The sequence below is a fragment of the Leptosomus discolor genome, chromosome 2 (assembly GCF_034619465.1).
Source record: "Leptosomus discolor isolate bLepDis1 chromosome 2, bLepDis1.hap2, whole genome shotgun sequence".
Classification (NCBI taxonomy): Eukaryota; Metazoa; Chordata; class Aves; order Leptosomiformes; family Leptosomidae; genus Leptosomus; species Leptosomus discolor.
In genome coordinates, this window is record NC_141392.1 from 35,947,691 (window position 1) to 36,007,763 (window position 60,073).

At 40.5% G+C, this 60,073-nt stretch overlaps 2 protein-coding genes across 3 annotated transcripts; both read left to right on the forward strand.

Annotated features, from left to right (window-relative positions):
* Window positions 1-963: 963 nt before the first annotated feature.
* Window positions 964-47,342, forward strand: GPCPD1 (glycerophosphocholine phosphodiesterase 1). The gene is made up of 20 exons (XM_086482305.1): window positions 964-986; window positions 8,828-8,913; window positions 13,183-13,267; window positions 14,163-14,247; window positions 20,660-20,735; window positions 22,547-22,588; window positions 23,866-23,989; window positions 25,962-26,208; window positions 27,270-27,432; window positions 27,522-27,654; window positions 27,890-27,944; window positions 29,930-30,022; window positions 31,961-32,038; window positions 33,067-33,106; window positions 33,873-33,934; window positions 35,411-35,476; window positions 36,427-36,563; window positions 37,909-38,044; window positions 38,378-38,538; window positions 45,584-47,342. The coding sequence occupies exons 2-20, from the start codon at window positions 8,865-8,867 to the stop codon at window positions 45,786-45,788; spliced, it is 2,037 nt and encodes a 678-aa protein (XP_086338431.1). The 5' UTR covers window positions 964-986; window positions 8,828-8,864; the 3' UTR covers window positions 45,789-47,342.
* Window positions 47,343-49,196: 1,854 nt separating this feature from the next.
* THUMPD2 (THUMP domain 2 tRNA and snRNA guanosine methyltransferase) lies at window positions 49,197-59,628 on the forward strand. Of its 2 annotated transcripts, XM_086460890.1 has the most exons (10): window positions 49,197-49,292; window positions 49,657-49,789; window positions 51,024-51,436; window positions 52,632-52,709; window positions 54,033-54,085; window positions 54,392-54,479; window positions 54,648-54,719; window positions 55,311-55,425; window positions 57,152-57,269; window positions 58,781-59,628. In XM_086460890.1, exons 1-10 carry the CDS (start codon window positions 49,197-49,199, stop codon window positions 59,097-59,099), a joined length of 1,485 nt encoding a protein of 494 aa, XP_086317016.1. In that variant the 3' UTR covers window positions 59,100-59,628. The 2 variants fall into 2 exon arrangements, with proteins under 2 accessions (XP_086317016.1, XP_086317017.1); XM_086460891.1 differs by lacking the exons at window positions 49,197-49,292; window positions 49,657-49,789 and adding an exon at window positions 49,941-49,972.
* Window positions 59,629-60,073: the final 445 nt, after the last annotated feature.

The following is a 60,073-nucleotide window of genomic DNA, read 5'->3' on the forward strand; positions in this document are numbered from 1 at the left end:
GGGGCTTTCGAGGAAAAGGCATGGTCTTCCCCCGCCCTTCCTGCTCGCTTCTTACTGGCTGCGGCGAGGAAGGCGGGGCCGAAGCCACGGGGAGTGACGCGTCGGCAAGGGGAGGTCACGTGGGGCCACCTCACCCGCGCCGCCCCGCCCCTCCCCGGTTCCGCCGGGGGCAGCTGGAACCGGTTGGCGGCCGCGCCGCCCCCTCCCCTCCCCCGCGCTGTCAGGTGGCCCTGGGCAGCGGACGTGGACCCCAGCCGCGGGAGGAGGCGTAGGGAGCCCGTGCGCCCCGCGCAAAGGGGTTGGGAACGCGGAGTTGCGCTTGGCTGGGTCAGTCTGCGCCGCCGGCCGGGTGTGGCGATGGGGCTGTGCGGCGGTGGGGTTGTGTCGGTGCGTGCCCCTGGGGCCTGAGGGGGGTCGGTTCGCGCCTTCCCGTGCGGGGAGGGCGCTGGGGGAGCGGTGCCGCGGTCCTGGCGGGCGGTCCCGGGGGTGCCGGTCGGTGTGTTGTGACCCAAGGAGAGGGATGGCGCTCGGTCCTGAGGGGATGTGGGGAAGAGCGAGTGATCCAGGGGGCGGGACGGCGCCTGCCGCTTTCCCGGAGGGGGATGCCTGCCCGCCCGCCCCGTGGAGGGAAGAGAGAGCCTGCGTGCCGCCGGGAGCGACCCAGGTGTCGCACGGCTCGAGGGGGGGGGACATCGTGCCGGGAGGGCAGCGGGCGCGTCGGGCTCCCGGGCCGTCAGCTGGTGAGCGTGGCTTGGTGGGCTCCGGGGACAAGCCGGGCCGGCGGCTCTGTTTGTTTACGTTCCCCTCGCCGAAAGCCTTCGCCCCGGGCGGTCCCACGGCTGCCGCATTATGTAAGCGGCGGGGAGGCTGGGACGGGGCGGGCCCGGGGATGCAGCGCGCTGCCTCCCGGCCAGGCACCGGCCGCGGCGCTGCGTTGCGCGGGGCTTGCGGTGGGGCGGCCGCCGGCGGCAGGCGGGGAGCGCTAGGTAAGTCCCCGCTGGGGCGGTCGGCGGGCTGGACACCCTGCGGCGCCGTCCGGGTCTGCTGGAGTGGAGTGGGGGGGGGGTTGGGCGGGCTCTACTCGGCGCTGCTGAGGGGTGGGCTCTGCTCTGCTCTGCTGTGCTCTGCTCGGCTCTTGGTCTCTGCTGTGGGCTAAAGGAACATGCTAACGCCTTGTGTCTTAGTATTCTTGATCTCACAGGGACTAATAAGACAGCTCTAGGTAAACTTTGTTACCTGCTTCCTAACCAGGCTGTTGCAGGAGGCGCAGATTAGTTTTTCTATCTTTTTATTTTCCCCCCTTTTTCAGTCAATAGCTTTTCATGCAGGGTGTTAGTGTTTTAAAAATTAATTTAATTTTTAAAACATGCGCTGTTAGATGGAGATTAGCCTTCAAAATATTTTAACTGTTAATGGTCGAGTGAAATAGTTGATAAGTGGAATTATTTTTTATCATAAAAGATTTTTTTTTAATAGGTTTTTATCTGTGTTCCTGTTCTGATACTGTTGCCTGGAGAATAACTATAGAAAACATTAAAAAATCAGGGGAACGCTGTTTGTCTTGAATAGAAGTTAAAATTGCCACGTAATTAATTTCTAAGTAAAGCAGGTTGCTCCTGAATAAAATGTGTACAGGCTTTGAAAACACTTTTAAAAAGTTGTCTGTTGTTGTACTGAGAGCTGCGGGGAGCATTTTATACATGCTATTTGTCCGTGTCATTTCTAAGAGGGGTGTTAACATGATCACAAAGAGCTAAATTACGGCTTGATTCAGCGCGTCAGCCACACGTTAATAATGAACAACACTTCAGCAAAGAGAAATCAAACTGCGGCTGTTCTGGTTTACTTGCAAACGTGCCCCAGCCATTTCCTGTCTTTTTCAAGAACTTTGTCTGCAAAACTGCTGTGACATAGCTAAGACAGAAGAGTCTGCTACACGGACAGGTACTTGAGAAATGCTGAAAACCATTAAGTTCTTGTTATTTAAAACGCATGATGGCTGAACGTCAGATAGGATCTTGTGTTTGATTACCAGGGCTGACTTGGCCCTGCGAAATGGGTGGTTAAATTGATACTGAAAAGAGCATCTTAAAGATATTATTCTCTATGGCCATCTACTAACGTGATGCTGTTTCGGAAATTGTACTTGGGCTTCGCTTCTTTCTAAATGTCAGCATAACCCCATTGGTAAATTTCCTGCCTTTGAATTGGAACAGCATGTCCAAATCTTGTATGCAAGTTTGTTTTCTGTCCGGTGTTAATACTGCAATGCAGTATGAGAGGGCTGCTGACTGTGACTGTCCTTTCTCATGCAGTCAAGGTGCGGGGGGGAAAGGAGGGGTCAGGAAGAACCTTCTGGTTGTTTGGGTGAAAATGAAGGAGTTGATGCTGTAATGCTGTTTCTAAAAATTCTCCTCCAGCTGTCAGAGTGAATGTCCTGACAAGCATATCCTCTGACCTTGTTCTAAAAATCCAGGTCTTGTTGCTTAGTTTTGTTACATACCTCATTCGTTACTTTAGACATACTCTGTAATACTCTGGTACCTTGCTAGGACCAACCGCAAGCAACAAAATCTGTTCTGCATACTACAAGTTTAATTGTATTTGAATAGCCATCATTTAAATATTAAAGGAGTAATCTGAAGTAGCACGAGTTGATATTTTTATGCTGGAGCGTCTAATGCTGTGAGTAAAAACGCCAAAACTGTGTCTTAAACCAGCAGTTTTGTGAGGTTAGGCTCGTATGTCGTCTTTGTTCAGCATAGCACCAGATCTGACGCATGGTGCATTTTCTGTTGCTGTGTGTAGTACAGCTTTCAAGAAGGTAAAACACAAGTATGGTCCCTTCTGCAGTGCATGGTAGTGTTCAAATGCAGGCTTCCAGCGGGAGGTTGCAAGGGGCTGTGGTGCCCTGCATCAGCCCTGCTCCTGCCAGCCTGTGCTCTCAGCTGTGGAAGGCCTTGGCTGGGACAGTGGCACCTTTTCCCCCGCTTCAGGCTGGAGTTGGACCTCTCCTTGGTGTTTGTAGGTCTCATGGGTCTGTACTTTTAAGATGGAGAAGGTCTGCTTAAAATTGGGGAAAATAAAAGCAAAAATATTGCAGCCTTCTGGTCCTTCCCCTTTTGATCTTTATAGGCCAAAAAATGGAGCATATTTTGAAATAATTGAGCGTATGAGTACCAGTGGTCTGCACTGGGGTCGGTGATGAAATGTGTGCTAATGACATGAAAGAGCCTGTTTGTGCACAGGTAGTCTTTATTTTTCCGCAGATAACTACACAAATTCAGCAATATAGTGGTTAAAAATAGCACTGCATTAAGAACCAGGTGTTTGAAAGTATTAAAAATGTGTTCCAGGAACATCATGGCACCTGGGTACCTAGCTGTCTCATTTTAGTTGTCTATCTAATTACCTTTGAAAAAAATCCCATTAAGTACCTATAAAAAATTTTACGTAACTGGATATCCTGGGTATCTTAAAAAAAAATTCGCCCACTAAGAGACACATTTGTAAGCTGTATTTTACCCTGATTGAAAAGCCTGTGGTGTGCATTATCCAGTCATCCTTAAACATAATGTTACCCAAGAGAGTTTTGGGTTGATAGCTTTACATCAGAAATATCTACTAATAATTTATTAGATAGGGTTCTGGGGCTTTTTGTGGGGAGAGAGAAGAAATGTGACATAGTGTATTTCAGGGTAAGTCTGCTGCTCTTTGGCTTTCTCATCATACTGATTATCCTCGGTGGACTAAGTCCATGCAAAGAGTTGAGGTCTCATGATCTGGAGCTTCTAGGAGCTTAAATGAAGTTGTTTTAGTTTACACTCCGTTAGATGCATCCTAAAGAGTACGGGACTTGCAAAACCTTGGATTTCCCTCGTGTACTGGAAGAGCAGCATTTTGATTCTCCTTTAATCTTGAAGTTATTTTTGTTACGAGTTCTGATTATTTTCAATGGAAATCTTCCCTGCAGGCCCCCCAATTTACAAAGCTACTGTAGAATTTCCTGAGGCTTAGTCTGTTTCTCTCCCCTCTTTTCCCCCATCAGAGGTCAATGTGTATTTTTCCTTCTACTGCTGAGTATAACGAACCATTCTGCAGCCCTTACAGCCAACTCACAGTTGATAAAGTCAGCTTTTCATTCAAATCTATCTTAATATAGTTGCCTAAAGTGTTCCCTGCCTAATTTTGAAAGCCTTTTGTCTATACAACAAAAAGAAAGTTCAAAGTCTTCGGGCTTTTAAGTCTCCACAGTAGAAAAAAAATGATCCCGTCATACTTCAAGCCTGTCTCAAACATAGCCCTTAGAGTGTAGAAGTCAGAGCCTCGCAAACCTGTTTGAGTTGCTTTTAAAAATCTCACTTTTATTGAGACAGAGCATGCCATCTGGCTTTATGAATGCTGTGAATTTTTATGAGTTTAAAATTTGTTCAATATTTGCAAGCTGGGCTATTAAATTTGAGGATTGTCCCAGATTACTTGGTATGTATTTATCTAAGCCTGAAATACTGAGCATGAGATGTGGGACAGCAAACAGCTGATACCTCTTAAAAATGTATTGGAAAGGTTAAGGAAATTAAGGGGGGGGGACACACACTAATCTACTCAAGATGAAATGTTGTGAAGGTGTTTTATATACTACCAGACCTGTAAGCCAGAAGGTTCAAATGAACTTCAAGCTTGGAATTATTAAATTGAGACCATGTTCTGGTATATTTTGACTACAGCCAAAAATTATCTTGGTCTTCCCCATGCACGATGACCTTTGTTACCTCATTTTAGTGGAAAGCTATTTTGTGACACATTAATAGTTGATTGTGTTGTGCCAGGAGGGTCTGAAATGTTGTCTTTTCTGTTCTTCCAAGTGTCTTCAGGTGTCCATGACTGCGTCTTCTAGAAGTGCCCTTCTAGGATCAAGAGGGGAGAGCTTGGCTTCCCTGTTATTTAGCGAAGTATATTACTTCCTGTCACTCTTGTACTCCTTCAGGTGCCCATGAGGAAGAGAAGATTGTGAAAGCAAAGCTTTACAGGCAATGTTAGAACAAAGAATACTTTTTTTTTTTTCCTCTTCTGTTTAGCATGCAGGATACTACGCTTAAAATCTTTGTGGCTTTTCTTTTGGGTGTATGAAGGTAAGTGGATTTCTGAAACTGCAAGATTCCCACTTACTTTTCTTCCTAAGACCGTGAGGAGAGCTTTGTCTTGTGTCAGAGGAATGAAGATTGCACATGACCCTACCTACTGGGTGGCTGGTCTTGCCCCTGCTCTGGAAGCCTTGCAGGCAGCCTGTTTTATGCAGTGAAGTTGGTTGATGGGCAGGGTTACCTGAATCCAGCTTTTGAAGGCAGGTCAGTACAGCCCCAGGACTTGCAGTGCTGCTGCTGTGCAGTCACCATTTCATTGGGAAACCACCAGAGATTGTGAAAGGTAAGGGTTTGCTTTGTGAAAGGAGGAGAGTGTGAGAGGGACTTGAACTGTGGCATGGTGAGGGGGAAAGAACGTGTTTCTGTTGTAAAATCAAGAATCTCTAGGTAGAGAAACACTTTTTTTTTTTAGTGAAGTGCTGGTACCATTGTGTGAATAGTCTACCTGGGTGAGACTTCTCCTTCCCAGGAGGAAATGACCCAGATTCAAGTTTTCATTGCTTGCTTGCATGTAGTTGCCATCCATAAAAGCTGACCAAAGGAAGGAAGTGGGACTTAGGATGAGGGGCAATTGTTTGCACCCCAGGCTAGCACTTGGACACATGTAGTTACAGCAGATGTGGATTCCACCTTAATACTTTTGAACCCCAAAGTTGTTTAAAAATGGCTGTCGCACAAGGACTTCTAGTTCGTAAAACTGCTCAGTTGACTTTGCTAGTAATTGCTGATTAGGAAGCGTTTAATGTTTTTAATGTAACCAACTTGTTTCAGTTCCCCTAAGCAGACAGTTAGGACCCCTCTGAGCTGAGGATTCTTGCATTCTCTCTAACAGTCCATTTTTACAGGCGTGGGGAGCAGAAGAGGATTTTGTTATTCTTTGTCAGCTTCTTTGGTGAGACAGTGCTGAAAATCTGAAGGAAGGAGCATAGAGTTTAAAAGATTGCCTGACACCTGCTGGTCAGAGGATTTGATTATCTAGGGTTTCTTGCCATTTCCCTCTGGGAATTAAATTACTCCCTCTTCTCAGGAACCGTCAGTAACAAGACAGCTAAACTTAGGCTTTTTTCCCCTGAATCAAGCATTTGTGTATCACATCTTGAAAGTACAGAATGCTTTGTAAGTGCTTGATAACATACACCATAGCTTTGATTCATTAACAAAAAGCAGATCTATTTTTTCCTTGCCGTGTGTTTCCATGCAGTGCTCTGCTACAAAAGATGTTTCTTCAGAATGAGGGGTAGTGCTTTGAGCCTAAATGTGCATGTAGGTGCAATACCTGTAGCTGCAGTTCTGCTAGAAGAATCACGCCTGTGTTTAGTAATGTAGACTAGAGGTTTTTCTGATATACATCCATTAGGCAGGTTAAGTAGATCTTTGAGATGCTTTTTGAGCAGAACTTTGATAAACTGAATTTGTAAAGTTGTCAAAATCTCCTTACAATTAACTACCGTTATATAGAAAAGTAATATTCTTTAGCTAGGCAGTTTGGAAAAGCCCACAATGTCTTGCAAGTACGTACATAGAATTTTTATGAGATTGGCGAAAAGCTTTATAGACTTAACAGGTTCTCAGGTTGTTCTCTAGGAGCGGGTGGGTAGTTAATTAATTTGGAGCAAGACAGATGTGCTGGTTTTTTGTCAAGTTTAATTTTGAGTCATGTTGCCTTGGCTTTGGAAACAACTGTTTTTGCAAGGCTGTTGCGTGCCTGCTTTGTAGTCTTTAGCAAGGCATTTTTGTCTATTTCATCTCCCCTTTTGCTCCTCTGCCTTTTCAGGTAAAGGGTGTCCAAGCAAGGACAGTCATTGAACACAGCCAAGGCCCTGCACTATTCAGTGTCATCATAAATGCACAGTAGTAGCTTATATTCTCTGCTTTAAACTCAGATTTTTGTGTCATACTGGACCAGTTTCACAAGTCCAATTTTAGTTTCAGCACTGAAACATGCTGTGTTTCTGTGTCTATAAATAACTGCTAAAAATAAATGCTAGAATGTGTCTCTGTTAACATACAGACTGCCTAATGACACAAACGTGACAAAGTTCAAAAGGGTATGCCCTTCGTGGATTTCCTGGTTATTAAGTGTGCTTATTTCTAGCTTTGGTAGTTTGGGATTTTATCGTTTACAGAAATGTTACTTGTAAAAGATCACGTGCAGAATTGAAATATATGACCAGAAACATCTATATTGCTACTATTTTGTGGCTTTCATTTTACTGCTGATAAGTCATCTCCCTTGACATGGGGAGAGGGAAATAAGGGAGGAAAAAAAGGTATGTAAAGGCAGCAATAGTTAGAAAAGGGATAGATTGAGAGGAGGAGGAGAAGATCCAGAAGAAAAATAGTAAGTGTTTAAGCTTCAGACCTTAACTAACTTTCTGATTGCCTGGGAGGAATGAGGATTGCTTATGAGCTTTTTTTTTTTTTCCTCCCCTACTTGGTATCTGACTCTCTTCAGCTTTTCTTGTTTTCAAGACCTCTATTAGACTGCCCTGTGCCCTTTGAAAGGCAAATTTTTCTGTAGTGTCGTTAGTTCTTCTTGTCATTATTATCAAAGCTGTTACTAAAGGATTGCTGACCAACATTGTACTAATATAAAATGCTTTTGTCCTGTTCAAAAATAGCAACAAAAACATCCTACTCGCTTGGTTTAAAAAAAAAAAACAAACCAAAAACAAAACCAAAAAACAAAAAACCCAAAAAACAACAACAAAAAACCACAAACCACAGTGATACAAAGAAATGGATTAGTTGAGAGCATTGTGAAATTAATTCTGCATATAATGAGTATGATTATTTTGCAGCCCGTGTCCAAATGAATATACTTGGGTGATGACAGTCTAGCAACATCCGGACTTGGGCTTTGATACGTCTGCTACTTTCATAAATAATATAAAAGTATAGGTTTCATCAATAGTGTTTCTGCTGTAATGGGGAGAATGGGGTTCTGCCAGCTGTTTTTCCATCAAGTTGTTGTGTATTGGAAGAGGGTAGAAAATTGAAGCAGGGTCAATCCTCCAACTACTGTCCTGGCTACAGAGGCTATAGGCAGTTCCTTCCTTTTGCGGTGTTTTGAAGACTGCTTGGTGTTTCTAGTTGCTGGTGCTCCGTGTGAAAGGCTGGAAGTATTGGTAGGGGAGCAGAGTCCAAGGTGATGAACAACTCGCTGCTTGTGACAGCAGAGAGGTGTCATCTGTCATGGGTTCTTCCCCTTTTTCCTACAAGGTGGTAGTGCTCGTCTATGAAACCTTTCTTGTGTTTTCGAGAGGATGCTGAAGAATAGCAGAGGAAGACAATCAGAAGTTAGTGCTTGCCAAAGGTGATAATTGTAAATGTCTTACGGCTTCCAGTGGCCTCTTTGGGAGCAAAATTAGTTAAAGCAGGTGTTTTTGGAAAATTTCAAGATTGATGAACGCTACATGATACTGATGCTTGCATATGGTGTTTAGTTTAGTAGCCTTTTTCTCGTGCCAGTGTTGCAACAGTGTCTTCTGCAGCTGGATGCTGTTTTTTAGGGCTGCTGCTGGTTTTAAAGAGTTTTCTATTTTTAATGCACATTCAAACAGTAACATCAATACTGACTTGATTCCCTGTAAGTGGTGGGATTTGTGTTTCCTCTTACTTAGGACAGCAACAGATGTAATATATCGTTCCTGAAATGCAGTATCTTTTTCCTCCCGCTATAGGAGATTTCAACTATCCTAAGACAAAGGTTGTGCAAGTATGACCTCTTCTCAAGTCACTTTTGAAGTAAGAGGACCATCAGTACCAGGTACCCAAATCATACTTTTTCCTTTTTTTATATGGTTTAACTAGGAGAAAACTGAATAGAAGAATGTTCAAAGGCCATCTTGTCTGTTTTCCTCAGAGGTAAAAGAGTATGTCAGTTCAAATTTCAAAAGGATAAGTCGTTGTAAAATACATGAATTAAGATATTTCACGTAGGAATTTTCAAATGAGATTTGGGAATTAATTTTTACCTTTTTCTTCAAACAGTGATTTCATAGTGAGCTAGAGATTTTGGTGCTAACTGGAATGGTTATGATTGTTTTAAAATCAGTGTTCTGTCTCTAGTAACTTTTTATTCCATGGAAACGAGTATTTACATTCTGGACCAGGATAGACATGCATTGATGTGTTTGTTCTGTTTTCTTATTCTCTCTGCATCACTGTTGGAAGTTCTCCATAACAATATGTGACCTCTACTAGATGTTAAGGACAGAAAGAATTGCAGCTTAATTTGATATTCTGTGGGTGCAAAAACGTGTGAAATAACTTCCGTAATCTAGGTGAGGACCACAAGGTGTCAGATGATGTAGAACACCAAGGTTTAGTGCTTAGATAAATTGTGCTTATTACTTTGACCATCATCTTTAGGAACTTTGAAAGAAAGTCCCTAAAAAAGTAATCGGTGGTTACCAAACAGAAGCAGATCTGTGTGGGAGCATGTACAGGTTGGCAAAATTCCTGTTACAGATGAATACCAGATGGCATAAGTGTCTGTGTAGTTGGGGGGGAAAAAAATGATAAAACCATTTAAAAAGTTATGACGTCTGTCCCATGTTAGACCTTTCCTGTGTTTCTCCCATTTGATTGGGAATTTGGGAACTGAACATCGACACACACAATGTGTGTGGAAGCCTTTAGTAAGGAGTAGTGTTTTTATAGCATTCTGGAGAAAACTTTAAAGAATAAGATGACTGTGCATAGATCAGATGAGGCTATAAAGAGCTGCTCTAGCTATAGAAAGGAGCATTGCAATCCATGCATTTTGCCCTGTTCACAATGTTGCTTCCACTGTTGTCATGGCTCTGTCACTAGTGAGTGACTTTGCATGTGTAACTTTTACTGATAATATCTGCAGCAAAAATTAGAATTGGGGAGAACTAGATCCTGCCTCAGTGGCTAGTTACAAAGAATTACCTGGAAATACTTATGTATGTATAGCATATGGAGGTGACACAGAAGGTTGCTTCTGCTTAGGACACTATTGATACTGATGGTTTTGATGGGGGAAAACAGCTTTGAGATGTAGCAATGGCAAGATGCAGTCCTGTGAAAGAAGAGAGGTAGGTTTTCAGAGCTATCGGCAGTTCTACAGCAAAATTTCCAGGTTATTTAGAAACGTCATGTACTGATGTGTCAGATCACCATGATGAGTGGTTAGTTGGCGAGGCAAAAATGCTCACCTTGAGCGCTGATGTGCTCTCTGTGTCCTCATCACTATCCCTTCCTGTTGATGTCAAAGCCAATGATTCCAGGCTAACTGGCAGGAGAAAAGGGCATCACCAGCATAGGAATGATGCTTTGACTCACTCCCTGTAGCCAGATCACTTCTGGAATCAACATTGGTGATGAAGCCTGACACATTGGCGTTGTTTTTTATGTATTAGTGATGCGGAGTGCTTCATTTTTGCCTCATCCCAGTGGGAGGAAGAGGGTCACTGGTTATTGGCTGTGACTCCTTTAGGTCTTCCTACCATGAGACTACTGGACGACCAAAGATTAGCTATTACGAAATAAAAAATGGAGCTTCTAGCTCCCAACTATACATAAAAATTCTGCTCCAGCAGAGCTGGCCCAAGCAGAGAGATTGCAACATCAGTGAGGCTGTTGAAGGCTTCGAGACTGGGCACCTTCGCTTTTGCTGTCACTGAAGGAGCTCTGCCAGTAGTAGTGTCTGATTCCCTGGCAAGGGGAGGGGGAGAAGTTGAAGAGCCCTGACCTTCAAACAAAAAAACCCAAACCAGACCCTGCTGAGTTTAGAATTGCCTTTGGAAAGGCAGTTCCAGTTTGTCATGCATTTCACTTGTGCCTTTCCTGGGATAATTTGAGCAGCATTTTACAAATCCTGATTCCGCCTTGCAATGTAATTGAAGTGAGTTCAGGGGGGACTGTGCATCTGGTTCAAATGTTGCTTTTTGTGTGTTGTACCTTGCTGAGGGATACCTAGTCACTGAATGTTGACACATGTTTGTTTAAAAAAGAAAGACAGGAAACTATAGCTAGCTGCTACTGAGAGGAATGTGATCTAGATGGCACTTCAGAAATTGGCCACGAGGATGTACTGAATGCTGCTATTTTAAAGGGATATTAAAAGAATTTTAGCTTCTCTTTAATTCTAGTCGGAAATTCTAACTGTGTGGTATTCGGGTAGTCTTCCTCCCTGCAAAAACAAACCATAACGTGCCTTAGTACAGACTGGAAAAGGTAAAGCACCTGACCTAAGCATTTGTGTGCAGTGAATTGCATAGCAAGCGTATATGTACAGCTGATGTTTGTCTGCATTTTTATGCTTACAGTGAGCATCCAAAAATCTTGCTTTTTATATTTTTTTAATGAATTGGAACAAAAGATTTTATGAAAAAAGGGATTATAGTTCAAGATGTTTTCTAAAATTATTTCAGTAAGCTGTTTTTGGGAACAAATTATCTTACTCAATTCCTGGCTTTTTTAGATTTTTTGCAGCCGCTGGGTCTGCAAGGGTTTCTTTCCTAAACAGTCCTGGTGGTGTACCCTACTAGATTAACCTGTGTAACTGGAAAAAATGGACACAATTTTAGAGGCAGAAGGACTTCCTCGAAACTGTTATTTTAGACTTTGAAGTTCCAGCTATGATGTTTGGCTTAGCAAAAGGTAGCGCATCTTTGTTGTATATAGCTTGCCTGCTTTGTATCTTCAGATTACTGTGACTCCAATGCTATTGCTACAGCTTCCCCAGTTTGAGAACAGGAAATCACCGTCTTAGCTGCTTGTACCTTGCTTTTCTTAAGACTGATACTTTTTCCCTCAGACTTTTCAGCTATCAATTTGATCCTTGCTTTTCCTGTTCATGAGGCATGCAGGATAGTTCTGGATACCCTCTCCCCTTTTTCTTGGATGCTCCCCCGCCCCAAACTCCACCCCTAGTTAAGGGACTAATTTGACTTTAGCTGAACTTCCTTATGTCTGCTTTGGTTTAAGGGTGATTTTGTTTGAAACCTTACATTTAGGCATTTCATCTTAGAGGTTGAAGTAAACTTCAGTATTTTATTTATTACGTTTTATTTAAAAGTTGCTCAAATACTCGTAGTTCTTACATTTTGCATAGCAAGATTAAACGATTAAGCAGATGATGCCTAAATATGCTTTAGAACTTCACGTTTTCTACTTCCACAACAGATTTTTTTTTCTTGTGTCTAAAAATGTCATTGAAACTCTGTAAAAGCAAAATACTAATTTGTCCTCCATTTGTACTTACCATTGTGTTTGTTCTCATTCATATACATACAGATTTTATATTAAAAACAAGTGTAAGTTGCAATGTTAACTTTAACTCCTGGATATCCCAGAGTTAAGCATTTTTACACTATTGTAATCTTTTGGATTCTTTCTGTATGTGTGTATGCATTAGGGCAAACAGTGTGACAGTTTCATGTGTCTTTTGTGTAACAGGGTTATGTCTTTATATCTGATTAAAAACCTGAAAGCATAGCAGGAAAATTATTTTTATTTATCTCGGGAATAAAATTAATTGGATGTGTTGTCTTGGGAACAATGCTAGCAGCCTCCTATTTGTCTGTGCTTTCTAGATCATTTGGGAATGAGAACTATGTTTTTAGACATGCGTGTTAGTACTGTGCATGTATATATAAATATATAAAAAAATACACAGCATATAGGGGAAAAACTAGTTCATCTTTACAATAAGCATTTTACAGGGAAAATCTGCCTGCTGCAGTTGCAGAGATTTTTGAACAGTATTACTGCAGGATGATTTGGAAGTCAGCCCTTTTAGGGGCTAGGGTTGTCAGTAGTCCCTCTCTCACAGAGATCCTTATGATGGCAAAGAAAAAACACTGTTGTAGTTTTGGGTGGGGAAAAATTAGTTTCTGAACAGAAAAGGAAGTTTAGGTGGGTGATTCTGGTGTGTATGTTCAAAATATTTGATGGTTTCACCATGAGGCTGTACTTAGTAATTCCATATAGGCTAATGATGATTCCATAGACTAATGATGGTTGTGGGTTTTTTGTCTGTTTGTTTTTGTTTTTTTTTCTTTAGGAGAGGTTTTTGCAATATGTGGGAGCTGCAGTGCTTTGGGAAATTGGAATCCCCAAGTTGCAGTGGTCCTCCAAACTGATGATCGGTAAGTTGGGGTTTTGGGTCATTTGTTTGTTCCCTTTGAAGTAGCTGGAGTTCTGGAGCAACACATTTTTTCTGGCTTTGAGTTTGCAAACTATTGAGCTACATGTACCATTAGCAAAACTCTGCAGAATTTCTTGTGTTGCCCTTGAACATTTTGAATGCTTAGGAGCGTGTCTAAGAAAATGTTTAACTTGGATATGCTGTTCTAGTTACAGATGATGCTTTTACCATTGTGGTTGGCATATTTCAGTAGTTTAGTTGTAGACATTTTGAATTAAGAAACTGCTATGGATAATTCTCAGTCCCATAACTATACAACAAGTGATAGGAGATGTTTATAGTGTTTACTTTCTTTTTAACCCACACAAGTTATCATTGTGGCTGTAAAGAGATGGGGAGAAGATTATTTAAAATGAGAGTTGCATTAAAACTCTTTAAGTGATTTGTGTCTGTATGAACATGGGTGTACATGAAGGATGTTTAAATGCAGTGGAGGAATTCAGTGTTTTCTTTAAAATGGTGCCCTGCCTATTGCTGTTTGTATGATACAGGAAAATAGGGCTTGCAGGATGTATTTATAATTGTCAGTGACTTGCTGTGTGATCTTGGATGAGTCCCTGAATTATTTCATCATGTTTTCCCCATCTGTTAAATGAGGATGAAAATTCTTGCTGCATTAAAGCACTTCAGAGCTGTAGATTAGAAAGTGCAATTTCAGTTCTAAGTATTTATTGTGCTTTGTGCATGTTTGGTTAAGTTACCGTGTAAAAACCTTTCTTGCAGCAATACACTAAACTTTATTTTGGAATATCACTTAGGACAGACATATATCTGAGGTGGCTGTTAGGCTGTATTTTGAAACTGGTTTGGTTGGTTTGTTTGGTTTTCCCCCACAGTCAATTATGGAAAACTACCGTAGAGCTTCCTAGAGGAGTTCCTGTTCGGTATCGGTATTTTAAAGGATACTTCCTAGAACCTAAGGTATGTATAACCTTTTATATTTTAATTTGGTTCATCCTTAGTAAAAAGGATTCATACTCATTTGAAGTAAAAGGATTTTCTGAGTTAAACTTGAGTTTTTAGAAATAAATCTTAAATTGCAACATATGAAACTTTAAACCACTTGTGGCAATACAAGCAGTTTACTTTTGGAAATAAATGGCTGTATGCTGTTACCTTTAATTATTTTTGTTAAATTGTCTTCTCTCTTTTTACCAGTGTCAGTGTGTTAAAAAGTCCAGTGACAGTGAAATGCCTGACGTAATTATGAAGCTTAAATAGTATGGTGAAGTTCTTATTCGTTATAGTGGAGCTATAACAACTTCTAGACTTATTGAACATGGACTTCAGTAGGGCAAGGGTCTCTAGCATGGAAGAAAGAGATAGCAGGAGAAAAATGGTTAATGTGAGCAGGTGTATTTAAAATTTGCCTAATCCACTGCAGTTTTTAAAATTACTGCAGATTTTTTGGCGAAGCATGGGAAGTATTAACTAGCTTTTGTGTAGCATGATTAACACATGTTAATCTCTTGGGTTGAAAAGGTAAAGCAAGGAATGGGGCATCCCAGTGCTTTCTCTAGGTTTCTATATAGGTATTTGCATGACTTTGGGGGAAAAAAACCCCGCAAGAGCCAGACACAGATGTGTTTTTACAGGTATTGATGTCAAAGCTTGCATGTGAGTTGAATGTATGTGGCGGTATACTGGTGTGTAGAAATTGTACTAGGATAAGGGGGAAGTTCTTCAGACTAGGGCTGAGATTGTATCCAGAAAAAAGTTGGACTAATTTGGGAAAATAAGCAGCTACTACTGTTTTTCTTAATAACAAGTAATAACTGTAAGAAGTAACCCATTTAAAGTTGTCTTTGCTGTCTTACTCTATTAATATCCTGTAGATACTCACCCTGGGCTTTAGTTCTTCATTGAAATTGGGGTTATGAAGGCTGTAGCTAAATGTGCAAAAGGCGTTATACAACCACCTGGTCTATGTCTTTTCAATATTTTAAATTACTGTCAAGAACGTGTTAAGTTTTTGTCAGCCAGACTAGCCTTTCTTTCACTGAAAAAGTATTTTGACAGAGATATCAGGTCAATGAAGGATACTCATTTTAATTGAAACACAAGAGACTGCATTCTGTTTTTTCATCACGGCATGTGAAACAGTCTAATCTGAAACTGATGTTTGAATTGTTACGCTGAGGCAAAAGAAGGGAAGGCCAGTAACAGATTTCTTTTTCTGAGGTCAGACTGAGGCCAGAAGTAGATCAGTTCTTACAACCTAGCATCTCTGATGGCACTCTTATGCTTTTTTGGCCCTAAGTTTAAAAAGATAGCAATAGCAAACTAGAAAAAGCACACATAGTGAGAACAGATTGGCAGAAAATGTCCTCATAAACAACACAATTTCTGTTTTAATATTTGAAAAAGTTTACCATGTGTATTGGTGAGTGTGTTTCTTTAAGTAGGTGCTCTGTATCGTGCACGTTTTATGTACCGTGTGATGCAGAGTCTGCCAAGGTAAGTATAAATTTTATGGAATACCAGCATAAAGAGCTACTGTATATAAAAAAGGAGGAAAAAAGACAACCGCCCTACAAAACAAAGCACGTGACTTGCCAGGTTACATGGTTATCCGCTTAGCGGTGTCTTGTCGGTACCTCTTAAGTGCACAGGACTTCCTTTCTTATAACATAAAAGTTTTTTGGAGAAAAAAAATTCCAGCTACGATGTTTTCTTTCTCTTTTTGTAATTTTTTTGAAGAACAATGAAAAAGCAGGATCTCTTCATTCTAACAGGAAGACTCAAATGAGGCAATGTGCAGAGGACTTTAGCATTAACAACTCTGTTAAGGAAAAGATACTTTAAGTAAAATTATTCTGAATTATTTTTATTTCAGTGTTTTTTTTTTCATTAGGCATTGCATGTGATTAAATTTGATAAGTTTGTGATATCTGATCCCTCAGACACTGTTAACTTTTTGTATCAGCACAATTTTCTGTGTCATGATCTGTAGCAGAAGAACTTAAATACACATGTAGTCTTAAATGTCTGTTAAAGTCTGACTATATGAATTTGACACCACATAATTGCATAAATCATGTGGAAGACAGATCTGAAGTTACTGTTCCCTTCCTTTCTGTATCAACTGCGTCTTTAAAGATGCTTGAGGTGGACGCAATGGCAAAGCTGGGGGTGATACATGTTTACACAGAGAAATGGTAGTTCTCATATTATCCGAAATACTGCTACAGACTAGATGTGAAAACAGATACAGTAATTCACATTTTGGAAAAAAACAAATAGGAAAATATTTTTCTTACCTCCCTTTAAAAAAAAAATCATTGTTTGATCTCTGTTAAATTATTTTTTCTTGAAGGATAGTACCATGTCATGGGAGGTTTAGTTTGTTTGCACTGAAGCTTTTTAGTGTTAACATGATTGCGATTACATAAATAGTGTATTTTTTTTATACTTAATATATTGAAATTTATAGAATTTTTGTAGGAATACAAATAAATGAATATGCAAAGAATCTTTTACTACAAAACTGGTACAAGTCGGCTCCTGCATATCAAGAGCTTTTACTACCTTGAAAACATTTTAATGATAATGTAAGAGTCATCTTAAGCATTTAAAAAGAAAATATGTACACTTGATAAAATAAGACAGTAATTTAAACTATTTTGCTCAAGGTTTGTTCTTTCCTTAAACATAGTCCGGTACCAGTTACCTTACTATGAGCATCTTCCCATGTTTTATTCTACACATACCTTCTGTTTGTTTCGAGGGGACAACACACCAAAATCCCCTTGTCTGGAATTTAAGACTTATGTACATCCTGTGTTTCTGTATGTGTTGTTTGCATGATGCATATTTGAAAACCTCAGTAAGGTAAATACATACCTCATTCTGTTAAGCTATGTTCTGTATTTGTTTTTTCAAACAGTAAATAAGCGTGCAGGTTTAGGGTTATTTCTTTCAATGAAAGTGTGAAATAACTAAGCTATCTGTGCATGTAGCAGGACTTCTAAAACTGGGTTAGTGAATGTTTTTCACACTTGTGGGAATATTGCTTAGTTACAGAGATTTCAGATGAGACTTAAATTTACTTTTCTAACATGTAAATAAATAAAATCCATTTAGTGCCTGGAATATAGTAATGAAGCTGAAACTTAGGTCTAGACTCAGTAATTTCTTTAGTATCGGAATGCCTTAGAAAAGTGTTGCTAGACTAATAACCCATAGTTAACCTGACAATAACAAAGGAACGCCTCTGCTGTGAGGGTAAGATAGCAGATTGGGTGTTAAAACTGTTCATGGAAATACTAGAGCTGTCAAATCTCTATTTAGCCCAGGACTTCCTGGCAGGTGACTCATAGGCGCTGTTGCCTTGCAAAGTTAGTTACAATGGCTGAATGGCTTTGGTTGGTTGTTTGGTTTTGTGCTTAATTGTTGTCACTTACATGGTACAGAAATCCAGAGAGATTTTTGTCAGAAATCCAGCACCAGCAGTTAAGTCTAATTCATTCAGCTGTTTCATATTCTTGAAGTAGATTAATATTCTTGAAACAGTTTTAAGAAGTGCAGTTGAAGAAATGAGGTTATGTGTGGTGTTTTTAAGATTCTCATTTTTTTTCCTAATGCCCACTCTGTTATGTTGCCTTGAATCAGGAGGTTTGGACCTGGCCTCATAAATTATCATTTAAACATCCATGGTAGTGCTTTCATTTTTTTAAATTGGACTGAGCAGCCAAACACCTCATGCAGACTGTGCATCAGGCTGTTTTGAACCTCTGGAACGTCATGATACATAGGCACTTTACCCTTGATTTCAAAAGTGTCTAATGACTATTTTAAAGAAAATTCTTGAATGTCATTTAAGGGCTTTAGAATTGCATTAGATATTCAGCTGAATACAGATCAAGCAGCATAGTTTTAATGTATTTTCTTTAAAAAATATATGTTCTCTCTGTTAGCAGAGAGCGATCCATGCCATACAGTGTAATCTCAGTGTACTGCCCACTGGGATGCTTGATGTGACCTCTGTCCTAGCAGAGGCTGACTATTTGTGTAACGTTACCATACCATGAATATTGATGATGCATCATTTACTTCTGCTACAGTCTGGTCTGAACTGGGCTGTTGTTCAAATGTGGTCAGTATATGCCACTGAAATGACATCAGTATTTTAACTTCATGGTAACAATGGCTTCTGTTACATGTAATTAGAACATTATTTAAATGCCTATAAACACAAAGACGGTCTGAGGGATTATGAGAGGGCTCTCAGTCATGTCTGTGCCTGTTCTGTAATCCATTGCCCTTTTTTTCCAGGTAGCTTTGCTTGCCTCTTGTTAGTATGGAAAGTGTTGAGGGTTCCTGGGATTAAATGCATAAATAGCCCACTGTATTCCTTTCAGGGGATGAAATTTTGCTGAATGTATCCAGTATGTTGTGCTTATTGTTGGGATAATGTTACTCAAATCCTCATTCATAATTTTAGAATGTAAAATTAAAATGTATGATTATGGTAGTGTAAGAAATAAACTGGTATTGGTATTTTAATACAATATGTTGGGGGTTTTTACAAGGAAAAAAACCTTTGCTTACTTTTTGAAGAAAACACCTTAATCCCTGTTATGACAGACTTGCATTCCTTAGGTTCGCAAGCTACAGGTTCTATATGCGTTTGTGGGAGTCACTGTTGGAGAGCTTGCAGGCCCGCGTGGCGTTAGGGAAGGGTAGCCTCCCGCCTGGCAAACACAGGTTTCGGCTTCGTAAACTGAGGCTGTGACATGCAAATGCGGATCTGCTGTGGAAGAAGGGGGAAGAAACTTCACATGATTTACTTTTCTAGAAGGCTGTAAGAGTGGTCATTGTGGCAGCAGTGAGAAGATGGGAATTAAAATTGCCCTATAACAGGAATAAACTGAAAACAATAGTATAATTTTATTTAGATTTACAGGCATTCCATCTTTAAAGCATAACTTTAAGCGTATATATTTTATTCTGACATGATTCTTAAGTGTAGGTGCTTCCGAATGGTTAGAAAAATGGAATTGCCTTTAGCCAAGACTCACAGAGCAAAGCCATGTTATTGAGTGCTTTTTAAATATTTGGTGTTTGCTGTTAACTCATCCAAAAGCATAGTAGATTAAATGTGTTTGATAAGTGTCAAGAAATCCCATCTGCTGCTAAAGAATTTATTCAGTGAGCTGTAACATAAAAAAGCGTTACGGGACTGTGTAATTATATTGCTGAGTTTGAAGCTTGTCTGGATGTCCCTGTTGATCTGAAATCTATTTAAATGAGAACCTGAAGTACTGGGACAGGCAGGCGTTGAAGCTTATATGACTGGCAATAATAGCAAGTCTTTTTGGAAATAAGAGTTACTTAGGCCCAAAACACCAGAGTGACAAGCTCTGCAGCTATTGGACAGTGGTTCTTACGACTGAGAGTAACATGTTAAGGGAAATGTCTCAGGGTGACTGAGCTGGGAATCGGGCATGTTCTTTCTGGTGTTAGCCAGTGGTTACTCAGAAAGCTAGTCAAAACTTAAATCGTACTGAAAGAAGAGATTGAGTTACTGTTCTGATTATTTATCTGAGTCTTGCCTATGCTTGTTAACCAATGTAATCTTCTGAGGGACAGTAAATTTTGCTTTTTGTTTTTTATTTTTTTTTTCCTCTGTGGAAGAATCTAATTTATTCTGCTCCAAATGGAACAGCCTGCAGGGGCTTCACTGCTGGCCGATTGGATTGTATCAGTGTCTTTTTCCTTCTGAGGCAGCAAAATTCCAAGTATTTGTGTTTTAATTAGATGGCAAATAATTTGCTTTTCTGTACCACAACTAAAATGACTGTTTTACAGACTTTGAATTAGTCAAGCAAATTTTGAGAGAACCCACCCCTGCAACTGTTAACTGCATGAGTAGATACTGAGTGCTGTTTGGAATTCGAGATGCAGGATATGTTTTTTCCTGAATTGTTGCTGTAGTATCTTAAGAAAAAGCAAGCAGAGTTGATGAATTCAGAGATACTGCAGTTTTTTGTATCAGAAGGAAACGAAAGTAGTCCAGCAGAGTAGCTGTAAGCAGTAAAGATTTGATAATTCCATGTAACTTCTCCACCCTGTCAGGCTTTGTCACAAGTTTTGTCATATATACCTGACGCATCAGATAGTGTCCTCAGCAGTTGCAGGGGTAAGAAACAAGCCTGATTTGTTTCCTTTCTCTTTCATTCTCTCTCTCTGCTCCCTGCCCCCTTTCTTCTCCTTCTTCTGTTTCTTTCTGAAATCTGTAAGTTTAGTTCACAGCCATCCCAAACAGCTTCATGGGTAGAAAATCAGATATAACAAAAGAAATTATTGCAGACATTTAACTTTTAAATTACAGACTATCGATGGTCCCTGCGAAGTCATAGTTCACACGTGGGAAACTCATCTACAACCACGATCAATTACCCCTTTAGGTATGGGCATCAACTGCATCTGTTTGAGGCATATGCATAAGATTGCTAATATGCTGCACATTGGTTTAGAAGGATTGATAACTATAGTTTTAAAATACTTAAATTTATTAATGTGTTGGAGGTATAAATTCTGTCTTTGCTCGACATGGGCCTTACTCTCAAAATGTATATATAAAGAAGTGGCTTAAAAATGGAGTGGGTGTGAAATACTTCACTGCTATCCATAAGCTTATGTGGGTTGTTTTTTTATTAATTTGGAATTGTAATAATTTTCTGTAAGTTTTTAATTCTTTGAGACTAAGGATCCATATTAATTTTTCAGAGGAAATGTGGGGAGGGGGAGGGTGTGAAGTCACTGCTGTTTTTATTTAACTACGATTTAACTTGTAAAATTTTAAAGTAAAAATTATTAATTAGGCTTCTTTAAGTAAATGGATTAATGGAAATAGAAACCTGATGGGTTTATTTACCCAGCAATTTATCAGAATTTTATTTTGCTGGAAGAAGAGGTGGCATGCAGACTTGCATACAAGTTCCTAATGCTTTTCTGAACAGGGAAAAAGTTTCTTTTTTTAAGAGTGACTGAAATAACCTGTCAATGTAGCTTGTAATTTAGATCTCCTGCTATGGGATGGCATGTTTTATGTGCTGTCTTGTCTAGGATATGAAAAATGTTATTTCCTCCACACTTAGGAGCTCACATCTGTTAAAGACCTTCTGATGCATTGAAATAAATGTCTTTTAGAAAGAAGCTGATATTGAAGAAAGTGTTAATCGTGAATAGTGCCATGATCATGTGTTGTCGTGTCCTGCCCCCTTTTTTTTAATTTCAATTGAATTAGTTGTGTTTTTATTCCTGTAACAAGATTATGTTTCTGTATTTGTCAGTAGCTGATTAGGGAAGCAGCCTACCCTCTGTTAGGGTCTAGACTTTATCTCTAAATTTGTGTAACTTCACTTCAAACAGTTAGGACCCCTCCCTGCCCCCAGTAATGCTTCATAAGCAGTCTTTAAGAAAATGCAGCAAAACCAGGACGTTAGCACTTGGTCATTATGATCCTAAATTGTTGCCTGTGGTTATTAGAATTTGAGAGTAGGCCCATGATTCTTCTTAGGAAAAAAAAGAAAAGGGATTAATGGCTGCAGACACAAAATTTTGTTAAGATTTATGTTTTGAGAAATACATAGTTTGTTTAGAATACTACAATTCTGTTAATGCTGGTACATTTACTTAGTGCTTTAGGATTTCAGTTATTAAAACTGTGGAGAGGGTAAAATGTGTGAAATGAATTTTTTTAATATTTCATCCTAGGTTGGTTTCTGTCACATGGGCAGAATAAGCATTTTAATTGTGACTAACTTGATTTGGAAGCTTTAACTATAAATGTGCAGGAGGACAGCTTTCTTGTATGTTTGCAAGAAACTTTTAATGTCTTTCAGACTAACAAGAAAAGCATCTTAGATTCTAGCAGGGTATAGACATTATCAGCAAAATACTGCGGCAAACTAGGAATTTAGGCAACCTTCTTGCGCTCCTCAGTTCAGATTACTTTAGTTAAAACATGTTTTGGCATCTTGTGTGTTGATTGGGTTTTTTTGCAGAAAGTAAGAAAAAGCATAAATTGGGAAAAAGCTTTATATAAGGTTGCAATAAACATGCTTATTCTTTGTCTGTTTCAGTTTTCCTGCTTTTTTATTAGATACACTTTTTAGAAGTGAAGTGGAAAAGTAGAATTAATTTAACTTAGCAATGATTCTTTATAATGTGAATACTAATTAGTTTCATTCTTTTTCCCTCCTTTTAATTCTAGAAAATGAAATTACTATTGACGATGGATACTTTGGGATCCGTAGTAAGTGAGATACATTGACTTTTACTCTTTACCACATATTTAATTTTTACAGGATTGTGTTGTAGTTGAAAAATACTTGAAATACCAAGTTTTGACAGGAATTGACTGTAAGTGATTGTTTTCTCTACTTACATGATTATTTTTGTATCCAGCATTTGTGAATTCACACTTAGGCTGTAATCCCTTCGGATGTTAATAGAAGACTGCTAGGAAGAGTTGAAATATCATCAGTGTGCTGGTATTAAAGGTTGAAATTTACAAACTTTAGATCGTAAGCAGATATTTTTGGAAATACACAATAGGCTGTTAGTTTTCTTTTAAAACCTAGCCTTAGAAAAAACTTTTTGCCTAGAAAAATATCACTTGTACTAAGTATACAGTCTGCCTCTTCAGTTAGGCAGATAACTGCCAAAACCTTTCATAAGCTCAAACCTCATGTTCTTGTGCATGTGTATGTCTTTTTTTTGGCAGTTCTAACCTACCTCTCACTTAATGCTCAATCCTGTGGTGCCTAAGGTAACTCTTTGTCGCATTGCATACATCTTGTCTTAAAGCTTGTCCATTTTTCTTTGTATCCTCATCAAACGCTACGTTTTGCTAGGAACTTATCAAAACATGCGGGGTCTACTTTGACACCTGGTCTGGCAGCTTGTGCTTTCTGGCCGCCCTGCTTGTAGGCTTTACTTGTCCTGATGGTGAGATTGAGGATTCTCCTCTGTGCTTTCTTTCCCCGTCATACCTGTTGTTATATCCTGTCCTGCAGACTCACACTGCTTTACTGGCATTGGTTATGATGAGCTAATTTGACATCTGTATCTCAATAGAAACAGGGAATCTCCAAGTTGCTATGAATCTTCAGAGTTTCTATCAGTGTTATTCCACGTATTGAGAGATCCCAGGCCAAGGGGATGTTATGTCTACCTTTGGAGTCTTAACTTAGCCCTTGATACCGTAAATAAAATCAACACTGGAGTACTTGGTGCTGTCCTGCAGACGGTTTACACGTGAAGCTGGTGAGGATCATTGTTCCTGTTTAATCCTCTTAAAAGCCAGCCAACAATTGCGGTATCTGTCATCTGTTCTGGCTAGAAAAGACAGGTGAAAGCATGCACTCAACAATTGCTCTGGAAATACTATTGATTAAGGCTGGTGATAAGGAAGATTGTCCGGAAGATGGTGTCAGAGGAACTGTATTTCTATTTTTGTATATTAAACTGTCTAGATCTCACTAAAATAGGTTATTAAAGTGTCTTCTACTTCTGCTTATTTTTTGATAGATGGTATTGAAACTGTGGATGCTGGGTGGCTGACATGTCAAACAGAAATAAGGTTACGTCTGCATTATTCTGAGAAACCACCTGTAGTGATATCTAAGAAGAAATTTAAAACATCAAGGTTTAGGTAAGAGCCTGCTATCTCAGTTTGCAATTTCTCATGTTAATTGTCTATACTAGTGATTCTTTTTTGACTTAATTAATGTAGTCTTTAAATTAATTAATGAACACATTTGCTAATAGGGGTGTACTATCAGGCCGATTTCCAGGTCATTTAAGCACTGTGTAAAAAATCTGTTGATAACATTAAAGCAGTGGTGTGTTTCAGTTATCTCATTATTAATGTGGTGTCAAGAGTTTCTTCTGTTTCAACAAAGGAAGACAAGTGGTTGAACAAAACTATTCTAGTTTCCCTGCTGACTTAATTTTCAGCTCTCGCCTTTCTCATAGTTATTAAGGTATTAAATATGTATAAAGTAGATGGGATAGCAGAAGTTAAGCAGTAGGTAACAGGTGTCTTTCACAAATACTTACTCCTTACTGGCCTTGGTGTTTCCTGCTTCTTGGCTGGAACTGTAAGGTTCTGAAGTAGTTTTCTGCTGTTACTTTCAGAGAGTTTTCTTCTTTGTTCTTTTTTCTTAACTTCTTGAAAAAGGCAGAATGGAAACAGAAGTTGAGGGGAAGGAAAGTGAGAAGGCTTCCAGGTTTTCTGTTGCTTACCAGTTTTTCTCCTTACCAAAGAAAACAGCCCTCTCCATTTAATGTATGGTTGATTCTCCACTGACATTACAGATTTCCAGTCAACATGGATGGTGTAGGTGATAGCATTCTCTAATCATTTCTGTTGCTGTTTAAATCAGTTTGATGGTTTTATCTGCAGAGGTTGTTTGTTTGTTTCTTTTTGTTTTTTAAATGTTTATTCACATTCCAGCTGCTTCTGATGAGTGGAAGGTTTGTTTAGTGCGGCATTCTTCAGTGGGAATTAATACTTATGTCTTGTTCTCTAGAGCTTTGCAGTTTTTCCTTGTGTGTTATAGCAGGGTAGAGAGAGAGCAATTTCCGAAGCCTGGTCCTTGTCTAAGTTAGATGGATTAAATGGTTGAAATCCAAACTTGATCAGCTGGATGCATTCACTAGGTACTCTTGTTTTCCACATTCTGCCAAAAATGTTAGATCTGCCCGCCTGGTTTTGTGACTGTCGCTTGCTATGGCAGTGTCATTTCTCAGGTTGGTGGAGCATCTGTGTTGTGACTTTTTTTTTTGGTGAGGTTATTAAGAATGTGGACTTAGTGTAAGGGATTTCTGTGACTGTATATGTTTCTTTGATATACATCTTCAGTTTTACTAGTGAATTAGTGTGTAACTAAATGATAACTCTGTTGCATCTGCTGCTTAGATGATTCAGAAGGGGATTTGGATTACTCATATGCTTCCATCACTGGCCTAATTCATTCTGTGTGAAAGGTTTGCTCTGTATAGTAATGAACTCTGAGTCTTATAGAGAGATGACTTCTTAGTCCAGGATTTTTCAGATATTGCATTCAATTTACTTTTAAATGATCACTTAGAATTTCTCAAGGGACGTACTAATTACTTCAGACTATCTTGTTTATGTCTAGTAGCATACACTTATCTGCCTTATTGGTGTTCACAGAGACTTAAAGTTGTGTGTGCACGCTTAGTAGCAGCCACCAATGATCAGGTATTGATCTTAATTACTGCTATTTTCAGTGCTTTTTGTTAGCCTTTTGGCATTATGGGTATCAATCTGTGGAGAAAGGATGTCTGTTTGGCAGCCCAAATTGTCAGTTTGGTGGAGTGCTGCTTCTCGGACCGCTAGTCTAATTTTCACATTTACCTAAGTTCCAGTTTTAGAAGTGAGTTGAGGACTTAAATCTGACTCAAATAAGATCTAGACAACAGCTGCAAACTCTGATTCTTGAGAGGGCCCACTGTGTGCAGCGCTGTCCTGTAGGTGGTGGTGTTGGGAAGAATTCTTGCATTGTATGAGCTTCTGCTCAAGCTTCTTTCTAATCCTTCAGTGTTTCCAAAGGCACTTCTGAGACTTAACCATTTGTTTTGTATTTCTGATTGAGTAGAGTAAAGTTGACTCTAGAAGGCCTGGAGGAAGATGAGGATGATGAAGAGGGCCAAGAGAAAACATCCCCTACTGTTCCTCAGAAAATGGCAAACACTGTGGAGTTCTCATTAATAAGTAACAATGAATATAAATGTCGACACTCTCAGCCAGACTGTGGTTACGCTTTGCAGCCAGACCGATGGTTAGAATACACAATACAAACGATGGAGCCTGATAACTTGGAGTTAATCTTTGATTTTTTTGAGGTACGTCTTTTTAGCATGCAGGAGCAACCCCAGTCTGCCTTTGGGAATTAGTCGATTACCATGAAGATTTCACTGTTGGGCTAGGGCTGTTGCCTGACATTTTTGATCTTTTTGGACTTGTGTAAACAAGTTATGAGACTATTGGTGACTGCCCCATTTCACAGAAGCATTTTGTGAACCTTCTCAATATGGCACAGAAAGTTTTGCAGTTTCTGCTTATTTAGAAGTCAGTATGAATTAGACTGAAATCTTAGTGTGCAGTACTGCATGTAGTTATGTTGCCTTATTTTTATCCTTTAACAGAGCTAAGTTTTGCTTATCTTTCTTGAACCTGAACAGTGTGAATGAACTAATTACATTATTTGATCTTAATTTTTAAGTTATAAATAAAAGAGATTTCTCTGAACTAACCAGTGCAAATTAAAACTGGGTTATTACCACTCCATCTGTTATTTTGCACTCTATTTTTTTCTCTGAAAGATTGTAATATTGAAGGTCCTTTTTAAAAGAGAACAACTTTTGTCTTTTTATACTGTTTATGCAGAAGAAAGTTTTAAGCATTCTCTCTTTGGTCTAAAAATGCCCTTAAGATCCCATACGCTCATAATTGTAAAGTGGCTACATAGTTCCTGAACTTGGGTCTGGTCAAGTGGATGTTCTGCATGTTAGTTGCCCTTCTCCTTCCCTGCCAATGAAAACAAAGTTATTTTAAGCATATGTATTGTTCTAGTTCATCTTTGTTCTAAGAATGACTTGGGCTTTTTAGAAGACAGACTATTCGTTGCAAGCAGTTTCGATCTGAAAAGCTTATCAAATCTCAAGAGTTTTCCAAGACAAATGTACACTTGTAATTTCCATCAACAATTTCATATGCCGGTAAAATTTGCAACACACTGTTGCAAAAAACCCAATTTTTAGCCTGATACTAGTGTTTTCTGTATCACACAAGAAGCTTCCATTGCATCAGTGCCTGTATATATCTTCCTGAGGAGCAAGGAAGAAGAATTCTCACCTACATATAACAGTAGGTGTTTTGGTTTTTTTGTTTGTTTTGTTTTTAGGAAGATTTAGGTGAGAAAGTAGTACAAGGTGATGTGCTCCCAGGTCATGTAGGTTCTGCCTGCCTCCTGTCATCCACAATTGCAGAACTTGGAAAGAGTGCTGGAATTCTTACACTTGCTATTATGAGCAGAAATCCAAGGAAGACAATTGGAAAAGTTAGAGGTACAGTTGATGCAAACAGATGTAGACAACTTTACTCAAAGTCATCCATTATCTATTGACATGTGAAGCATTTGGTATTTTTCTTGTAGTGGACTATATAATTATTAAGCCAATCCAGGGATACACTTGTGATATGAAGGCTTCGTATGCAAAATACTGGAAACCAAGAACAACCCTAGACGTTGGACACAGGGGAGCAGGAAATTCTACGACAACAGCTAAGTAAGTTCATTTGCATTTTAGTCTGTGGGGGGATTATGTTTAGTTTCACTGACATCAACTGAGGAAGCAGACAGTTTAAAATAAATAGCAACAACCCATAATTATTTAAGTGACTTCAATAGCAAACGTGGGTGGTCCCCAAAAGAAAGATTTCTGATTTGTATTTCTGTTGTTTCAATGGACTTTTGTGCTATGCTGCATCTAACAAAACTTTTTTTCTTTGGTGTTATTTCAGACTTGCTAAAGTTCAAGAGAATACTATCGCCTCTCTGAGGAATGCTGCTAGTCACGTATGTATGCACATTTGCATGCATATAGTGGCTGTATAGTTAAAACCAGCTTGGCTTCTATGCTTGATTTCCACGATTTAATACAATGAATGGTAATTGCACTGATAGAAAATTACATCAAATCACCGTGGAAATTCCCTGAGAGATAGGAAGGGAAGTAATAGCTAGATTAGACTCTCATTCTCAAGTTCCTCAAAAAACCCAAAACTTCCATCTAATATGTTTTGATGGTGTTCTAATACAGGGAAAACTTTAATCTTATCCCTGCAGAGATGTAGGGTTGGAATAATTTTGAAGAAACAAATACAATTTTGGCTCTGCTAGAGTCTGTCAGCGTACTTGCAGCTGGTGAAGGCCTCGCTCAGGGACTGCTGAGTACCTGAAATTGGTGGCCAAAAATCAGACCTGGGAGCTGAGCTGGTAGAATAAAACAGTCCTGTGTTACAGTGCTTGCTACAATGAAGACTTGGAATCCTAAGATGAGACTTTCGGTTTGGTAGATGCTAGCTTCGAGTGCTTAAATTCTGTGATTGAGGTGGTCAATTTTATTCCTTCGGATAACCTCAGTCGCTAAAGTGGTCTGTGATAAGGTTGATCCAGACAATTTAGTGAGACACTGCAGCAGAGTAGCTGGAGTCAGAAGCACATTCAGAGGTTCCTTGTTGAGCTCCTGTTTTCACAGTGAAGAGCTGTGGTTACAGTTACATTAAAATGCTGCTATGAGATCACCTGCTGCTCTAACTTGTAGGATTCCTGAGCCTTTTCAGGTATTCCTTTACTAATGTAGATTCTTACCAAACATCTTTTGAAGTTGTTAAGGGGATGGGAGCAGAATCTGGAGTGTTAGGCTTCTTGGCTACTGATTCTGGAGTGCTGTACTCCTCAGGAGTATAGCTGAAAGGTGTTTTTTGTTTGGGAGTCAGAGTATAATTTGAACATAGTGTCTGGAACATGCACTGACTGCAGAGCAAAAGAAAACTGCAGCTACTACATTATATCCTTTTGAATAGTAGCTCTTAATTTCTGGGTGGATGCTGCAGGCTTATAGATGGCTTTTAAAAAGCCCACAAGAAGTCTGCATTGAGGCAGAAATTTGCTATGAAATCAGCAGCAGCATCGCCAGAAAAGTACTTTTAACTATTTGCAGACTAAAAAGGCTGAAAGCCACCACTCTAAAAAAATTTCTGCTGAAAAAAGCCTGTCCTATTTCTTTCCGTACTGATTGAAAAAGAGTATGCAAGTCAGGATGATAACTTGATGAATGGCGTTCTTGGAGGCCTTTCAAAGGAGTGGCTTACAGACAAAATAAACAAAAAAAAATTGTTTCTGTGTGTTTCTTTATTTCTTCCTTTCTGGCCCTCCCTCTTTTCAAAAAGATTGTACTTGGAGCTCTTGTTCGGTCCTTCTTCCTCCTTTTTAAGCTTAACAGAAGGTAACATGTGGTTGAAAAGGACAGGATGACACTTGATGCAGCTAGCTCTGGTCTTACACACGTTACAACACACTACTACTGTGTTACTCACTGGTGACTCCAGAAGCTCTTCACTATATGGAATATCTCCCTAAGGCTTTGCCAATTTGTAGTAATCACTTGTCTCTTGGTGGGGCAGTGGGGAGGAGGGAGGAGTGGCACAGTAAAAGTTTCTGTATTTAAAAACATCATCTTAGCCTTTCTCTGAAATCAAGTTTCCTTGGATGTTACTAGAGGGTTTACAAGATTAAGCAAGCTGTATATAGCAGAACTGCATTATGGCAATTAAAATACTTTCCCATGTGGTGGTTTGTTTTGGTTTTTGGGTTTTTTTTTTTCATTTCTGATCCATTGTTGAGTATAATTTAGCTGGTAACAGCCAGTTGCATTCAGCTTCTGGTTGATGTCCAGAACCTCTGAATACTTGGCAACTTGTCTGCAGTTCTGTAATCCTTGTGCATCAGTAGTTAATGGGGTTTTGTTTTGTTCTGTGTGTTTTTTCAATTTTCTGTAGGGAGCAGCATACGTGGAATTTGACGTACATCTTTCTAAAGATCATGTGCCTATTGTATACCACGATCTCACATGTTGCATGGCCATGAAGAAGGTAAAGAAGATTCTATCTGTTTTATCTTTTAAATGTGACCGTTCCAGAAACTAAAAAGCCAAGCTCTCAGAAATAATTCTGGGGAATCAAGGGATGGAATGGGAATAAATATGCAGCATTACTGTATGCATAAAGTAGAGCAGGGAAGTTGAGTTTTTCCTTTTGTTGTTGTAGCAACAGCTATTTCAGACGCATGGTTTGAGACTATTCAAGCCTACGTTGTAGTTATTTTTTAGCTGCTTTTTTTATTTATGGTTTGGAAGAAAATTGCAGGCAGCTCCACTATGTTCAGTAGCACCTCCAGAACTCTCTTAGACTGTCAGAGTAAGAAATTCTGGTTGTTTTCTTTTTGAGGGAGAGTTGGTGTGATTCTCAGCATGACTTCTCACTCCTGCTGATACTTAAATGTGTACTTCTTTTAAGCAGTTATGTACTCATAAGAGCTCTTTAGGTCAAACCAAAGTCTACCTTGTTTCGTATCCTAGTAGTGGCCAGTAGATGGAAAGCTGAAAAGTGGAAGAAACAATGATCTCCTCTATTTAGAGAGTTTGATTAGCCACACGTGGCTTGGCTTCCATTAGTGTTTCTAACTCTTTTTTTAACCCTTTTTTACTTCAGCATTTTGCTCTGTCCTTTAATTGTGAGGTAAACAATATACTTCATGTCTTGTTGGGACAGTAAGTGGGACTGAAGAACTGCTTTTGGATGGCTCGGTGAAACAGAAGGCAAGGAGTTAAGACAGAGGTTCTAGGAGCAGGAAAATGGCTCTTGGAAAACAAGTGTCCCCATTCTTTCCTTGCTTACCTCATGAGCTTGCAGTTGTTCCTTCTTTTCTTAACCAAACCCTCTTTTCTGCTGTTTTTGTAAGCGTCGAGAGTATTATAAGAAGCAGTTGAACAGTACTGTTACTCGTACAGACAGCTAAGCATTCATTAAAAGGTGCTCTAAACAGTCTGTCACAATACCTCTTAAATACCCAACTTTTATGAAGCATAATGATCGAATGTCTTCATAAAGTGACATTACATTCCTTAATAATGAGACAACCATAGGCATAAGGGCTGGGTAACTCAAAAAAAACCCACTGAGGTTTTTTTTCCTCTGTTGTATGGCTTCCACTGAGGCCCAAACACTTACGTTCAGCAGCTGTGCAAAGAGGTTGGACTCTTCTGTTTGAACTTTTCTTCCTTTCTGGTTCTGGTAGTGAAAACAAAGCAGGCATGGCAGAGTAGACTGCAAGATCAGTTCTTCTTTCCTTCTTGGCACTAAGTCTGTGTCATGAAACTCTCATGCCCGTTGTGAAAGTGCCATTTCTATGAAGTTGGTTTTGAACAGTTATGGAAATGGAACTTTTGACTACGGGAAATGCATATTCGGTATATATTGAATCAGTGTTGTGTTGTGGAGTAAGAATTTCTTTTATAGTGAAGAGAGGAAGTGAAAAATGGATTGACAAAGTTTTTTTGAGACCAGAACTTTATTGTGGGGGTGGGGTGTGCATGTCTCAGTTTTACCAGGACTCTTGTCTCTTTTTATTAGTTTCTGAGACATTGGCTGGACAATAATAAACTCAACTGCCTTGGAGTATTTTTAATGTATTCTTTACTTGCAAACTCATTTCCTGACTAGATTAACTGCTCAAGTTTTTACAGAATAAATGTGCTAACCTTTTCTGAAGAAAGAACATCGAAACTTCTGACTTGCATGAAAGACAAAATCCTGGTTTTTTTTTTCAAATTGATACCCGTTTTATGCTTCTGAGTGCCTATGTCATCTCCTGAAAACCGATCATCTTACTGATATTATAATAAGATATCATGTGTATCTATCAATAAAAGAGGAAAAAAATGAGTTGCCTTTAAAGTTACTGTATTAAAAATATGTAGGCTTTTTTGTAGTTTTCAGTGATGCTTAATTATGTATTACTTCTCTTCAAAGAAACTGGATACGGAGCCTTTGGAACTATTTGAGATTGCAGTCAAAGAACTCACGTTTGATCAGCTGCAGTTATTGAAGGTATTGTTACTTGGGCTAGTATGATATGCTATATATAGAATTTAAAATTGTTTATGAAGCCGGGATTTTTGTGAATAATTTATAGATAGTTTGGGAGAGCACAAGTTGTGAAAATTGTACAAGTAGAACAAGTAACTAATTCCAAGGATAGTACTTTTGCACCGTCATTATGACTTGAATATATTTCATTACTTTTATTGTCTAGAAAGCTGGGCTGACAACTTGTGTAGATCTGTATTGTTATGCTAACATGGATTATTTTTAAAAAGACAGGCTGAAAGTAGTGGTAGGGTTCACTGGAAGCCACTACTTTGGAGTCTTTGTTGAAGAAGAAAGGCATATGTCACAAAGTCTACCTAGTTTTCAAATGTTTCCCTGTTAGCAGGGAGATCTAGATTATGTTGAACTACTCTTTGGAGGTGTAGAAGGGTCCATGATTCAATGGTATGGATTGAACAAACTGGCTAGAACTAGTTGATTTGTTTTATTTAACTGGGTATCACTGTATCTTCTGAACAGAAGTGCCCTGCCCACATAAAAAGCGTGGCCTGGAGATGAACCTGGGCCACTGAAGACTCACTTGAAACACCTGTCCTCAGTCAAGGAAGCACCTGGCTGGTCCAAGAACTATGTTTCTTTTTACTTGCAATTACTTGGTCTCCTACTTTTTGTGGAGAGAGAGAACTTGAACAGAGCAAGGGAGTTGGCCCTATGCCTGGCCTGGTTCTGTCTCAATGTGTGACTGCATTATAAAAGCACTGTCTGTCCTCTGGCTGCACTTGACTGGAAACACGGAGTCTTAACATCTGACAGAGGAGGGTTTAATGTTCAGACTTCTTCCCATCTTAATGTTAGGTTGTATGATGTGTGGTTCTACCCTTGAACATGCTTTCTGAATTTTCAGTAGGAACATTTTCAGTGTATGTTTGAGCTTTTCTTGGAATCTTTGTTTTAAAGTTTGGAAGAAAATTGCTTACGTGTAGTACGATGGGTGGAGTATTTGTTAATTTTCCTCTTCTGTTCTTCAGCTGGCTCATGTGACTGCCCTGAAAGTAAAAGATCACAATGGTATGTACTAGTTTGCAAGAGTCTTGAGATTTATTTATTACCAAGTAATGCTATATATTCTGAGGTTGCAGTCACTTATTTCTAGTCACATTTTGCTGCTCCCTGAATATTTCTAAATGCTTATGTAGTTACTTTAATTTTGTGCATGTTGTAGGGTTCTTTGCTGGGAAGTAAATACCTGGATGGGAGTTACTCCTTGGAAAGAAGGGACAGGAGAGTAAAAGATGAATGCATAGATAAATATATATTTATGAATATTCATAACAATTGCCGCCAATGTTTCCAACTTATGCTTCTGCTCTTCAGAATTGCTAACAAGGGTAACCGCTGTAGGGTATCTTATTGGTGCTGTAAATTTCTGGCCTTAGTTCATCTCCTTTATAGGGATATCTAAATGGCAACGTACCTCACGCATTCTACTTGTCTGGGGAAAGATAAAATAAATAATAAGCCTTGACAGGCAAGGCTGCTTCTACTGGATGCGTTTCAGTGACTGAAACAGTGAGGCATGGAAGAAGCTGTTTCTGATAAATATTCTGGCAAGGCTTTTAATGGGGGTTCAAAAGATTTTCATACTGACAAAACAGAAATTGCCAACACTATCGTTTGAGTATGTCAGCATTAGAGGGAAGGATTAGATAATCACCAGATAGACCTGATCCCGTCCTTTATTCTTAAAGGCCTTAAGATTCTGAGCTAGTCTTTTCTTGCTGGCATTACCAGTGCTGCTGTTTGTTTTGATTCAATATTTTGTATTTATTTTCAGCATCTTTTAAAGAAGAAGAAAACTCTGCTTTTGAGACCCAGCCATTTCCTTCTCTGCAGAGAGTAAGCAGTGAATGTAGAGCAGTAGGGATGATTGTGGAACATGAAAACATGCATTTTGCTTTCAGCTTTGCACACATAGCAAGGCATATTAATTTTTGGCTTAGGCCTCCAATATTGATGCCGGAACTGAGAACATAGGCTTTATTGTTGTCAGTGCTTAAAAGTAGTAGTTTGCATATTTTCAAGCTTCTTAATTCACAAACCCAAGTTGCATAGCTCAGGATTCACTCAGTTTTACAGCTGGTTAACATCTGGGCGTTGCGTTTTAATGCATTGAAAATTGTTTGCTAATTTTGAAAAAACAAACAAACAAAAAAACCCCCAAAAACCCAAACCCAAACAAAACTGAAAAACCGCAACCAAACAAAAACAAACCAGGAAAAAGGCCTTTGGCAGTTCATCGCACACTCTTGGCCATCTGGCACAGCCAGACACAGAGAAACATTAAGCAAATTTCTAGTATGTTCCCATTTATGACTATTTGCCCCCTCTGGGCTTTGTGTTGGCTTCTTTTTCACAGAAACAACTGGCAATTGTTGACCAAAACCAGTGGTTTTTGTTTTGTTTTGTTTTTTTGTCTAGAACTACTGTATTTTTTTGCTTTACTGTTTTTCCTAATGTCTGAACTGCTCATCAGCATGCCTTTTAGGGACTTACTTTGTAGACTAATACTGCTTTTTATTTGGATTATGGAGATGATTAGTATCCAGTTATTTATAGGTTTATGTCAGAGCATGTATGAAATATCCATCAGTCGTATGTCTCCCTGTTGGTTTGGGGATTTTTTCAGTAATATTACGCAGGGATCAGATTACTGCATAACTACAGAAAATAAAGAACTTTGTGTAATAGACTATACTACTGAGATTCAACTGCTCTACCTGTTTTGATTCCCCAAATTTCATTTTCTTCCTATAAGAAAGGGTATTTTAGTCCCTTCTACACCTGCCATTTTTGTAGGGTTAAAGAATTATCTACCAACACTTCCTTAATTTCATTAATTGTTAGCTTCACCTTTTGTTTTGAAGTCACCTTACAATTGATTCTTTACAAGAGTTTCATGCACTTTTAATCTCACCATCATGATGGCAAGCTCATGGATTTCATACTTGGGACTATGTGTTACTTAAGATACTTTTTGCATTCAAAAAAATATCCTGGAGAAGCAAAACACATTTATTCTTTAGGCGTACGAATGGGGCATTTCTCACGCATGGTAAGGTGGATTGACTTGCATACGTGTCAAAATTTTGTCCTTAAGATTTTATCCGTTTTTATGTATTTCCTAACTTGAAACTGAAGTAGAGAAAGGAAGTGTGTAGGTATCCTGTGTAAAATGTTAAAAGCTTAGGGGTTTTGTTCTACTGTTAGACCCCATTGGGGTTAAGCTCCAAAGTATTCTTCCCAGTAATTACCTTCATAGTGATTAGTTGTCCTCCTTTACTGTGGGGTCTCTTCATAATGAAATTTTTTCAGGTCCTGGAGTCTGTTTCTGAAGATGTTGGGTTCAACATAGAAATAAAATGGATCTGTCAACAAAGGGTAAGTAAAGTACATGTGATTTACTTTGTTTTGCCATTCTCGTGGCTAAAGATTGTAATTTGACATGGCAACTTATGAGCTACAAACAAAGCCATAATTTGGTGTTGTTTTTTTTTAACGTGACTGTTTTGTTTTATTATAACACACTATCTTTAAAACTGGGAGTATAATAGCACTGCTCTAGTAAATGAACAAGCTTACTCTTAAAACAATAGGAAATAGTTAACAGGATTGAGTTCGTAATACAGCTCAGACTGCTTTTAGTAGAAGACCCTTTTTAAAGTCAGTGGATCGCAATAGGTCAGGCATGCTACGTGTGTGAAAAGCGACAAGAAATTCAAACTCCTGGTCTGGTGCAGGAGCAGCTACAACATGATGCAGTAATACAAGCAACTGTTTCCTCCCAGTCAGCAGTAGGACTGGAAGCCTGGAGTGGGGGGAAAAAAATTAAGTAGAGTGGTAGGTGGAAGTCTGTGTGAATAGAGACATGCTAATACTCTCGGAGACAGGTCAGCTGTAGAAAGACTGGTGGTACCTGCTGTCCTCAAAGACAAAGGATACCTCATTTATTTCTACAAATCTTAGTCTTGCCTTTTTATATTTAGAAATAGAAATACAGAATATCTGTAATAGTTTTTAGTGATCTTTCATGGAATTCTTTTGTGTTTTCAAAATTAAAAAAGGCTTCCTACGAACTCTGTCATTGGATGGGGAAGACAGTGAATTTTTCAGTGTGGATCTTATTGCTGCTAGAATTCAGCTGCACCTCACAGATTGACAGCCCTGTAGAGCCAGAACTAGCATTCACTAGACTAAAGGAGTGACTTCTGTATTCAGATGGGCAAACTGAATTCTCATTTTGCTCAGGTTGAATGGGAGACCATCGCTGGTTAAAATAATTTTAGTAAGCATTAATTTGAATGGCTGAAACTTGTCCTTTCTTTTTCTAGGATGGACAGTGGGATGGCAACTTGTCAACTTATTTTGATATGAACCTCTTTCTAGATATTATTCTAAAAACTGTTTTGATGAATGCTGGAAGAAGAAGAATTGTGTTTTCTTCTTTTAATGCAGATATTTGTACGATGTAAGTTAAGATGAGATAATGCGTTTTCTTCCTTTTTTTTTTTTTTTTTTAATTTGGTAAAATTGACTTTGGACATAAGACTACCCAACAGGAAATGGATAACATGTGTTTTGATTAGACCTAAACTTTGGGTGCCAAAGTAGTTGGGAGGTGAAATGAGACCACTTTGCCATCTGAGCTGTGCCAAAAATAGAATAGGAGAGCAAAGTCAAAGTAGCTATTTTTATCAGTCTTTCTTGACACAACAAAAAAGGTCAAGATTTCTTCTGGTATCACAAAGTCTTTTTTCAGTCATGCTGGACAGGTACACAAGCCTAACTTACAAAAAGAATCATCTTGTTACCATTTTTTCACTATATCTGCCTTTTTAAAATGACAGAAAATGAAAGAAATTTGGGTTACCTGTATTTGGTTGTGTGGGGTTTTTTTTTCTTGTTTGTTTTGTAAAGTGGTTTCCTTTCCTTTTGTGTAATATCAAGTTGAAGGTATTGGGGCCCAGAAAAAGTGTCGGAGTTGAACTGAGGCCCAAACAGCTGGGGTACATACGAACCGGCAATATGCTCCAGTACTTTGTAACAAGAAGTGATTTAGCACTGATAATGAAAGGCTTTGTGGAAGTCTCATTCGATGAGAGACTGCACTGATGAAATACCATTGAAGGTTAAATGGCAAGGACAAAACCAAATCAAGGTACTGATAAAAGGGTTAAGAAGCAAGTGGGAAAGACTGCGTGACACACTAGTCCCCAAACTTTGCTTCCTTTTGTTTCCGTTTTGTACCATGGTGCTGGTATCTGACTTGAAAAAGACATTAGTAAGGTTAGGTGTTGGGTAATAACCATGTTTAGAAATTGTTGTGAATCTTCATTTTACTCTTAACATGCATTTAAGAAAATTAGAGAGTTGAACAGCCTTCAAGGATTTTACATAAAGATTTTGAGGATGTGGATCAGAGTTCAACTTGAAGTCTAGCTTCCCTTAAACCGTATGGTAGTCTCTAATAGTGGCAAAAGGAACAGTTGGAGCAGTTTGTCACGTGGTTTGTTTGAACTGGGGCCCAAACAGCTGGGGTACATACGAACCGGCAATATGCTCCAGTACTTTGTAACAAGAAGTGATTTAGCACTGATAATGAAAGGCTTTGTGGAAGTCTCATTCGATGAGAGACGTGGTTTAGTATCAAACTAACACGTGGTTAGTTTGATACTAAACCATAGTAGCATCTCGTTGCACCAGCTAGGGACTAGGAGAACATGCAGTAAAGAGCATAATTCTCCTCAAACAGTATGACTGAATTCACCTGCTTTTTACACATTTGCTGCTTGCGAACTTTTTCTTTTTAATAGGGTTCGGCATAAGCAAAACAAGTATCCTGTGTTATTTCTCACCCAAGGAGAATCTAAACTCTATCCAGAACTTATGGATCTTAGATCTCGTACGACTCCAATTGCCATTACTTTTGCACAGTTTGAAAACTTGCTGGTAAGCTGACAAGGTTTGGTATTTTACTCTGTGGTAAAATGAAACCAAATTATTACTTCTTATAAATCTGGTTTTGGTACTAATGCTTCAAGTTATGACTAACCTCATGGAAGAAATGCACTAACATTTGGTAACTGCCAAAATAATATCCTTTCAATGTCTGTTTAATAGCATTTAAAAAATAGTGCTATCAGTAAACTCTTTAATTGTATTAAATTGTGTTTTGTTATCATGGATGAAATTGTAAGGAGCTGCAAGTGTCAAAAGACTTAAAAACCTGATGTGAGAGTGTTTCAGAAACATCAATTTTAATTGAAGTTTTCTGTATTTCAGGGAATTAATGTGCACTCTGAAGATCTGCTGAGGAATCCATCGTTTATTAAAAGGGCCAAATCTAAAGGCCTAGTTATTTTTTCATGGGGTGATGATGCAAATGACCCAGATAACAGGAAGAAGTTGAGAGAATATGGTGTTCATGGGCTCATATATGACAGGTACGTAACTGTGTTTTAAAAATAATATTAAAGCTGAGAAACTAATTTGTATCCCAATTCTTGTGAAATTTCACACTGCTTTTTTTGGTTGACTGGGTGCAGAATATCTTTCTTTTGTACTAGAAGTATAAGAAGCCCCTAAACCCAGTTCAAGATCAAGACTAACACTAATTGCTACTCTTTCAGCTGTATATATGAAGCAAAATATCTTTTGTTTCTCCTGAGGTTAAAGTAAATGTAATTTGATTCTTTAAAGAACTAGTGCATGGCATACACATTTAACGTGCTGTTAACATTCATAGAATACCAGCTTGGAAGGGACCTCAAGGATCATCTGTTCCAACCTTTCTTGGGAAAAGCACGGTCTAGATAAGACAGCCCAGCACCCTGCCTAGATGAATCTTACAAGTGTCTATGTTGGGGAATCCATCACTTCCCCGGAGAGACTATTCCATTGGCCAATTGTTCTTGTGAAAAATGTGCTTCTTGTGTCTAATTGGAATCTCTCCAGGAGTAATTTGTACCCATTGCCCCTTGTCTCTTCCATGTGACTCCTTGTAAAAAGAGAGTCTCCATCGTTTTCGTAGCCACCCTTTAAATACTACCAGGTGGCGATAAAGTCTCCCCTAAGCTGCCTTTTCTCCAAGCTGAACAAACCCAATTCTTTCGGCCTTTTCTCATATGGCAGGCTTCCCAGTCCTGATGTTCATTCCTGATGGTAATTTTTAAACTTTGTACGTGACATTTTGAGGACAATGTTATTTGTTTGGCTGAAATCAGCTTTTTATATGTAGTTACGGAAGTAGTTAACACAACTTAAATGAACTATTTTAACTTAATTTTTTGCCAACATTCTGTTGTGTTTCGAAGCTGTGAATTCACCATTTTTCCTATTAAAATTAGCTTGAAGTAACTCCCAGGGCAAACTGACAAATTCAGAAAGTATTTATCTTATCCACACAATTCAAGTGGACATCAGAATACCATGGTAAATCTTTGAACAAAAGTGTTATTTTAGTTCATTAAAAAAAACAAAAGTTTTTGCTCTTTTATCATAAAAGTTGTTAAATTTGTTATTACAAGATGATTATTAATTTGGAAAGCTGTATTAAATTAGAATTTCTGATAGATTACAAAGAATACGTAATTGGGAAAGCATTAAGTGTAACTGAATTGTCAAATTATAGAAGACTTCTGCTTTAGCAAGGGCATTGCTTTGCATATTGGTTTTTTACCTAGAAAAAAAAGGGGGGAAATCAAGTAAATGTCCAGGGCTTTGCTTTATAAAGTGAAAACCAAGAGTCAAGTTAACATATCTAGAGGCAAGAAATCAAATATGTTTGCTCTTGGAGTTCTAGGCTCCCAGTCTAAAAAAATAGTTCATTCCCTTCAATCTATTCTTGACTATTGAGAGTCCTTCCAGAACAGTGGGTCCAGTGCTTCTCTGGTTTACAGAGGTCTGCATTGTTGTGCTGTGTAGAATGTCTCTTGGTTATTGGTGGTAAAAAGGAATAACGAGATTTTTACACTGGGGAGCAGTTTCAGACTGAAGTTACGGAAACTTTTAAGTCCTTTTTCTTGCTACAGCAGTGCTGCATGTTGTACCTCTCTTATAACTCAAGATTGAGGCCCCTTTAGTAGATGAGAAATATCTGGACTAGTATGCTGACGAAATGGTACCCTGCCTCTTTAGTGTATGGTCATAGCATTGTTACAAAATGTGATCCTATGGTATGCGTAACTTGAAGTGGTAAATTATTGATCTATATACAGGTGGCGTGTTTTAATCAACTACTATTGCATGAAATGTTCTTATGAAATGTCTGTTCATCTGATGTCTACTAATCCAGTCTTCTGGAGTTCTTAATTACCTCTGATGTGAGAGAGATGCACTGCTATGGTAAAGTAGTAAAGCAGGTGACAGCCAATTTCTGACTTCATGTTGCTTTTGTTACTTTAGATACTTAATGGCTCAACACTACTTAAATGATGCCGTGTTTGTGTCAAGACTGCAAGTCTGCTACATGTCACCTTATGTTCCCTTTTGTACTGTTTAGTGTGTTTTAAGTTGCAGTGTGATAGCAGAACACCTTTTGCCTCACCTTTTGATGACTAACCAATTCATTGGAATTGCTTATAGACTGAAGTCCCTCATGGATTTAACTGAATAAAAAATTCTTAACCTTCCTGCACTGTTTAGACCATCTAGATGGTAGTATTCACCTCTCCTCTTACCATCTGCCCCCTGTATCTCTTCCACCTTGTTGGCATCTTTATCGAAAGGAACCCCAAAATTAATATTAATTCCAAAGCTGTTTGAAAAACAGTATTTCAGTGGTGCGTTTTTTTCTTTTTGAACTTACAAACTGCAATTGAGTAGCAAACAATTATCTTGTTTCAGTATAATTGTTGCAGGTTCGTTAGCTCTAATTTCTACACATTGACACACACACACACGCCCCGTAGGCAAAAACAGATATTGGAATGTTCCTTTACAACTCTTAATTGTTTTTCAGAATTTACTGATTGTCTGAATAGAATTAAATTTAATCTTAATATAGGTTCCTTAAAAGGAACATGAAGGCCACTTTCTGCAAACTGCATCAGATGTCTCAAGCTGGATGTTCTGAAGTGCAGGTGGTACCTGCAAGTCCTGGATGGTGTGACTAAATGTAAAACCTGGCAGCAAGTGTTTCCACTCAGTTGGAGCTGTTGGGTAAAGAGGCAAATTGTTCTTTCAAATCATTTGAGAGCATGAAGTTAGTATCAAGAGTTTAAATTGTCAAAAGTTTAAATAGGTATGGTGTGAGCATCCATATTCTGTGTTGTTTGAAGTTTAGAAATAGATAAATTTAAAACTGCTGTGAAGCAGAAGTAGAGAGGGGTGTATGTGCCTGTTTCAAGGTCTAGAAATAAGTAGGAGCTGCAGTAATCTGTTTATTAGTGCAAAGCCAGTTTATGCTATGGTTGCATCTTCAAATTGCAGAATATTTCCAGGGCTGAATCAAGATGCGCTTCTTCCATGGCTTCTGCAGAATTTGTGTTCTCTGGACTTGGAAGGCCAAGTCCAGGTATATATCAAAACTCTCTGTGCCTGGTGTTTTGCATTGCTGTGTACTAGACCACCTCTTAAACAATCTTAGAAAGTGATATCTGTCTGAATAAGCCAGCAAGTGAACACAGGAAGTTTAGTGAATTTTAGGTTGCTTGGATATGACCCTAAGTTATTGTTGTTGCATGCAGTAATTATTTCAGAGGTTGTGAACTGTCTGGGTAGAGATGATTTCTATAAGCTATTTTTTCTGCACTTTAATGACCCATGTAGAATTGAGCAAAACATTGTAGCCACTTGCGAAGATGGCAGAAAAACTGTGTCCTGAATACCCAAAGTTGCTGATACCAAGTGTCGGGCAAAAAAAATGCAGGTAGGGGGGGTCTGACTTTGTTTTGCATGGAGAAAAACTGCAAGAGCGAAGATGGGAAGCTTACGATCGCTGATGCTATTAAAAGAATGATCTCACTGGGGCAGGGGAGAGAATTTTTTTTTTTTTTCTCCTCATCCAGTCCTTTCTCCACTTGGGCTGCAGATTATTAGACATAACCAAAGTCAATAAACCAAATGGATGGTCAAGTGCAATTGCCAGGACAATATTCTGCTTTTTTCTTATGTTCAACTAGCACTCATCTCTGCATCTAAAATATCCGAACTGCTTGATAAAAGGGCAACCTACAGAAAAGGTGCCACCTCTGCCTCCAGGCTTCTATTTGGGCCCTGCTCCGGAAGAGTGCTTTAATTGCATGACTGGATATCTTCTGTTCACAAAGAAAATTAAATCTCCTGCTTAAAATGCTGTATTAGTTTGATGTTTAGGTTTTATTTAGAGAAGAAACTTTAACCTATTGTAGTGAAATTCTCTGGATTGGCAAAATTTAAGAATTTTAAAGCAGGATTTGTGGGGTGACTTATTTTTCTCCTGGATAAGCTTTGTAAACAGTCTAGGAACTATTTCTGTGTTCGAATATACTTAACTCAGCAAGAACAATGCAGTCTTATGTTGGCTATGTATTCAATACCAACGTGGAGAGGGGGTGGGTGCTGACTTACACTTCCGTTATCTTTTTTTAATTCACTTTACATGATTTGAGTTCTGCTCGTTGAGTAATACAGCTGCATGAAAATATTAAATCAGTAGTCCTCAAACATTTATGCTGAAAGCTTTTCCATGAAAATCTGCAGTGTGTTTGCTTCCTCTCTAAACACTACAGTTCCTTATGGCTGCATGTTGCACTTGTAGACTCCAGACAGAAGTTCTGTGCTCTATTAGTGTTAGTAACTTTCCAAAACTAACACAAATTTAGCTGGAAATAAAGGCAAAAAGCACTCAAAACACTTCTGAAAACTAGAAGACTGTCTAAACCTATGCCCTATTATTTGCCTGAAACTGAACGTTACTTAAATAACAGCGTGGATATGTGTAGGAAGTTAACTAATATTAGTTGATTTATAATTTAATCTACTCAATGATTGAATTAAGATGTCAAGAAATGGCAGTCTAAGTCTTATCTATTTTGCAAATTGCAAAATAAACTCAAGTTTACCTCGAGACGTAAAGAAAAATGCAAAGTTTTAGTTGAAAGCTTCAGAAAATCTTTTTTCTGAATGAAACCAGTATTTTGGTGCTATTTAATTTTTGGACCAAGCAATAGCAAAGAAAACCAACTGTGACTGGGGCTTGGTGGATGTATATGTTTTTGGAGGTTGATAAACACCTGATGGGAGCTAAGCGCATTCGTTCTATGCCTACTGCATAACCCTGGAATGTCCTGCAAAGCTGTTTGTAGAAAGTGCTGATTTAAGAGCGCAGTATACAGAGGACTTCTTGGTCTTCTGCAGGGCTTGCTTAGTAATAGGAAGTCAAATGGGGGAACTTCAGTGTGTACTTATCAATAATTGTTGTATTGAAGAATGAAGGATAGGGAGATGAGAGTTTGTTCCTTATTTTGATGGTGATATTGGAAGTAATTCATAAGAGAAGTCTTGGAGCTGTGCTCTGGTTTTGCCAACTACTGGTGTACTTTCGTGGACCCAAACAAAAAGTGGGGACAAGAAACTCTGAGGTGCAAGGATAGCTGTGCTTCAAGTTGTCTTCTCTGCTTTCAGTTTAGAAGAAACACAGTACGTTGTAACGGACTTGTTTCAGCAGTCTGAAAGGAGCTTGGAGGGCTGGACTTGTCCAACATCTCAATTGAAAACAATTGACTATGAAGCGAGAATTACAGAATTTATGCTTGCCCTAGTAAAGAACTAGTAAAATACCTGCTAGAAGCTGCTTAGAAACATATTCTAGGAACAAGGGGCTCGGAAACTTTGCTGTTCTAGTGTCTGACTGATGGAAAGGACCTAAGATTTGCAGTTCCTAAGGTGTGATGCTATACAGAAAACTATCTTCTAATTTCAGTGCTTTGTCTTGAGCGCATAGGGAAATTTATAACGTGTAAGCTAACGTAACTGAAGAAAGCACAGGTCGTACCTGCATACTGGAAGGAAGGAAGGTTGGGCTTTTAGTTTGCAGCTAGCTTCTCTTGGGCAGTTTGGGGTCATATCTTTAGCCTGTATTGAATTATATGTGCTGTGAAAGTAATTTAACTGCTCTGCCTTCTGCATGTATTCCACAGAACTGGACAGCATTTGTCCTCACTTCCAGAAGTTTCTTTACAGAAACTGTCTTTGATCTTACTGCAGGGAACGTGATCCATATCTAGATTTCCTGCAGAAGTGTTTCCTTGTTTGAATCTCATTTACTATATTGCTGTTTGAGCTGCATATATTTTTTTTGGTTGTCTTGGACTTGCCTACAGGTCACAAGTTGTCTTGCCGGGGTAAAGGCACCTGGCACTATTTCGCGTAGCACTCTGCTGTTTTGGTTGTGACATTGTGTTCCTTTTGGACATACCTTGAAATTACAGTATGAAGGAGAAAGGATGATGCAATAAAAACAAGGAATCTTGATTTCTTGAAGGAATCATGCATGAAAGAAGGAATATTCCTAAGAGATGAAGGCAGAAGCCATGATAATTTCTTCCAGAAGTTTTCATTCAAAGGAGATAAACCTGGAGACCTGCAATTCCTGGAACTGTGTGCAATAGCTACCAGTGAGGGGAACTGGATGCCAGTATTTAAATCCTGGATATAGATAACGTACAGATGTTAGAAATTAATATTGGGATGTCAGAATGTATCCTTGTCACAGTAAGTGTTGTACCAAAGTTAGGTTACAGAAACGTGAATGCTTTTGCTTCATAAGGAATGACAACAAAATAGTATTTGAGCTCTGCTCAGTGCCTATGCTGTCAAACTCAGAATGTGGTTTGGATTTGGACAATCTGGTACAGTGTTGACAATTTAAATCCTGTGGGTTTGTTTACATGTGTGAAAACAAGCAAGTGAAAAGAGGATATGGTGTTTAAAATAGTGTAGGTAGTTACATTTGCATTAGGTATGAATAAAGATCAAACTTTCTGGTTTTAGGTCCCACCTAATACTGTAATGGTAATTTTAAAAAAAGGTTCTGAATTGGGAGGAGGGGGTGAAATACTGCTTGAAACAGTATGTATAAACTCCACTCAGTATTATGTACTAGCAGTGTATCATAGTCTGTTGAAATAATCTTAGGGCTCTGAAATTTCTTAAGCTTTCAAGTTTGAAGCCTGGAATTCTGCTCTTACTTCACTGCATTGTGCCACCTGTAAAACCACGTTTTTCAGGAGTGTAAGTGAGGTAAATGCCAGTGGGTAGCTTTTTTGTACGTATTTTTCATATATAATATGAAATAGTAATCATTGCGTAAAAGGAATACCATTTTATATTGCAAGAGGAGCGGCAAAACTTAGGGTACTAACCTCAAACAGACTGGTTTTATAGACTTGATACCTAATTTTGCTCTAGTAGGGGGGAAAAAAACCCAGTTGCTTCATCTAGTCTACATTTTTGTGAACTGTCAGGTTCATGCTGATCAGTGTGTTTTTTCTCTTCTCATTTATTCAGGATATATGACTCGAATCCTGAACAACCAAATATATTCCAGGTGGAGCAGCTGGAACGTCTCAAGAAAGAATTACCAGAGTTGAAAAGCTGCGTGTGTCCCACAGTTAGCCACTTTAAATCCATATCTCCGTGTAAATGTCATCATAGTTGCCTAGAAGAGAAAGCTGTAGATAACTTGAAGAGTGTTCAAATGCAAAAGGACTGATTCCAGGCAGGATGCTGTTTTCTATCTATTTAACTTTCACCGTTGGAACAGTGCTGTCTATGCCTTCAGGTTTATTTGGTTTAAGTCCCCAAATAGCAATAACTGTGTTCCTTCTTCCTGACAGTACCTGTTAAAATTGAAAAGAAAGTTAAAATATTCAGACAATTATAGTTACTGTTCCAGTTGACGTACGGAGTTTTAACTTTTTTCCTATAATCAAATCTTGAAACAGAAAATTAACACTAAGTGTGTTTTTAAATATATGTAAAAATTAGGCAGTCTGAGAAGTGAAAGCTCAGAAACTAAATTGTAGGGGAATTACAATGATCTGTTAATGAATATGCTGAACAATTAGTTTGACTTTTGATTTTACTTCAGTGCTACATCTTGTCAGCCTGTATCTGACACCAGGAAATTACGAGAGTGATTGTAAGATAAATATAATTAGATCTGGCCTGGATAAATTGGTACCTCATATATATGTATTTGCACTGATAGATCCACCTGTACAAAGCTTTATGCCATTATAAAATATCTATATATTTTTAAGTAAACTGCAATGCATATTAACTTGGTTTTTTCCCCAACTTCATTGGACGCTTGGGCTGCTGCCATTTTTTTTCTGATTTGCCAATTCCTTGGTACAGTGTCTGTGTACAGCAGTCAAGGGTGACCCACAAGTAAGATTTTTTTTTTCCATTAATCTCACACAGGCCTGCTAAACTTTAGAAACATTGCAAGTAATTTTAACAGAATTGCAGAAACATCTTCAGTGGTTGAGAATCTTTTTTGCACAGTAACCTTAATAAACAGAATATGTAAAATGCACAAACTTTACAAAATGCATGCTTTGATTATTAAGCATGAAATTTAGGTGTTTGCTGAGGTCCTTGCATCTTTACGGTGCTAGTTATTTGTGAAGGGTGCAAGGACTAACTCAACTACTTAATCTTTGTTGCCTAAAACCACAAGCCTATTTTTCAGAAGCATTTGAAGAAAAGGCTGTACCATACATGGTTTGTCTTATTTACATCATACGAGCTACTAGCTTTTGTATTTTGCAAGATTGTTTGGGTTTTGTTTGTTTCTTTTTTCCTTGGAGAAAGAATCACAAATGTACTGAATTCAGATAATCGGTATTCTCTTGGCTGGTATCTCTCCTCTGTAATTTATTACAAAGTCATAGCTTAGAGTTCTTAATAGATAGGTATGCATGTCCTTTTTCCTCCTGAAGTTGCAGGTCATGCCAATACAACAGCTGTAACTTTCTACTGAAGTGTTAATGTATAATAATGGAAAATATTTATTTTTTTCTCTTGTAAATTGACAATGAAAACAATAGTGTGTACTATATTCTTTATATACAGTCATTGCTACATAGAACTGATTGTACAAAGAGGAAAGCCATTGCAAATAAGTGCTTGAGCCTGCACTGCTGAGCAGTTTGAAGCAGCTTGTTTCAACTTGCCTTGTGCATTTTAGTATTTAAAGTTTGTTCGTCCTGCGCAAACAGCACAGTAATGATTAGGCATCTAGAAGCTGTCTTTTATTAAAAAAAAAAAAAAAAATAAAAATTAAAATTTGGAAGTGAGAGCTGTGTTTTTGGAAGGGAGGGGGCACTGAACCTACTTCTTGGGATCAGGAACCTCGGGCTGTTACCTAATACAGCAAGTCCAGACTCCTCACCTGCGTGATCTTAATTTTTTTTCTCATTTGTATACCCCTGTGAAGTTCTCTTGACAGGTCTTGAGGGCTTTGCCAGCAGCTATGCAATCCCTACCAGAGTTGCTCATGAATGCTGGGCAGCGCAGCCACAGAGATGTTGAATGTGACGGCTGTTTTGTGGGAAGGTGGTTAAAAGTTGTGCTGTCTGAAGCACCCTCTCAGGCTAATCACAATGCGATGCTGAGAAGGGCTTAGGCACCCTTAAAAGTTTGTTTCCCAGCCTTCAGATGCTCAGAGAGTAGCATTTGCCTTTTCTGTTTGTGGGGGGTGGAAGTGGAAATAAATACAGCCACCGTGGTGATGATTTGACAAGATGGTTTTGAGCAGCGTTACCATTTTGGTGTGTTCTTGCCAGCTCCCTTATTTACTAGTGAGTTGCATCAGCAACTTGCTCCAAAGCTGAATAGCCTTTAACAAGATCCTCTGTTGTGTCACCTCCTAGAGCTGAGCTCACAGCAATGCAGAGGGAACCAAAGAGCAGGGCTCTGGGAACTGGTGGTGGTGAGTTATGCTCAACTAGATATTCTACCAAAAAACCTCCTCTTGTAAAGGAATGCTGTGGTGATGAGCTAAGACAGGATGCCCACCTCTGTTAAAGCTGTGGTGATCAGCAGCTGCTGATAAGCTTTATGCTAAACGGGCCAGGGGTGCGTTTTATGGGACTTCATCTAAGGGGGAGGAAAAAGGACCTGGGAGTTGTGGTAGATAACAGGTTGACCATGAGCCAGCTACATGCCTTTGTGGCCACGAAGGCCAATGGTCTCCTGGGGTGGATGCAGAAGAGTGGGGCCAGCAGGTCAAGGGAGGTTCTCCTCCCCCTCTACCCTCGTGAGGCCACATCAGGAGTGCTGTGTACAGTTCTGGGCCCCCTAGTTCAAGAGGAAGAGGGAGCTACTGGAGATTGTCCAGCAGAGGGCTATGAAGATGATGAGGGGACTGGAGCCTCTCTTCTACAAGGAAGGGCTGAGACCTGGGTCTGTTTAGCCTGGAGAAGAGAAAACTGAGCGGGCATCTTCTCAACGCTTCTAAATACCTAAAGGGTGGGTGTCAAGAGGATGGGACCAGGGGCAATGGGCACAAATGGGAGCACAGGAAGTCCCACCTCAACATGAGGAAAAACTTTACTCCGGGAGTGACAGAGCACTGGCACAGGCTGCCTAGGGGGCTTGTGGAGTCTCCTTCTCGGGAGATATTAAACCCCCCCGCGGATGCAGTCCTGTGTGACCTGCTCTGGGTGAATCTGCTTTGGCAGGGGTTGGACTAGATAATCTCCAGAGGTCCCTTCCAACCCCCACCATTCCATGACTTGCCTTGTTAACTTCTAGCTCTTGGAGGGAAAGTCTGTGGTGTTGCCAAAGAGGATTTTAGCTACTCCTGTGCGATTTTTCCACCCCTACGCCCTCACATGAGTGCACAGCTGCTCTGCGTTGATGCCCAGCTGGGCGAAGACTCCTTAGAAATGCCAGATTTCTGCCGAGACCGCTACGCAGCCCGACTGCCCTGGCAGCTGCTTTCCCCCTTCGGAAGGTAAGCCTGCCGCCTGGCACCACGGCAGCCGGGGGCGGACGCCCTGCCCCGCCGGCCCGCTCGCAGGGCGGGCTCAGAGCCGCCCCCCGAGGAGGGGCCCCGCCGCGGAGGGCCGGTCCCGCCAGTGCCGCGCTGAGGGCGGCGGGGTGGGCCAAGATGGCGGCGGGACGCGGTCGGTACTTCTGCACGGCTGGCCGCGGGCTGGAGCCCTTCCTCGCTCAGGAGGTGCGGACGCGGCTTGGCGCCACAGAGGTGAGGGGCGGGGGGGGCGGTGCTGATGTCAGTGCCCAGCCGGGGCGGTCTGGCGGGGAAGGCGGCCTCGTTCGCTTCGCGCCCCTGAGCCGCGGGCGTCCGCGGCGTGGGGCTGTGCCCGCCACCTGCCTGGGGCCCCACGGGCCGGGTCGGGGTCGGAAGGGACCTGTAAAGGCCGTCTGGTTCCGCCTGTGCCGTGGGCAGGGACAGCTGCCCCTCGGTCAGGCCGTGTCCCCTCGCCACCCGCGGCGAGCTGAGGCCTGTGCTGCCCCGCACCCTGCGAAGGGGACGAGCGGTGGTGAGGGGCTGCTGAAGGCGCTCACCCAGAAGACCATCCCGCTTTGGTTTCTGTTTTTCCCCTGAGGTGGACTGCGTCTCGGGAAAGGTCTTCTTCAGCACGGAGGCGGAGCCGGGCGAGCTGAGGAAACTCAAGTCTGGGGAGCGACTGTTTCTGCTGCTCAAAAAGCACCCCCCGCTGGCGGTGTCTAGAGATAAAGGTGTGGCACCGACTCCTTCCCTCGGGTCGTCCCTTCCGGTTTGCTCAAGGGGCGGTGTGCTCAGCACCGTGAAGCCCCGGTTTGGCTCCTATTTATAAAATTAATATTAAGTTTATTTTATTTATCGACTAACAGCTGTAGTTCTAATGGACAAGAATCAGTTCTGAGGTATCTTTCACCCAGGTGTGTGTTCAATGGGGTTTTTTAGTGCTATAAATGGCTTTAAAAATGTTTTAAATTGCTGTCTTACCAGCTTGTGTTTTGCTAGCACTATGCATATATGTGTATGTGTAAGACCCTCCCAACACCCCCGCTAAAGAAAACAACAAACATCCCCCATAGCCGAAGTCCAGTTCTAGGCCTTTTGTGAGCCTTTTTCCTTTAGGCAGGCGGTTCTAGAGGTATGTCCTGTGTCGCTTCACTGTTCAATGCATAGATGTCCCATAATACCGGTTACTCAGGTTGCATTCTTTGTTAGTGTTGGAATAAGAATTTCAAGTTAGATGGATTGATATCTGAGTGTTGGTGGGACTTTTTTTTTTGGAGATCATGGGTGGCTTTCAGCTTTGAGGATCGAATTTAATCATGATTTAAAATGAGAAATAGAAATACTTTGCCCCCCCCGCCCCCTTGACCAGCTTCGAGGTTTTCAAGTGAATTGGTCTCTATATTCCCCATGCCTCTCTTGTCATAGCTAGCTCAAGAGGACTACCCACAGGTGTAAGTTGAGGTGTGTGTTGGAGACTTTGCAGGATTGAAGGCAGATTGATGAATAGCAAGGAGAGATTTCCTTTGTAAAAGAATCAACTTGTGGCTTTTTTTGCCTGAGCTGAATCAGCGATTCCTGTTGGCATCTGTCAGTCCTGGAAAGTGTCTCTCACATCTCTAATCCTGGACCAAGTGCTTTCTGGGGATGATGGCATGCTAGGCTGGTCCTCCATCCCTCAGAGTGACTCTCAGAGGTGATCTGGTTTTCTGGAGCTGCAGGATTCAACCCCTGTACGATTTAATCTTGGTTCTGCAGAGCTTGTGATCAGAGGGATGCCTGGGTCTCTGCTGGTGGGGCATGTGGGTGTTGAGAGCTCGGCTGTGCCAGTGATTGCTGCTGCTGCGGTTCCTGGATTCACATACTGATGAAATCTGAATGCAGTCTCTGTTAACTGCTTTTCTCAGTGCATAGGAGAATCAAATGCTGAGACTGAACTACTTAACCTGGAACTGCTTTTTCTTCCAGGGAAAATGCTGCATGAGATTAAAAGCCTTGTCATTGAGGAACGGAAGTATTGGCTAGATGTTATCTCTGTTTGGAAAAACTTTTGTGGGTGTGAGGGGAGAAAAGATGATGTCTCTCAAGAAAACCAGTTGCCTCTCAAGAGAAAATCAGAAGAGACAGATGTTGCAACTAAAAGGCAGAAAACAGAACAAGTGAGAGAGACTGTGTCTGAGGAATGTCAGGTGGAAGCTGGAGAGATGTGTGTGATACCAGAGAGAAAAAGCCATCAGGACTGCTGGACTGAAAGCACGGCTTCCTTACAAGACCCTTCCAAAAGGAGTGGAGAGAAACCTGTTGTGAGTGAGAAGCTTAGCTTCAGTTTCCGAGTTTCCTGTCGTTGTAGTGGAGCGATTGCCAAAATACTGACTTCACAGGTATGCTGAGGTGTCTTGTGTTTTCATAGAATTCAGCGAAGGTGAGGGGAGACGTGTAGTTGGTCATTTCGACTGTGTTCCATGTTTTAGAAAAAAAACAAGCGATGAGCTTTTTTCTCAAAAAGGCCTTTAGCCTGCATTTACTACCTTAAACAAGTGGAAATAACAACAGTAAGGGCTGCTGTTAATTTCTGAGCACTGTTACCCTGAATATTTTTCAAATCAATGTCTTTTATTGAGGTTAAGTAAAGGTGAGAGGTTGAGGTAGCTGGGCTTGTGGAGCCTGAAGAGTGACCTGATAGTAGTTTATAGTTACTTAAAGGGCCATAGCAAGGACAATGGAGCTGCACGCCTCCCAGTTGTGGCAGTGTAAAAGAAGATGCAAACCCAGAACTTTCTAGCTTTGGTGGGCTCCGGCTGGGTATTGGGGAGAACCTGTTCCCAGGAGGGTGGTGCAGCCCTGGGGTGTGTCCTGGGTGGGTGGATCTTGGTGCCTGGGAGAGAAGGGTGGTATAGAGACCTCCAGGGGCCCCTTCCATCCAGCACTCTTCTTGTCTATAATACCTTTCTACTGTGAGGAAAATAAAAAAATGAAAAAACCAAACCCTGTGTAGCTGCAATTTATGTAGATTTCTCTTACTTGAAGATAACTGTCATTTAATTTTGTTTTTTTTTTTTTTTCCCTACTAAAGCTAGTACCTTGGGAAGGTGGGACACATGAGCCTGCCAACATGAATGTTTACTTAAATTTGTGCTATGTGTTTGAACTCTCATTCCCTGAAGGTAGTCAGAGCTTTCTAGATGCCATAAAAGCATCAAAACTGTGAGTTGCAGTTGTGCATTCACAGGTTTTCTCGTAGGTAATCTAGTTTACAGCCATCGGAAATATTTTGTGCATGATACATAATCCTGAAATGATGGCAATTTTTGTTGTAATTTGGGCAGGACTTGAACTTCAGCCTCTCACACTCCAGCTGAATGATAGTCGTTTTGTCCTGTGGTGTGTTTCCTCTGCCCCTCGCTCACTCACTGTGCCCTGTTATAGCTCTTCTGGTCTTTGTATGAATTGTTCTCCTCAGGATAAGGAGAGACTCTTTTCACAAGTATTTCTAAGGATTGTGAAGTCAAGGCTGTGATCTGTAGTTTTGGTAATCTTGTTATTTTTACTGCTTCTGCCTGTCCTTTCCCCTTGCAGGAGGTCGGAAGAGCCGTCGGCATAGCACTGATGAAGCAGTTTGGGTGGCAGGCTGATCTGCGGGACCCCGATCTAGAGGTAGTGGTGCTTGTCTGCCAGGTGGCCTGTTGCTTCTTCCAGAATTGCCCCCCCTGCCGATATCTTTTGTTCTGTTCTCTGCTCCCTTTGCACTCAGGACCGTGGCCTCTCCCTCTTTGTCTTTCTGGTGCTGAATTTAACTAGAAATCATCTGGTAGTGCTGAGCTAAGTTTTTTGGTAGCCACTGTGTGCACGCCTTCCAGAGCGCTTCAGTAAACAGCAGGACAGTCAACCTGAGCATGTGTGTCAGGGGAAGGATCCCTACAGGTGATGTCTCAGGATCTGGCACACTTACAAACTGCTGGATTCTCTGTTGAAAATGGAGATCAGCTGAGCCATTGGACAGCTAGTTTAGCCTCTGTAAGGGAAGAGCACGCGCCATAAGGTTGTATTCTAGAGGAACCTAACTTGAGAATGCCATTTATGCAAGAGCCTCCTCCTAGACCCTGTCACTGACAAGCAGCTTGCTTAAGGCACCCTCCATGGTGCAAGCTGCCTGGAGACCTTGGAGAGGACTTGTTGCTCTTGACCAGATACTTCTCCATCCCTGTGCTTGGTGTAGGGAGGCTGCTCTCAGCCCTGATGCTGGGAGGTCTGAGGCCTTCTGGAAAAGCTCTGAGTTCATCTACAGGCTCTGGTTTTCCCAGGCTGTGTGTGAAGTGTGGCTTTGTTGACCCTCAGATGGGCTCCTGTTCTCATCCAGATTTTTGCTCTGAAACCGTTTAGGTGCTGAGGACTGGAGTATTGCAAAGGCATCGTGGTTCTCTTTGGGCTTCCTGGGGAGGGACTGCAGTTGTGCAATACCTGTTGGGGAGCTCAGTCATCTTTTTGGGATGCTCTCTGTGGGACAGGAGGACGATTTCTTCGAGCTGCCTTATACTTCTGGAAGGATTACCCAGATTTACCTTCCATCTGAAATGGCCCTCAGTGGCACTTGTATTGGGTTTTTTGTTTTGGATGTGAATAGCTGAGTACTAGTATAAAGTGAATAATCTTCTGCTTAGAGTAAATAGTTTTATAACTAAAAATATCCATTCAGTGTTACAAAAATCAGTTCCCTTGAAGACTGAAGTGCCTGCCGGTAGATTTCTGGTTGGCAAAATTCCCCTCCAAGCTTGCTTACATACTAAATCCTCTTTAAAGTGACATTCAGATTACCTAGTGTGATTTCTTTCCATTAATCACAATTGTCTAAATTGTATTTCTGTTCTTCAAAACTAGAATCAGAAGCTCATAGAAACATTTTCTGTGTCTGGTTTAAATGAGTTAAAGCTACTGTTGTGTCAGGTTGAGAGTTTCTAACATTATTTTCCCCTCTTTCAGATCTTTGTACATCTTAATGACATTCACTCTGTGGTGGGGATTCCCCTTTTCAGGTAGGCATTCTCCTCACTGGGTTTGTCTAGGCAGAATCATAACAGGCACAATTTCTAAATAGTCTTGCTGTCCACTGTGAGTATTTTTCTTCTGGTTTAATATTCACTGGACTGTCACATTAGTCTTGTGGTCTGTCTAGAGCTTTTCTGAGCACATTGGCCACACTTTGCAGTGAGTTACAGATAAAAGCAGACTGTGGTTTCTATCTGTCTGTCTGCAGATCTGTCCAGTTCGTTTGTTTGTATTACATGGGCTTTTCTGGGTGGTTGTACCATTATCTTGCATTGACTTTTTGCTCTCTGCAGGCTTCCGCTGGCAAACAGGGAGTATATCAAAACCGCAGGACTGCGGTCAACAGTTGCGTGGGCCATGGCATCTCTGGCTGAAATCAGTGTAAGTGACTGTTTATGGCAAAGAGGTAGAGTCCTGAGTGAAGGTGGAGTTGCTGGAGCTGACAGCTTTGAAGAAGTGGGGGGGTTTTAATGTATGTCCCTGAGTAGGCTTTGTCCTGGGAGAGGAGTCTGTCTTGCTTGGAATGGAATAACCCCTTTTTGTTTGTAGGTTGGTGCCTTTGTGCTGGATCCCATGTGTGGGCTAGGAACGATACTGCTGGAAGCTGCCAAGGAGTGGCCTGTGAGTATCACAGTGGCAACAGGCAGGACCTTTGCCAGACGGCTTGTAGTTGCATCAGGAAAAATCTGTACCGCAGTTACACCAAAGCCCGATACTGGGAAGCTGGATCCGAACTGATCTTTCTAGGCAGTTGGTAGAAGTTTTCCTCCATGGGAATGTAAGACAGAGTCCTACATACTTGTGTGGGTGGGTGCTGGGAGCCCTGGATTTATACCGTGGGGTCTGGGTGAAGCAACCGTGGGCTTTTACAGCTGCCTGGGCTCTCCTTGGAATCAGGGGTGTCAATGGGACAGTACAGGCCGTTGTCACTATTAGAGGCAGCGTGGCGGTCTGTAGCTAGCTGGGCTCTCGCTGTTAGGACATAGCCTTGGTATTTCTGTGTCTTGTGCAGACCAGAACAGGAAAGGAGTGAAGATAGCACAGACTTCCCCCATTCCTCTGTCCTCTGGGTCTGTGTATTGCTCTGTGTCATGGGAATAGATCTCCCAGGAAGGGTTTGTCTTGGAAGAGCTGTGCAAGAAGGCAGTTGTGAGAAGGGTTTATAAAATAAATACACTTGTTTGCCAACAAAATTACCTTTTCTCTGAACAGGAAGCCTGTTACTGGGGTGCTGATATAAGTGATTCACAGTTGGAGGGTGCAGATGCTAATATTAGGACTGCAGGCTTGATGGATAAGATTGAGTTACTTCAAGCTTCTGTGAAAGGTATGTCTGCAGGCTTTCCAGGTGAGACATGTTGGAATTTTTTTGTGGTTCTGGGATTAGAAGGGTAGCATAGGTTCTCTTGGGGGGATGTGTAGCAGAGCTAACTCTCAACAAAGAGCTGAATGGTGACTCTGTAGTGCTAGCATGGATAATTATTTGTTCTCTCCTCCCCGCCCCCAGGAACTTTTTCTTCTGTGGATTTTATTCTTGCCAATGAACATCATAATTGTCAGATGTGGGCAGTAGTTGTCTGTCTTAACTTGTGAATACCACAAAGAGTACATCTTGTGTGAGAGTTCTTTATGTCTTAGAGGAACACAGCAAGGACAAATCCAGAGAAAATGTGGCTTGTAACTTAGATGTACCAAATGAGTAGGGTGGGAACTCATCAGCATCAGTGTTGAATCGATAACGTTTTGCAGTAGTTGTGCTTTAAATGGCAATGCCTTGCTCCTGGAAGAGGGAATCTGTTTGCTCTCAGTTCATGACCTTATTCTGGACCTCAAAGCCTGAGTCTGAATGAGTCCTTTATGAAATTCATGACAGGCAAAAGGTGGCTGTTTTCCCCTGTGCATGGGTGATGAAGCAAGCATATTTTTTTTACCTTGCAGTATTTATTTCTTACCAGAATGGTAAGAAATTTTTATTTCTTTTTATAAGACTATATAGAGCTTTGTTTCTTGCTTAAGAGCTGTGATTGGCCCTGGCTTCTAGGATAATGGAAGGTACTTTGATGTCAAGCTTTTCCAGTGCCAAAGAAGTAATTGGTGTTTTTGTCACTGGTCAGAAGCTGTTATGTCTGCATGTCTTGAGAAGCACTGCAGGTAATTTGTCCTTTTATTTGTAGATAAAATTGTTCTAAAATTGTTGTGCTGTAAATGTTGATCCAAGGATGGTCCAAGAAACATCTCCAGCCAGTTCTGGAAAGGCTGGCCTAGAATCACAGCAGGGTGAAGGGACCATGGAGGTCTTTAGTCCTGTCATCTGCTCGGAGCGGGGCTAACCTTAAAGCTGGGTCAGGTTGCTCAGGGCATTGTCCAGCGGAGTTTCGAGCAGGCTGAGGGATGAAGAGCCCACACCTTCATCCTTTCACATGCTGGCTGCCCTCTGGCCAGCACAGCCTGGGATGTGTCCGGCTTCCATCACCACCAGGGTGCAGTGCTGCACCATGGTCAAGAGAACTGACTGTTCCCAGGATGCAGAAGGTCTGGGGAGACGCTTCAAAGCTGCTATCTCCGACAGAATCCAAGTGATTGTGGCTGCTAGCAGATTCTTGAGGGGAGAAAGGAGGGGTGGAGGGGAACTGGACAATGTGGTTCCTTACCATCGTACGTGTGTACCTGAACACCTGTGCTTAGAGCAGTGCTTGCAAGCTTAGCTCTTCTTTCGCATTTTGCTTGTAAAGATACACCATGTGATAAACAGCGGTCAGTTTGGAACCCTGCAGTCCCCCGTTCTGAGAGTCTTACTCTCGTACCACCAGTAACAAACATATCACCACTAACAGGGAATATGTGAGCTAAACCGTGCTCTTGTGCATTTGTCTCTTCCCAGTCTGCATTGGGTTGGTGGCTTCGCAGTGCTGTTTGTGAGGATGAGTGCAGAGGGAGCTGTGAATCGGGGTGCATAACCTGCAAAAGAGCTGCCAGACAGTTTTGTAAGGTGAATGGGGGTACTGTTCATTTTTTCGGACAGTCAGATGTAAAGAGCTGGCTTTATTCTGCAGCATTGCCACTGCCTTCAGAAAGCTTTGACGCTGTGATTTCGGATATTCCATTTGGGAAGAAGTTCAGGATCACAAAAGACATACAGCTCCTACCGGATATTCTCCAGGAAATGGAGAGGTATGTGTGGCCTTTGACGTGCTTGGGGTGTGGTGTAAATGTCATGATGGTTTGCAATCCTAAGTGTTCAGCCAGCTTCAGGTTTGCTTTATTCCAAACACTCTCCAGCTCTGTAGTCTGATCCTGTGAAAAGTCCAAGACCTTTACTTGTCCCTGAGAGGCTGTTGTGGCTTGTCTGGCAAGCTGTGGAAGTGCTGATAGCAGCTCAGGCTGACAAGGAATGAGCTTGTTGTGTAAGCCACACTCACGAATACTCTTTACAAGGCAGAAAGGAGAAAGAGGAGAGGATGACCTTGACAAACTTAAAGCATGGTCAGTCAAATAAAGCAATCCTTTCTCAGTTGAGGTGTGCTTCTGTAAAATCATAGGCTTTTGGGTTTGCAATGAAGCTTTTGTCAGTCTGCCTTGGCAGGAAGGATCTCAGACCAGAAGATGGTGGTATGTATTTTCCTTTCTGCTACCATATACTGGAATACCTAGCTAGGCAACAGGTCTGCTTTCAGGTGCCTCCTTTCCTCTCTCACCCTGTCATTTTGTGGCAGAGTTGAGGCAAGCTAATAGTGGGGGTCTTCTAACGGGCAGTTCAAACCATCTGTGCCTTTATTTCTTTCCTTAGCTGAAAACAAACCCTTTCTGTAGGATTGCTCTTCAGTGGGTGTTAATCTTGCTCACCCAATGTGGGGATGTGGTGGGAAGATGATGAAGAAGGGAAGGTAACTCCACAGAATGGCAGGGCAATCTTATGTTGGCTTATGCTGACCATCCCTCCCTTTGGCTATGCTTGTCTTCTGGTCTCCTTTGCTCTCTTGGGCCATCCTAAGCAAAACACTCCATTGGGAAGATGGAAGTGAGGAAGGGACCATTACCATGAGAGCCCCTCCAGTAAGACTGTTCAATCTGCTTGCTGTGAACAGAGCCATGAGAGTCTTTTTTTTCCCCTCCTTTCAAAGCCAAGTGTAATGTTTGCTCATATAGTAAGAAAAAATGGATTACAAACCATGATTAATTCTCTGCTTCCTGGGTTTGAAAGCTATTAAGGGTCAGTGGAACACGGAAAGGACAGACCTTTTAAAGTTTCCAAAGGGAAAGACCAGCTTCAGAATTGCCTTACCAACCTGAGAATCAATCGCTGCTCTGGGAAGCTGTTCCTTTGCAGACTGGTGGTGGGAGGCTCATGAGGCCCAAAAATGGGATTTGAAGGTGATACTGTTGTCAGTCCTTGGAAGAACAGCAAGAACAAAAAAACTGGGTGCATATTCCTTCCTAACCCAATGGAGAGAAATCCCAAGGTCAGAAATGTTTGTGAGTCAGGACAGGGCCCCGTTCTCCGATTTAGGAAGTATTGTAAAAATAGGGAATTTAAAGTAGAGAGACATAGCTTACCGAGTTGAGCCATGACCCTCAGCATGCTTGGGTGTTCTGTTGAATGCAGTCAGCAGTGTTGAGCTGCACAGCTGAATGAATGGCAGGCAGGCTGACCACCTAACCTTCATTTTTCCTGCAACTGGCAGAATACTTCGTGTTGGAGGGACTATCGTGTTGCTGCTGAGCCAAGATCTCTGTAAGCACATGGATGGCATTACCAAGTGCGCTGAGAACGACTCTCCTCGTGCCATTTCTGATGGCGCAAGTGAAGCCACCACTGCAAAAGCACTGAATGTTGGTGGGAATTCTTCCTCCTTGGTGAATGGTGTCGAAGGATCCTTTCTTGGCAGCCGACGGACACTTTTTGGGTCTCTGGTGCCAGGTGACGTCTATGGAGTTAGTCTTGGAAAGACAGATGCTTTCATATACAAGTACAGGAAGGTCTCTGCTGCTGGGGATCAGTAGCTTTCTTGCACTGTGCCAAAGTGAACTTGAATCATGGTACCCTTGAAAAGCAGCACAGCTGTGATCCAGTGGAACCTTGTTGATCCGAACGAGCCCTGTGCCATTTGTTAGCTCTACTTGCTTTCTTTGGAGGTGCTAAGGTGCTGCTTGCTGTAGTTATTAGGAGAGGTGGAAGATGCCACCAAATGGTTTTACTGTAAAATATTTTAATGAGACAAGAGCCCTCAAATCCTTGTTTAGACAAAGCCTCTCAGTATTGGGAGGAGTTTCTTTGGGAGAGAAAGACTTCATTGGCAGAACTGCAAAGCCGAATGTGGTAATATGAAATGTAAATGGATTTCACCTTCAGCAGTGTTTTTTAGGAAGCACATCTTGTCTGAAGAAGTCTCCAGCTCTTTTTGAGGGCTGGATGTATGCTTTCCCATGTGCCTTGCAGTCTTGTATTTTATTTTAAAGCTCATTTCGGATGAGTTTGAAATGTCGCTGTTGAGATCTCTTGGAGTGGAAAATAAACTATTTTCTATATTAATTCTTTGCAGCGTTTGCATGTGTCCAGCGGGTATACTTTAGCTTTTTAGGGTGAAGAGACTTATTTCTGTCAAAAATAATGCTTTTCCTCACTTGTTACTCCAAGTTACTCCAAGGGCACAATGTGGAAGATGGAAAAGCTTGTCCAGTGGATGAATGATTAGAAGTGACTTCTGCCTGCCAGGAAGCATATGGAAAAATTCTCCTGAAAAAAGAGAGAGGTCTTAGCAGTTATTTTATTCTGTGAAGGTATTTGTGGGGGTGGGGTGGGGGAGTAGTCTAATTGAAGGCTTTCCCATGGCTGTGGAGCTGACAGGGAGGTGGGTTTTATAGACAATGACTTGTGGATTGTTTTCGGCTGCTATTTTTAGACAAGCATTTGCAACTTACTCTGCTGGGATGGACTTGTGCATTGTGTTCCTCTGCTGGGATTAGTATGGAGATAA

What these genes read in the sequence shown, in the direction of transcription:
- GPCPD1 (XM_086482305.1), top strand. Translation starts at nt 8,865, where the DNA reads ATGACCTCTTCTCAAGTCACTTTTGAAGTAAGAGGACCATCAGTACCA. An exon ending in GTCCTCCAAACTGATGATCG is followed by an intron (nt 13,268 to 14,162) that starts GTAAGTTGGGGT and finishes TTTCCCCCACAG; the next exon opens with TCAATTATGGAAAACTACCG. An exon ending in CATTTCCTTCTCTGCAGAGA is followed by an intron (nt 33,935 to 35,410) that starts GTAAGCAGTGAA and finishes AAATTTTTTCAG; the next exon opens with GTCCTGGAGTCTGTTTCTGA.
- THUMPD2 (XM_086460890.1), top strand. Translation starts at nt 49,197, where the DNA reads ATGGCGGCGGGACGCGGTCGGTACTTCTGCACGGCTGGCCGCGGGCTG. An exon ending in CGCGGCTTGGCGCCACAGAG is followed by an intron (nt 49,293 to 49,656) that starts GTGAGGGGCGGG and finishes TTTTCCCCTGAG; the next exon opens with GTGGACTGCGTCTCGGGAAA. An exon ending in AAGCTGCCAAGGAGTGGCCT is followed by an intron (nt 54,720 to 55,310) that starts GTGAGTATCACA and finishes TTCTCTGAACAG; the next exon opens with GAAGCCTGTTACTGGGGTGC.